We start from the raw sequence: 72,089 nt of genomic DNA on the forward strand, positions 1-72,089 counted from the left end.
GAGAAGAGTCTCGGTGCAGAGCTATGAAGCCCTCCTTCACGCATTCAACGTCTATTCAAGAAGAATCCCAAAACAAAGCTGTCTTTGTTGCTACTCAATCCAAGAAAAAAGAGCAAACAAATTACATATATAAAGGCAGAAGACTTACATGCTCGCACTGCAAAAAGGATGGCCACGTAAAGGAAAGGTGTTGGGTTCTTCATAGAAAGCCTAACAGACAAAAATCAGATCGACTCTATGAAGGCCCTACCTCTCAGATTGCTCACAACAGCCAAGGAGAAAGTTCGATTTTGTTGCAAACCCTAATCGAACTCCTTCAGAATCTCTGTAAAACCAACAACAAAAATTCTGCTATGATAGCATTGGCGTCTACAGTTCAATCGGCAGGTAATAATTCTAATTATAGCTCTATTATTTGGATAGTTGATTCTAGTGCATTTGAATATATGAGTTGTTCCTCTCACTTTCTTCGTAATATTAAAAAAAAAAATAATGTGTGAGTAAGTATAGCTAACAGATCTACCGTGGAGATTAGTGGGACTGGCGACATTCAATTTTTTAATGAACAAACAGACAAAGTCCTTATAGTTCCAAATTTAAAGTCCAATTTATTATCAGTATCAAGGATCACTAAGTCAAAAAATTGGAATGTCATTTTGTATCGTGACGAAGTTATTTTGCGGACCGTGTGAGGAAGAAGATGATTGGTTTGCTTTGCCCTCCTGTATCCTATAGAGATAGAATTGATGGTTTCATCGTCTATCTTGTAGAGATAGACTTGCTGCTTTTAATCTTGTGGTCTTAGTAAAAATGTATGGAGCATGCTTGTTGTTTAAATGAAAAAAACAAATGTCGAGTTTTTTCCTGGTGATTGTAGGTATAAATGAGCGAACCATGTTAATTCTTGATTTTTTTTGTTATTTTCTCAACGAGAAGCGGCAGTTTACCTGAAATATTAACAGATGTCAACTTCATAAACTAATGTGCAAGAGTATATAAAAAGGCAGGAACCCATTTGTAAATGAATAGAAGGTGGAGACTAATTTTTGCAAATAAATGAAAAGATAGAAATTACTTTGCATTTTTCAGTTGAATGCAAAGAAGGATTTATTCTTGGTCGCGAAAATCACAAAACAAAACGAGAGGAGGAAAAGCATTTTTCATATGGATAGAGATAGTTAGATTTACAAAACTAGCCTCGCACCACAAGAGGGAGGTAAGAGTCTGGTAAGCAAGCGCAAACAAGCAATCTTTCAGTTGAATGGGTCTCCGTAGACCTCCAACGACGCGGTGTGCGACCAGAACGTATCGGTCAGCGGGTCAAAAGGACATGACGGGGAGCTCTTGCCCTGAGCACAGAGGAAAGGCCACGTGGGGCATCGTAGGATGTGGGGCCCACTCTGTAGGTGCTTTTGTTTTTTTATGGGAGCCTCTGCGGCCGCAACGTGGAAGCTGATAGCGACGCCTCTTTGAGAGGAACCACACGTGTGAAATGCCAGACACTGACCCCTCCACATGGGCGCTTGCTTTCACACGTTGATGCTCGTCGTTTACCGAAAGGAATGGTCGAGAAAACCCTCGAACATTTCCGAAGTGTTCCATATGATGTTGGGGTCCATATATTATTAATTGGCTTGCGCTCAGATGGCAAGTTGATTCGAACTGGGCGCATTGCTTCGAGCTCCAACGAATCGGGTTGGTAACCGCGCTGATCTCTCAATGGCCGCACCGACCGTCTCATCACCAGGAGGATTGGCTGACTCGTCATGCCTCTGACCGCAAGCCGTGCCTGTGATATCCACGCAAGACTAATATGCTCTGCCCAAGGCCTAAGCAGAGCAGATGATCGTTGCCACGTCGCCTTCCGCACGTGTGGGGGAAAACCCCACGGTGAGGCAGGCACCCCCGTGCTCGTTCTTGTTTTTATTTTTGGTTAAGAGCACGTGGGTTTGTCCTCTGCTTTTTTCGTATTTACTTTTTTGCCCTTAACTTCATTAAAGTTCCTCAAATGCAGGGAGGGCCCTACCTACACCTTTCGTCCTCCGTGTCTCGCATGGACGGCCGATCTGAAAGCTTTTGATATTTTTTTTTTTAGTAGGGGTAGATCGGCGGCTGATCGATGGGCCAACGCGGTCGAACGGAGGAGCACAATTTGTCATCATGAAGCCAATCTTGACCGTTTGATTGATAGGTCTCCGTTGACTGTGATCTTTTTCTCAACAAATCCTTGCAGAAAAAACATGTCTAAACAAAAGAAATTAAGAAAAAAAAAAAAAAACTCTTGCATCAGCAGGGTTCCATGGATAATGAATGCCCTTTACTGTCTGCCTCAGTTTTGTTAATAAATGCCTCGTGGGTGCATCTTCTCCCCCCCATTTGAAAATCTCAAGCATGCATCCTATGCTGGACCCATGCCCAGCAAACTCTTGCTTATCCAAACCAATCTAACCGGTATAGTTTGAACACCTTTTTATCGGTGATAAATTGACACGATTTCTTCTATCCGCTACCTTACAAAATTTAAGTGGCACGAATTGGCCGAGTTTTGCCCAACAGCGGCCCTAAATTAATGTTTTTAGTCACCAGGCCAAGGCTAACAACTGGGCCTGGGCTTCCCAAAACGAAATGGGTCTGACTCATTTCAGCCAATGTCCTCGATGGATTTATAGTCAAAACATCTTAGATCCGTTTTCTCAATCACACTTTGCAAGTTTTCAACCGAAGGTAAAATGGTTTTGCTCTCATCTTTAGCTTTATTTGATGCGTTTTTCCAAAGAGTTTGAACACGGAGAGGCCCCGGGCCCTTGGCTTTTGGATTTTGTAACCAAGCAAAGCAATGTCGTTTTGTGGCTTGAATGGGACTCCCTTGTCACCCCACGTGTGATGAGCCCTACCTACCTTTCGAAGGACTCTCATGTTTTGTAAAAGGGAAACAGTAGGTGCATTTTAATGCACTCAGGTTGTGGGTGTTTTGAATTCTGAACCATTCATGACCCAATTTAAAAAATATTTTACTGACGTTACAATAGAATTTTCAATGAGGGTTTGTGATGGTGGTAGGGGAGGGATCGTGACTAATTTTTTCTAGGGTTTTTGTAATTTTTTCTAGTGTTTTTGTGCCCTTAGTCATTTTTATAGTTGCTTCCTTTTGAGAGTTGGGTATAAGATTTTCGGGTGTATTTGGGGATTAGGGTTTTGAGAACTCTATATCTTGCTTTTGTATTTTCTTGCATTTGCTAGTTGATTTTTAGCTCGTGAACCAAGGCCTGAGTCCCGAATCACTTAAATCGTGTCTTCTCTCATTCTTTTCTTTTCTTTTCTTCTCTTATTTTGTGGTTTGTTTTCTTGTCATTGTGGTTTGCAGAATATATGTCCACCTCCCTCTCTCATATTACAAAGTTCGCACGTACAAAGGTTTCTCAATCTCTTAAATCATAGGAGAATTTGCACATAGAGGTCTGGATTGGAATGCACTTAAATCTGAGATCCTAGGATTTCAGAACTGTGGATTTCTGGTTCAATCCTCTTTTGTTGTTTTTTCAGATCTCAGAGGATCTAACATCCTTTGTTTCAGGGATAGAAAGAACAATGTGTGTGGATTCTCTTATGATTTGAGAGAGAGAGAGAGAGAAAGAGAGGTGGACGGTTGTGGGATTTCCATGGCTTTTGGCTCATACTTGGAGCAAAAGAAAGAGACAAAGGGATATTGCTGTCCGTGGTATAGCCTAAGGTTTTGTCCGTCAAAATAAGGTTTTGTCCGTCAGTAAGAGGCAGTTCTTGGCTAGAATCGGCGCAGCTGAATCCACAAGCATTGGTTACTCATTCGGAAACTGAAGGACGGGTGTTGCCATTCCCATTTGATTTATTTAGCATTTGTGTTTTACAATTTTTTTTATACCTCATTCAGATTAATGAAACCATCTCAGACAGATCTCTTAACGAAATCTGGACCAATATTGAGGGTAGAATAAAGAGTCGTAGCTGAAAGTATTTTATGCTTAATCGGATTGTTTATGTGTTTGTTACTGCTTATTTATTACAAAACATGTTTTACCTCAAAATGTTTTTGATGAAAAAGGTAAAAAATTACAAAGTTTTGGTGCAATACAAGCCGTTGATTTTTAGATAATTTTGTTTTTGAAAGGCAAGATGGGGTTAGGCAGACCCCTACCAGTTATACAACTATATCATTGGGTTTTAAAACTGCAGCGTCCCAATACAAGGTGAGTGGCAGTGATTTTTAGATACTTTATAATATATAAATCTGGGATAATAGTGGATACACTCGTGTGGGGGGCAAGGAACCCCCTAATTGGAAACTGTAATACTTTTTATTTTTTAATATTTTTGCCGATCTGACCCTCTCGTTAAGGATGGCAGTGGACCGGGGATAAGGTCTCCACCCCAGACCAATCTCAAAATCCCGCCCTCCATCCTCACCTCCATCTCCGCACGGGTTTTGATTTTAACCTCCATCCCAGTTTCATGTCATCCAACCCCGGTCCAAATGTGGCGGGGCCTGTTTCCCCTAGGTCCACTGTTATCCCTAAAGAGTATTTAGCATTTTACTTTTAGGGATAGAGAGAGAGAGAGAGAGAGAGAGAGAGAGACGAATCAAAGATATCAACATTACGACAGGTTCAACAGCCGTTGAAACCGACAAACAAGACAAGGAACACATAAGCCAAAAAATAGACACAAAATACAGATAAAATCCAAGGCGATCAGTCCGGATCCGGGGGAGGCCTTAGCAGCAAGTGGCGTTGAAGATCCGAAAGGCATATGCGTAACGATGTGTATACATCCGCCAAAATATAATTTACTAACTTGTTTAAATTAACCGGGGTCTGCTTGAAAATAGCATTGTTGCGCGACATCCAAACGGCCCACTAGGAAGAGAGCAACCAAGTTCTCCAAATGATCCACCAACTTTTACATCTACGAACTGGTTGGGGTCCCCACAAGAGGTCTACAGCGAAAGACTCCTGGCGCACGGACACGACCGGTTTATTCCAGGTAACCTTAAAGATATCTTGAAAGACCTGACATTCCCAGAATAGGTGCAACGCAGATTCCTCGGCCCTCTCGCAGAGAACACATTTACTCACAATACAGAAACCTATAGACTTGAGGAAGCTATCCGTCTGCACCCGATCATGCAAAATAAGCCAAGCAAGGAAACACGCTCTCGGAGGAGGACCTTTGCCCCAGATAATTCTCATATGGAACCGATTCACACCTGCCGGAAGGAGAGAAAGGTAGGTGTCTTTAGTGCGGACGGAGCCATTCAGGGTGATCTCTCTACAAAGGAACTGGCTCTGAGCGACGTCGTCGCCCTCACCACCCCACACAACAGACCAAGCTTGAATCCACGATCTCCGCAGATGCGAAATGGGTGACCTAATTGCGTGCTGACCCCCAAACAAAGACTCCACTGATCCATATTTAGCCTGAAGGAAATTCGCACAAGGGGACCCCGATTGATGTGCAAGCCAACTTTGCTTAACAACCAGAACAATATTTCTTAACCTAGAGTCTGAAATCCCCAAACCCCCTTTATTCTACGGTAGCCTTATCGTTTCCCAACCCACAATGTGACATTTTTTATTGTTACCTTACCCAGACCACAGAAACCTGGTTAATACTCTAGAGAGCTTCTTATTGATCCCTACATACATAAGGAACATAGACATAATAAATTCTGGCATCGCATTTAAAACATGCTTGATGAGAGTAAGTCTGCCGACAATCGAAAGGTAGGAGGCTTGCCAAGTCGAAATTTTACTCTGAACCTTTTGGAGAGTGGCGTTCTAAGCAACTGATGGAATCCGTGAGAGCTGAAGCTGCAGACCAAGGTAGGAGAAAAACTTATCCGAAGTGGCACACGGAAAGATCTTCTACCCAATGGCCTGCATATGTGGAGGAACATTGATCATGGACATGCACCACTTATCATTGTTTAGCGAGAGGCCCGACATCGATAGGAAGAAGAGGATGATGAGCCTGACTCTTAACATCTGTTCGATGGATCCAACGCTGAAAACAATCATGTCATCGGCGTAAGTAAGAATATTGCTCTGGAACTCCTGAACTCCTAGTGGCTTAATAAAACCACACCCCACGGCCCTCTTGAGCAAGACTACAATGCCTTCAGAAACGACGTTAAAAAGCAGAGGGGACAAAGGGCATCCTTGCCGAATACCACGCCCAACCTTGAACTGCTTACCACAGGCCCCGTTAATCTGAATTTGGGATTGTGCATTAGTGACCAACTCACGCACCCAGCCAGAGAAGCGCCAACCAAATCCAAAGTTCTCCAACATGTGAAAGAGAAAAGGCCAGTGCACCGAGTCATACGCTTTGTGGAAGTCAAGTTTAAGAGTAAAGAACGGCCTCCCACTGGACTTCATAGAGTGAACCACCTTTGTGGCCAAAATAAATGAATGTTGCAGCCGTCTATGGGGAATGAAGGTAAATTGAGCATCTGAAAAGATCTGATTAGTGACAGATCACATCCTGGTAGCCAATACCTTGGCGATGATCCGATAGATTTCCCCTAAGACCGAGATAGGATGGTACCGCGCTATTTCCACCGACGTAGCGTCTTTCGGAATAAGAGATACAATGGCCAGTTGATAGATAGATGGTAACCGACTGTTGCGGTGGAACTCAGCGAACATACTCAGAATATCACCCTTAACACACGTCCAAAAGGTGCGATAGAAGTCCACAGGATAACCATCAAAACCAAAGGCTTTCCACCCGGACAGAGCTGTAACTGCCGTAAATATTTCCTCTTCCGAAAAGGGCACTTGCAAAGACTTGGATAACGCATGGTCGATGCAACGAATGAAGTCCGTACCCATCGACCCACTGGCCGAGGTGTTTCTGGCATAAAGCTTGATGAAGAAATCAGTCACCGCTAATAGAACCTGATCCCCAGAGTGGTAAACACCTTCAATGCATATGGAAGGAATGGCATGCCTACGATGCCTATGAGAGGCAACAGAGTGAAAAGAGAGAGAGAGAGAGAGAGAGAGAGAGAGAGAGTAAGTTCATCTCTGCCTCTATCCCTGCACAGGTTTTGATTTTAACCTCCATCCCCGCCTTCATCTCCGTTCTGTCCAAACAGGGAGAGGCGGGATGGGGCTCCGTTTTCCCCAAGGCCACTGCCACCGCTACCTCCTGTTGTGATTTACGTATTTGGGTTGGTAGAATTAAATTGGTACTTGGATCATGCTATTTCATTGTGTATATAAGATTTTGTAGAGATTTGAAAAATCAATGGTCCATTATGTACAAAATTTTCAATCGTATTATATTTTATGCCAAAAAATATAATCCAAGAGTAGATTCTCACTATTTTGACCATGCCATCCTTAGGGTTAGATTTGGTTAAAACATCTTTCTAGTATGAGTTTCAGCTAGGGGGTTACCCACGAGTGTAGCTAAATATTATCCCTATAAATTTATAGATCATATTAATTTGTGAGGTTTTGATTTACAAAATATATGATGGAATATACAAAATTAATATGGCATGTATCGCTCTATACTCAAATTTCGGGTAAGAGCAAACTCTCTCTCTCTCTCTCTCTCTATATATATATATATATATATATATACTCTACTGTTTTAAATAATTAAATTTTGGTACATTGTGGGCTGTTGATTTTTGTAGGTCTTAACAATCTATACAAACAATATAATCACATGATCTAAAACTTGTTTTCTATTTAAAATTGTATGTGGCTTATATCTATATGGTCTGATCAACTAAAAATTTCAAAAAAATTGAAAAATCAAAGCTTTTAATAGGTGGGAATAGGCACTCCCGGAGCACGTAGCATATATATATAGTTGCTACAATCGATGGCACCTACAATCCAGTTGTTAATTTGGTATCAATTTGGTTGTATAAAGTATCGATTTGGTTAGAATAGCCTTTCTATTAAACGATCTTGGGCTTGGAAAAGTCTTAAAGCAGGTAAGAATATTATCTCAGAAGGCGCAAAATGGAAAGTTAGGAATGGACGTTCAATTGAATCTTGTCTCATTGGCAGCTTTGTTGAATGACATTCTCACTCAATACCTATAATATATGTTGCCTTTTGTTATGGTCCACGACTTGCTTGATAATGAAGTGCGTCATCGTCGTAAGCTTGTTGATGCAAATATTCATATACATTCTTCAGTCATTCAACTTATTAATAATCTTTCAAGGAACTTATCAAATCAAGAAAAGATTTATTTCAGAAATACAGGCTTTTATGCCCTTCGTTATTGGAGCCTAACTTTATTTTCTGATAGTAAGATTCATCTTGCCTGGCTATTGCATTTCAGCTCGTGGTCGGTAAAATCTGGGAAATAAGGAATGATTATTTTTTTAAGTTGTTAGCTTTAATGATGTCAGGATCCTTCACACAAGGTTGAAATTCACGCGTCAGTATATGATTGAGATAGTAGCTGGTTCGACTCATGAAATTGCTCTTAACTAGTTATATTGTAACCGTTGGAGACCTCTTTGTTGGGTTTCCCTCCTTTGTAAGACCCATCTAGAATAATAACCTTTTGTTAACTGACATTTATTGTCATGCTCATTGGAACCGCGCATATTCATTATTACGAAGGGTTTCTTAAGCACGACCTTTGTTTGTCTCAAAGTCGATTTATGTATTCTGCTGAATAGCGATTTGTGGTTGGCGCTTCAGCTGCATAGCGATTTGTGAGATGGTGCTTCAGTTGAATAACGATTTGTGGTTGGTGCTTCAGCTACATAGCAATTTGTGAGATGGTGCTTCAGCTGAATAGCGATTTGTGGTTGGCGCTTCAGCTGCATAGCGATTTATGAGATGACGCTTCAACTTTCATATTAAATGTGAATCTTGTTCTCTATTTAGGGAGGGACAGTTCGGCTAGCAATTAAGGTTTTTCACTTTCTTTTGGAGCTGCTTCGTGCAGCTGGTTCTTCAGAACATTTGTTTCTTTTCGGTGAGGTATTTTCTCTTATTATTTCTCTACACCTGTGTGTTTGTAAGGCTTATGTCTTTTGACCATTTTGTAAACTTTGTTTGCAGATAGTGGAAGAAACTGACCCATCGATCACCGTGGACGTACCTCAGTTTGAGGGAACCACGTAAATCTTATGTGTTTCTTTAATTTCTATTGATATATATATATATATATATATATATATATATATATATATATATATATATATATATATATATATATATATATTGCTTCCATTGATTTTCACTAGAGAGAATGCATGTTTTTTTCAACATCTGGTATCAGAGCAGGGCTAATCTAGTTTCGATTCGTTGTATTTTGTTTGTAAAAATTATGAAAGGCAACGTTGGGCGTATGATTAATTTGAATGACACAAATTGGATGACTTGAAAAACAAAAATGGAAGATCTTTTGGTTTGTAAAGATTTGGATGGACCTATAGAGGGTGATAGCTGCAAACCAAAAGAAATGAAAGATGATGAGTGAAAAAAGCTAAACAGAAAAATTATTGGTTTCATTCGGGAATAGATTGATGATAGTGTTTTTCATCATGTCTCTACTAAAAATTCAACACATGGTCTTTGGACCAAATTGGAGAGTCTTTATGATAGAAAGACGACAGTAAACAAAGTTTTTCTATTTCGAAAGCTTGTGAATCTCAAATATAAAGAGGGCACTTTTATTGCAGAACATTTGAATGAGATTAAAAGCATTGTGAATCAGTTGGCTACCATGAAAATTATCTTTGATGATGAGTTGCAAGCTTTGTTACTTCTTAGTTCACTTCCTAAAAGTTGGAAAACATTGGTGGTCACAATTAGTAACTTCGCACCTGATGAAATGGTAATAATGAGCTAAGTTACCAGCAGTCTATTGAATGAAGAGACAAGAAGAATATCATCAGGTCCTTCTCACTTCGAAGCTCTTGTGATAGAAAATCAGGGGAGAAGTAGGAGTAATAGTAGGGCTTCGCATAATCGTGACAAATTGAGAGGTCGTTCAAGCTCGAGTTCAAAGAAAAACATTTAGTGCTATTATTGTCACAAGAAAGAGCACATGAAACGAGAGTGCAGAAAACTCAAGTTCAAAGAGCAGAACAAAGAGAAAAATTAAGAAAAAAGCAAAATGATACAGCTGCAATCACAGATGGTGAACTCATGATTATCTATGATGATACTAGCATTAATTTGATTGGACAAGAGACAAATTGGGTAATTAATTCTGGAGCTTCATTTCATGTTACCTCGCGGGATGATTTCTTTACTCCTTACTCACAAGGTGATTTTGGGAATGTTTGAATGAGAAATGAAGACGTGTCAAAAATTATCGGTATAGGTGACATTTGCTTGAAAACAAATATTGACTGTAAATTATTACTTAAAGATGTGAGACATGTACCAGATATTTGACTAAATTTAATCTCTACTGAAAAGTTGGATGATGAAGGCTACAACAACAATTTCAGTGATGGAAGGTGGAAGTTATCCAAAGGTTCTCTAGTATTAGCAAAAGAAAATAAGACTTGTTCTCTTTACACTATGCAAGAAAAGATTTGCAAGGGTGTTGTGAATGTTGTGGAGAATGACTCATCCACCGATCTATGGCATAAAAGGCTTGGACATATGAGTGAAAAATGATTGCAAGTTTTGTTTAAGAAAGAGCTTCTAGCGGGGATAAAAGGTACATCTATGAAAACATGTGTTCATTACTTTTATGGTAAACAAAATAGAGTATCATTCCGTAGAAATACTGTATTTAAAACATTTCATGTTCTAGATTTGGTACATTTTGATGTATGTGGCCCTTTAAAGGTTAAGACATTTGGTGGTGCACTATATTTTGTTACTTTTATTGATGATCATTCTAAAAAAGTTTGGGTTTATATATTGAAAACTAAAGATAAGTTCTAGGTATATTTAAGCATTTTCAAGTCATGATTGAAAGAGAAACTCAAAGACGGTTGAAATGTGTTCGCTCAAATAATGGTGGTGAATACATTGGGCCATTTGATCAATATTGCACCAATCATGGCATCAAGCATGAAAAAACAATAAAAAAGACACATCAACAGAATAGGGTTGCAGAGAGAATGAATCACACAATTTTTGAGAGAGTCAGATGTTTGCTGTCACATTTCAAATTGCCAAGATCCTTTTGGGGTGAGGCAATGAGGACAACATTTGATCTTATCAATGTCTCCTTCTATTTCATTGAATGATGATGTTTCAGAGAAAGTTTAGACAGGGAAGGAAGTCTCCTATGATCACTTAAGAGTATTCGACTGTAGAGCTTTTGTTCATATTCCAAAGGATGAGAGGTCCAAGTTCGATCCTAAAGCAAAACAGTGCATGTTTCTTGGCTATGAGCATGAAGATTTTGGCTACAGGTTGAATGATCCAATTGATAAAAGGGTTGTCAGAAGCTAAGATGTTATTTTCTTGGAAGATCAAACCATTGAAGACATTGACAAGCTTAAGACAACTGAGTCTAGCATTGGAGATCTTGTTGACTTTTATCCTCTTGATTCACCTATTATTCAGGATATCATTGAGGAGATACAATCATCTCATGATAATGTAGAGGAAAGAAATGTTGAGCCAAAGATTGAGGGGGAGCAATCACCCAAAGAGCCACATCTACAGTCACCGTTAAGGAGATCTACCAGACAGAAAAAACCGTCTAGAAAATACTCTTCACATGAGTATGTGATGATAACAGATCAAAGAGAGCCAGAGACTTATCAAGAAGTTTTGGAGCATGAAAACAAAATTGAGTAGTTTAAGGCAATGAAAGAGGAAATGAAGTCATTGCATGAGAATCACACCTATGATTCGGTGAAACCACCTAAAAGGAAGAAGATTTTAAAAAACAAATAGGTCTTTAGGCAAAAGAATGATGGGAACAACTCTCAACCTAGATTCAAGGCATGACTTGTTGTGAAAGGTTTTGGTCAGAAGAATGAAATTGATTTTGATGAAATCTTCTCACCAGTTGTGAAGATGTCCTCCATCTGAACTATACTTGGTATAGCTGCAAGTATGAATTTAGAAGTTGAGCAGCTTGATGTGAAGACTGCATTTTTGCATGGTGACTTAGAAGAAAAAATTTATATGGAGCAACTTGAGGGTTTCATTGACAAGGGTAAAGAGCATTTGGTTTGCAAACTGAAGAAGAGCTTGTATGGATTGAAACAAGCACCGAGACAGTGGTACAAAAAATTTGATTCTTTCATGACTGAGCATGGGTATTCAAGAACCACCACACATCATTGTGTGTTTGTGAAAAAAATTTCAGATGATAATTTTGCTATTCTTTTGCTTTATGTTGATGATATGCTAATTGTAGGCCAAGACATAAGCAGGATTAACAAGTTGAAGTTAGAACTGAGTAAATCATTTGCCATGAAGGACTTAGGTCCAGCAAGATAAATTCTTGGGATGAGAATTGTTCATGACAGATCACATGGGCTAATTTGGTTATCATAAGAGAATTATATTAAAAAGGTTCTTGCGAGGTTTAATATGGATAAAGCAAAGCCTGTTAATTGTCCACTTGTAGGCCATTTCAAACTTAGCTCAAGTCAATGTTCTATAAGTGATGAAGAAGAAAATGAGATGCATAAAATTTCCTATGCTTCAGCATTTGGTTTTTTAATGTATGTCATGGTTTGTACTCGACCGAATATTGCTCATGTAGTTGGGATTGTTAGTCGATTTCTCTCAAATTCAGGAAAAGAACACTGAGCAACAGTGAAATGGATTATGAGGTATCTTCAAGGCACTTCAAAGATGCGTTTGTATTTTAAAAAAGGTGAGCCTATTCTTGATGGATTCACAGATTCTGATATGGCTGGTGATGCCGATAGTAGGAAATTTACTTCTGGATATTTGATTACTTTTGCAGGAGGAGCAGTTGCATGACAATCAAGATTACAGAAATGTGTAGCTCTCTCCACTACAAAAGTTGAGTTTATTGTCATCATAGAAGCAAGCAAGGAATTACTATGGATGAAGAATTTTTTACAAGAGTTGGGATTAAAACAAGAAAGGTATGTTCTTCATTGTGATAGTCAGAGTGCGATCCACTTGAGCAAGAATTTCTCATTTCATTCAAGATCAAAACATATTTATATTAGATACTATTGCAGTCATGATGTCTTGAATGATAAATGGTTACATCTTGAGAAAGTTCACACTGATGATAATACTTCAGATATGTTGACTAAGGCATTGCCTAAGGTCAAGCATGAGAAGTGTCGGCTCTTGGCATGAATTGTTGAAGCCTCCACATAAGTCGGGAAGAGGAGAATTGTTGGGTTTCCCTCCTTTGTAGAACCCATCTATTTACTAAATAAGAACCTTTTGTTAACTGACATTTATTAGCATGCTCATTGGAACCGCACATATTCATTATTGTGGAGGGATTCCCAAGCACGACCTTTGATTGTCTCAGCTCAATTTATGTATTTTGTTGAATAGCGATTTGTGGTTGGCGCTTCAGCTGCATAGCGATTTGTGAGATGGTGCTTCAGCTGAATATCGATTTGTGGTTGGTGCTTTAATTGCATAGCGATTTGTGAGATGATACTTTAGCTGAATAGCGATTTATGGTTGACACTTCAGCTGCATAGATATTTGTGAGATGGCGCTTCAACTTTCACATTAAATGTGAATCTCGTTCTCTATTTAGGGAGGGGCGGTTTGACTAGCAAGTGAGGTTTTTTCACTTTCTTTTGAGGCTGCTTCGTGCGGCTGGTTCTTTAAAACATTTGTTTCTTTTCGGTGAAGTATTTCCTCTTGTTATTTCTCTACACCTGTATGTGTTTGTAAGGCTTATGCCTTTTCATCATTTTGTAAACTCTGTTTGAAGATAGTGAAAGAAACTGATCTATCGGTCACCGTGGATGTACCTCAGTTTGAGGAAACTACGTAAATCTTGTGTGTTTCTTTAATTTCTGTTGATATATATAAGTGTTGGATTGTTCACCCACCAATAGGGAACGTGAGCTGGGTTTAGACCGTCGTGAGACAGGTTAGTTTTACCCTACTGATGATCGCGCCGTGATAGTAATCCAACTTAGTACGAGAGGAACCGTTGGTTCACACAATTGGCAATCGCGCTTGGTTGAAAAGCCAGTGGCGCGAAGCTACCGTGTGCCGGATTATGACTGAACGCCTCTAAGTCAGAATCCAAGCTAAGAAGCGGCGCTTGTCCCTGCCGTCCGTGTGCCGACCCACAGTAGGGGCCTCGTGCTCCCAATGGCCCGTGTCATTGGTGATCTCCTGTGCGGCAGACGAGCCGCGCAGGCAGCCTTGAAATGTAATTCCTCTCGGTCGGCGGGCTGAATCCTTTGCAGACGACTTAAATACGCGACGGGGTATTGTAAGTGGCAGAGTGGCCTTGCTGCCACGATCCACTGAGATTCAGCCTCTTGTCGCATCGATTCGTCCCTCCCATCCTTTCTGTTCACCGCACCAAACGAACTTTTCTATGGTGCTAAGGGAGGTTTTCGAGCACCTAACGACTGCTTTCAGTTTGGGAACTCACGGCTACCTCAATGCGAAGGGAGGTTCTCGCGTAGTATGGTCCGGCCCACTTGGTGCTAGCCGGAACACTTTGCATTTCCGCGTAGCGGCGGGACAACCCATGTGCACAAGTTGCAGTGCGAAGTGATGTCCACGGTTGCGGCAGTGGGGTCATAGGTTTTACAATTAGAGACCACCTTGGATGCAATATATTCATGGGTTGTTTGGTTATCGATAAAGATCAAGTTCGGAGAGAGTGGGATTGGATCTTATACCATCCTGGCAAGATGTTATACTTGAATAAAAAAATCCAGTGTATGTGGTCAGCCAAGTGAAAAAATTTCATAGCATATAATCTGGCTAAGATTGGATTCTCCAGAATTTCTCGAATATGGAAGGATAAACCACCGGAGTGACCCTTTTTTGCTGGATATGTATCCCGCCTCCCCCCACCCCCACCCCCACCCCCCCCCCCCCCCCCCCAAAAAAAAATTTAATAAAAAAAAATAACTCGCCTTTTTCCCTAATATTTGCCAGCTGAATGAAATTTTGCTATTGTTTTGGGGATTTGAATTTGCAGTACTATAGAACATTAGATTCCTGAAATTACCACTTTTGAGGCAGGCAAAATGTCTTTTCTTATTTATTCTTCTTTACCGTTTTTTATTTCTTCTATATTTTGGGTGTTTTTTTTGTCAACAAAATATTTGCAAAACTAAAAATATAAAAAATTAAAAGAAAATATGCAAAAAGCAATAAAAAACTCAAAAAAAAAATATGTAAAGACAAAACGACCATTTTTTTTCTCACAAAATAACCATCAAAATATAAACATCTTGATAAGATCATGATAAGTTCATTAAAATGTTATTATCCCAATATTTTGGCCATTTAAAACGGTGACTAAAACACTATATTTACAAAATATGACCTATACTTATCACTAAAAGAGAACAAGTTTCTAACTTCATCACTGTCCAAAAGCTTTGATCCTGTTTTTCTAGGACTAGGGATGTAAATGGTTCAAATTAAGATCGTATGTCTCCAATACCAATGTTAAGGAACGACGCTTCTACCTACCGATAGAATAAAGAAACAAGCACCAAAAAAAATAAAAGAAAAAAATAGTCATACAAAAATAAAGATTTTACGGGGTTTGATAATAATTGCTTACGTCCACTGTCACACTGAGCTTCTTTTTTCTTTATTGATTGTGATACATAATACAGAGGAGGACGCCTCTTTAAATAAGAGGAATATATGAATTTTACATGGAGTCTACCAGTATTATTGGATACAATAATTATTTTAGGGTAAAATTACAAAGCTACTCTTAAAAAAAAAAATTGCCTTGAGAGCTAACGCCACTGGAGTTGGATCTGCAAAAAAATTATAAATTTATATCTAGGTACGAAAGCAGCTCCACACTCAAACAAGTAGATCTGACTAATGGGATATTGCCTAAATATATTCATATTCAGATGGATGGTGAAAACTCATATCAAATCGGATTTTTCACATGTAATTGATTTAGATATCCATCAAATCTGTATATGGCCATCAGATTCGATACAATAACTCAAACCCATATCCACATCTGATTATAATAGGATATGGTTTTAGCGTACCAAATCTGACTAAATAAAATCAATTTGGGTTAGATATTGGATAAAATCCGATTCATTGACATGCCTAGCTTAATTCATGTGGAAACCTCATGACATATGTAATTTGGACTTTACTACAGGCGAGAAATTGATTAACCAAAGCAAAACCCGTTTTGAAAGCACAAAACAAATTTTATGGGAATCTTGATTCTCTCATGTTTTTCCTATTTTTTTTTTCACTCTACTTTTTATGTGTTTCTTCTCCACTTCTCACTCATTTTCATGTGCTTTCTCTAAATTGACAGTCATCATTTTTAGATTTTGTTAAAAATTTAATAGTTTTTATTTATATTCTCATTCAATTCTTATATTATTTTTTTATTTTTCTCTTCCTGATTCCTATACATTTTAAAATGCACCACTTTTCACTTTCCATATCATTTTCTGCATTTCCTTCCTAGTTTGGCAACTTTAGTCCAAACCCAAATCTGATTTTGAGGTGCTGGAAGATGAGAAAAAACATACCTTGTTTATTTTGGTATAGAATTTGACAACCTAACCCAGCTCCGTATGTTATTCGATCTCTTTGGTTTCAACCTGGATTCTAATCTTGCATGAATCTGCTCCAAATCATAATTGCATGCACTAATTGTGGGTCTAAAAGAGATGAAAAAGAAAGTACAATGAACAAGAGATTTTAAATTATATACATAAACTCAAATCACATTTACTGTACGATGAACTCATGCATCAAGCACAACAAACACATAAACAATTTACAATCAAATACATAAATAAAGAAGCATATAAATAGCTTATCTCAATAAATCCCTTCTTAAACCACCATTGCAATGGAGAAAGAAGAAGCAGCAGCAGCGGCCAACAATCCAACAGAAAAACTGCCGCTGTTGGATGTATATACCTACAACGGCAATTCTAACTTTCCCGCTGAAGGTGGGTTATTTTTCGCACCCCCGCTCCCATTTTTCGCCTCCCGATCCCCATTTGGCGACCTACGGCGGCAGCTTTTACTGGTATCCATCAACAGTGGGCAAAGGCGGCCGCTGCATCCTCCCCTCGCCCTTCCTGCGCCCCTCCCCATTTTGGCACAAAAATGGAAACCTCTCGCTCGGTGCTAAACCTCTTTCAGCGTCCTGGAATCGATTTTCTCTGTGGTTTCTTCTGGAAGCGATTTTCCTCTCTGCTCATGTTTTATGAAATATGCTCGATGCAACGAACAAGGAGGAAGCGGCATGTGTTCCTCTGAGGGTTTTGTGATCTGCCTTATTCTGCAAGCTTGTTTTCGATCAATCTCCCTCCGGAGTTAGGTGAGATCGCATCTCCCTATGCCTGACGTTTCCTTCGATCTTCTTTTCCTACAGATGATAGTAGCTGTTGTTTTCCTTTGATATGTATATTGGCAAGGATGATTGCTTTATTTGCTACTCAATTTAAGTCTTGAAAGGAATTTCAGAATGAAACACCCATATACCATGAATCTCATTCCTTTTAATTTAATATCATCCGGTCCATCTTTTGCATTAAGCGAGAAAAGAGTGTGGGTTCAATTTTACCTGATTTGTGATATGATTACTTCATTAGGTTTTCAAGATGTTTGGATGCAGGATTTTGCAGACCTAGACCATTTAACCTTTTTCCTTTCCTCATACATTCTCTGTTGAGTGGTTGTCTCAATTTTCTGAAGAGATCAGATACTTTTGTTGTAGTCGTATTGATTTTCTTGGTTCTCCTCAATTATTAACTAAATTGGGTTTCATCCAGAAATGAAATAAATCCATGTACACGACTTGCTACTGAAGCATCAAAAAGGGCTGCTGAAGTTTAATCAAAGCTTGATAGCCTACGAACTGACTTCGAAGAAATGCAGAGAACAAATCTACAAATGCGAAGAGCTAATGAAGAAGTTCAGATGGCTAACAGATCAATGAAACGACAAATGCAGATGCTCATGAATATAATTGCAGCTCAGTTTGGAGGCACACAAATGTCGAACTTCATGAATATGATGGAAAATCAATATGGAACCCCTTCTAATCAGGTAAAATTCTAATGTTTTTATATTCTTTAATGATAAAAGGCTTATATATAGTTTATAATTAATTTTTCCATGTGTTGCTATTGTAGGATATGGAGGGCATGGACACGGTGGATCGCCATTGAGCTTTAGCATTGATACTAGTGTCCTTTTTTTGTTATAGTTGTGCAGGAGCAGGGATTTTGGATCATTGTACAGGCCTATTGGTTCTATTTGAATGGTTTGTCATTGTACAGGATCATTGTACATGCTATAGTCTGAGAACTTTTTTGCTAGCTATAATGGAACATGCATCTGAGTGTATGTATTTGTACATCTAGCTATTGTTTTCTGCAAGTGTCTTCCGTAGTTAAATATGAAACATGCATCTGACTAATAATTTGGTTTATACGTTTTGAGATTTGAATTTGTGGATCTAGTATTCTTGAACATCCTAGAAGTAGGATGCTGCATGAACTGACTAGTTCCTTGTACATATGTAATCAAAATTAAGGTTTCTGATACGACATCAAAACTGGAGAAAGAAAGAATAATCAAACTATTGGTATTAGCAGAGAAGAACCTGTCTGTCAGGGCAGGCTCTAGTCAGGTGCGCCTATTACATGATTTTAAATTCTTGTGGTATTTGTTATATGATTTAACATTATACACATTTTTATGGCTTAGTTTTCACAAACATCAGGGGTGGGTACTTTGTTTCCCTGAGAAACTTCTTAAAAGCCATATGCCCTTTATATAATCAACCAAATTCGTTTTAAGTATCTGGTGATATGAGAGCTATATGTGTTACCCTAAGGCCTAAACCGTGTTGTCTTCTGATGTTACAGATATTAGCAGATCTTAACAGTTTTTTCTAAAGGAACCCCTGAAAAGTATGTATTGATATAAGCTGCATACTATGTCACACAGACTCTTCTAACAGGGCACCACACCCTCACCCAGGTGGGTGCGACACTTGGACACAACTTCCTTTGTGTTAGGTGAAGTCTAAAAAGAAGTCGTCATTCACGACTGGGATCCAAACCCAACTCGAGTTTTATTTAAGCACATGTTCATTAATGGCATGTTGTAATTTTAACTACTTGTGTAATGGATATTTTCCTATCCTAATAATTGTACCAGCATATACTTAATGAGAAGCCAATACCGCAGACCCCTAATTGGGTTTTTCTGCAGCCACCAGAGTCTCTCTCTCTCCCTTCTATGCCTCTTCTTGTGATTGAACGGTAGAATATCATTTTCTAACATGGTATCTGAGCTAAAGATCCAATTCTGAAGATCATATTCTTCTTATGAGCCTCACTAACATTTTCTTCTAAGGTATCTCTCAATCAGATCTTATCTATTCTTCTATTTTCTTAATTCTTTTTTAATCCATTTAAGCCAACGTGTTTTCTTATTTCTAAAATCCGAATCTTGGATTTTCCTTTCTCCCTCTATCTTTCTTGTTCTTTTTTTCATACTGTTGGACGTGATCTCACCCAACACTCTTTCTTTTATAATCACGCAAGATCAAATTTGATCTTTTACGTGATTTCATAAGTCGATATCACGTCCATCCTGTTCCTTTGCTATTTTCTTTAGATTAACGTCAGATCAGTTTCAGATCTGAATAAAATATCAGATCTGTTTTTGATTAGCTATTTTCTGAATTATTCTCTTTCGTCTTGAATTCCTTTTCTTCTCTTTTTCTTTGCATTTTTCGAAAAGAAAAACATGTTACCTTCAAATACCGTGTTTCTTATTGGCTGATCTTCATTCAGAACAATTTACTGCATAGTCTAGGTTTCTGTCTCGGGTCTGTAGATATTTAAAAAAAAAAGGGCAGCCGAGTTCTCTAAAATTAAACTATCAGTTCTGAATTTTATTTGTTGGATCTAAAGTGAATCTTTTGGTCCTTTACTCTTTCTTGTTTTGCTTCTCTCTTGTTTCTAATTCTATCTTGTTTTCGCCTTTAATCGACTATGGATTCATTTTCTTTTTCTCAATCTGGCCTTTCTTCCAACTTTCTTAGTCAACTTGTATATGAGAAACTGAATAATTCTAATTTCATAACCTGGAAGAGACAAATCATCCCATTCATAAGAAGTCAAGATCTTTTTGGACATCTGAATGGCTCTGTTCCTGTTTCTCCAGAGTTCATATCACAAGAAGGAAAGAATGAGGAGGGTGACACCTCTATTACCTTTGTTAGAAATCCAAAGTACATATCTTGGATGAAGCGAGATCAGTCTTTAGTTGCCTACATCACTTTCACTCTGTCACAGGAGGTGCTTGTGGCAATCCCATATGATTGTTCAGCCATGCAGTTATGGCACCGACTTGTTCAGACGTATTCTCAAGTTTCTCATGCTAGAGTTCTATTTTTAAAGAAAGAGTTTTAAATGTTGAGAAAGGATTTCATGACTATCATGGAGTACTTAAACAAAATGAAGACTATTACAGATCAGTTGGCCATTGTGGGTTGTGTGGTCAATGGCAAAGATATGGTGCAACAAACTTTGAGCAGCTAGGACCCGATTATCATATGATGGTCACTTCTTTATTGTGTTTGCTAGACTTACCTATATTTGAAGATCTTCGTGCTAAACTCTTACAATATGAGATGACTTTAAAGGGATTCTCTCAAGATACTCACACTCACATTGGAGCACAAGACGTTCTTGCCACAGGAGTTACTTATGGTCGAGGACGTGGCAGGTATGAACCTAAGAAAAGGGGAGGTCAAGAAAAAAATGGATAAGGAGCTCGTGGAATATTGCCTACACCCAATATTCTTCCTAATTTGCAGAGGCCAAGGACAATACCCACCTGCTTTCTATGTAACAAAAATGGGCACATCAAAGCTAATTGTTGGTTTAATCCTCAAAATAGAGGAAAGCAATCAGAGATAAGAAAGGAAACAAATAAATTGAAGGATAGTAGAGAAGTCAAAGAGTTGTTATTATCTGCCTTAGCTGAATTGAATTTGAAACAGAATGATCAAGGCACTTGGTATGTTGATTTCGGAGCAACTACTCATGTTACTGGTGATGCTGGTAAGCTTCTACATCTTGTTCCTTATGTTGGTAGAAATAGTATAGTCACTGGAGATAGTTCTCATCACCATATTTCTCACATTGGAAACTCTGTCATCCCTATGTCCAGCTTTTCTCTTGTTCTTTCAAATGTCATTCATGCTCCTAACATTAAGAAAAATATTGTTTCAGTCTCTAAGCTTGTAGATGACATTAATGCTTTCGTTGAATTTACTCTTTTTTCTGTTCGTGTCAAGGACCTTCACACGAAGGAAACGTTCGCTGAAGGAAAACGACAAGAGAATACATACGTGTTTCAAGAGAATCCTTCAACTCGTGTTCATCTTGTTGATTCCACCTTAAAGCTCATATCATCATCTTCTTTAGTTTCTCCCGAGAGTGTTTTAGTCTTTCTGAATGTATTGAGCCAAATGTTTGGCATAGTCGTCTGGATCATTGACTCATTGTAGTAGTCGTTTTATTGAAAAGCTTGTTTCAAGCCGTCTCATTCCCAAGTCAATACTAAGTTTAAGTGTCAATGATAAAAAATGTTCTAGTTGTCTTCAGTGTAAGAGTCATGTTATTCCTTTCCATTCTATTAATAAAAGAGCTTCAAGACTGTTTGAAATTATCTCTTCTGATGTTTGGGGTCCGGCTCTAGTTCCATCCATGTCTGGAATCAGATATTATCTTATTTTTGTTGATAGCTACTCTCGGTATACATGGATCTTCTTTATGAAATGTAAATCTGAAACCTTTAAGTTATTTCAGAATTTTCATTCTTTTGTTCAAAATCAATTATATGATAATATCCTTTGTTTTCAATATGATGGACGGGGTGAGTTCTCTTCAAATGACTATTAATTTTCTCCAGACAAATGGAATAAGTAGGCGGGTGTCTTGTCCTCATACACTTCAACAGAATGGGATTGTTGAACGGAAGCATCGCCATATTATCGAGAGTGCAATGAGCATGATGCATGATAGTAACCTTTTGGGCAGAGGCTTTCCATTCAACGGTTCATATCATAAACCGATTGCTCATGAATATCTTGGAAAACAAATCACCTTATTTTTCTTTACATGGTGTTCATCCAAACTATTATGATTTGTATGTATTTGGGTGTGTATGTTATGTTCATGTTGACACTTCAATGTGGCACAAGTTTCAGGATAAGGCCTTGAAGTGCAAATTTGTTGGGTACGCTGATGATTATAAAGGGTACAGATGCTATGATCTCGTGAGTAAGCGTATCAAAAATATCTAGAAATATTGTATTTAATGAATTAAATTTTGACCACCATGCTAAAATTCTTCCTGAAATTGAAGTTTATCACCCCTGGTTGAATTCTGATCCCTTTTCTAGTGTGGATGATGTTTGTCCTTTAGACTGTAATCAAAGAGATAAAGGAAACATGTCTGATGCTACACAAAAGATTTAGGAAAGTGTGATTTCAGAACCACTCTTGGCTCCCGAAAGGTATAAAGGCATTGTTTATTCTTGACGTGAGAAGGATATCCTCTCCAACTCTGATCAGGAGATGACTTCTTTTTTTGTTCTTGATCCATCATCTGTTCTCAGAAAACCTACTTGCTCTCGACATTCTATTGACATGTGGGTTAGTTATGAGAATTTCATGATGGATTTTCAACTTTTCTTAACCTCTTTAGGTAAGGAAGATCAACCCACAACATTTTATCAAGCAGTAAATTCTAAGAGATGGATTAAAGCTATGAATGAGGAAATTGAGGCTCTTCATGAATGTGACACTTGGGATATTGTTCTCAGACCACACGATCGAAATGTGGTTGGCTCAAAGTGGGTGTATAAAATAAAGTATAAGCCGGATGGTACTATTGAGCGATATAAGACTAGACTGGTTGCAAAGGGCTTCACACAGGAGCAACGACAAGACTATGATGAGACCAATCTGGTTGTGAAAATGGGCACTATCTGAATCATACTATCATTGGCTATTGAGCATCAGTGAACTATCACTCAACTCGATGTAAAAAAATGCATTTCTACATGGCACTCTGAAGGAGAAAGTGTACATGGAGCAACCCACTGGGTACGCAGAAGAGAACTCCAAAGAATATGTGTGCAGGTTAAAGAGAGCTATATATGGTTTGAAAGAGGCATCTCGATCTTGGTTTGACCGTTTTTCTCTTGAAGTAGAGAAATATGAATTTAGTCGGTCTCTTCTTGATCATTCTCTTTTCATATTAAAATACAAAGATACAGTTACCTTGTTATTGATATACATAGATGACATTATCATTATAGGCAACTCTAGTGAACATATTGAACAGGTCAAAGAACTCCTGAACCACAGGTTCAAGATGAAGGATCTTGGTAAACTGCGTTATTTTCTTGGAGTAGAAGTTGACAGGACCACTGCAGGCATGACACATACCCAACATAAGTATATCATTGATGTTCTCAGCAAGGCATGTGTGAAATATTGCAAGCCTTTAAGCACACCAAGTGTACTTCATCAGAAACTCAGTTTTCAAGATGGAAATTTGTATAAAGACCCTACAGGATATCGCAGGATAGTAAGGATGCTTCAATATCTCACATTCACTCGCCCTGATATTGTCTATTCAGTCAATCAGGTATCTCAGTTCATGCATGAACCGCATATTGGGCATATGGAAGCTGTTAAACGCATTCTTTGATATTTGAAGGGAATTATTGTGGATGGTTTTCTGTACAGACAGAGTATGAATGAACATCACATCCATGAACTTCTTGCTTACAGATGCAGACTGGGCAAGAGATTCAGATGAGCGTAGGTCAGTCTTAGGATACTGTGTTTTCATTGGCCTAAATCTTGTCTCTTGGAGCAGTAGGAAACAAAGGGTCATTGCCAGGTTGAGCAAAGAAGCTGAATATAGATCAATGGCAACTGCAAAAACGAAGTAACATGGATTAGACACTTGTTGACAGAAGTAGGAGAATCGTATCTAAATGTATTCTCTTATGTGACAATCAAAGTGCCATCAACATGTCATTTAATCCTATCTACCACAGTCGTGCCAAGCATATTGAAATTGACCAACATTTTGTAAAACAGAAGGTCGAAGAGAAGGAAATTGAACCAGAATTCGTTCGGTCTGCTGATCAAGTTGCTGACTTGTTTACAAAAAGGCTTATTAAGGACATATTTTGGATGTTGAAAGGCAAGTTGTTCATGGTTCAAAACCATGTACAACGTGAGGGAAGATGAAAAGTCGTCATTCACGACTGAGATCCAAACCCAACTCGAGTTTTATTTAAGCACATGTTCATTAATGGCATGTTGTAATTTTAACTTGTTGTGTAATGGGTATTTTTGTACCCTAATAATTGTACCAGCATATACTTAATGAGAAGCCAATACCGCAGACCCCTAATTGGGTTTTTCTGCAGCCACCAGAGTCTCTCTCTCCCTTCTATGCCTCTTCTTGTGATCGAACGGTAGAATATCATTTTCTAACAAAGTCCACCACACTGAGGTCCATTTCTATCCAAAAGTAGATTTAGATAACCCTAATCAAGTCCATTTTTATCTATATTATATACATAAATACATAAATGCACACACATACATGTAGTTGTTAACTTAAAACTGTTAAAAATTATATATATATATATATATATATATATATATATATATATATATATATATATATATATATATATATATATATATATACACCCTCCCCGCACCCCCACACACAAGTTTTTTTAAAGTGCCGCATCCGCATCCGCACCCTCACCCTCACCCGCACCCGCACCCACACCCGCACCTATGTGACATAGGCTGCATACTTGCTTCTAACCTCCTATATTGGAATCTGAATGCATTTGCTAAAAAGAGGAGTCTATACTTGATTTTTTCCACTTAGTTACTTGAAGGCATTAAATTGGGATTTGCATTTGACCATTGTGATCCTATGGTAAGCTAAAATTGCAGCACTGTAGACTACTTGTTTTAATCATCCCATATTGAAATAGGCCTTTATCAATAAGAAAAAGACTAGCTATATGTGTTTCTTTTCATTTGGTTCTCATTTTTTATTTCCAACATTTTGCACAAGAAAACCACGTGGAATATTTTTTAATTAAGATATTAGAGAAAACATGATGATTTGGATTTTTGGGTACTAATCCAAGGCTCAGACATGTTCTAAGGTTGCTTTGATCATGGATATGTGTGGCATGTCTACTATTTCCCTTGACCAATTTTTTCTTCTCGTCGAAAACTTGAACTTGGAATGGTAATTAAAAATTTAGGGTTTTGGTTGGATAACATTTCTTGGTCATTTGGGTTGTAATTTCAGTTTGAATGTACTATCAGTCCACCACTTATTGTGGCAGACACTACTAAGAAGTTGATGTTGAACTTCATGCAATCATAATGCTTCTTCAGGATGTTTCTCCTGCCCTAATGCTGACAGATGATACTTGCTATGTTTGCTATTTGCAGATTTCAGGTGATTGATGATGTTACAACCACAGCTGAATGCTCTACTTGCTTGATAATGAGATTAAAGTTCTACCAACTCACTGTCTGTAAAATATATCTATTACTTGGTTGAGAACAAAAGACTCCTCAGGAAAGCTAGTTGATTCTCTTCGTTTGGTGTTTTGTTTTTGGGTGGTTTGTTTGCATGCTTTGAGGTATCCATGTTTATAACAAGTCTGTAGCGGATTAGTGCAACATGTTGAGCATTGAGAGCCATGATCACTGCAGATGCTTATTAATATAGCTTTTGCTTTTGATTACAGAAAATCAAAGTCTCTAGTGGAGGAACTTACCACTAAAAGGCCTACTTAGACTCAAATATCTCAAGTTGATATGCTCAAGACTTTCTTAACATGGTTAAGTTTAGGAAAGACTGTTCAGTGATAAGCATATGCAAAGTCCTGTAAGACGTGTCCCAATAAATTGATTCACAGATGACAGTCCAATCTATCTGTAACTGGACTGGCATTCTTGGCACTTGGCCTGCAGTCCTGTGAGTTTTCAGATTATGGACAAATGGAGTAAAGGTGGATGTTGGGAACTTCACAATATGGGTAGTGATTACATTATTTCTTGTTCTTGGTACAAGCATATAAGTGGATTTTTTATTTTACTTTGTGGCCGTACTCCACACATGATAAGGAACACACAAATGCACACATATTCACTTACCTACTCTACCAAACTGTCTAGTACAGTAATGGATATGAGCATATTAAACAAATTAGAATCAGTAGATGTGATTAACAATGGTCCATTTACGCGATATATGCTTTGGAATGAGCACTTTTCCTTGAATTTTTTTATTTTGACAGTAATACATTTATGATTTAGTTTCTCATCATTTTGTTGTTCACATCTTTTATTGCTACATTGCAGTATCTCACTAGTTGGAATATGTTATTGTGAATCCTTTTCAGTTCCTATGGGCAGAATTTACACAAGCACCTTTATTGGTGAGAACGTTTGTCATCCTTATTGCTATATTGGGTCTAGTGCTGTTTGCACATTTGATTGGAAACATGCAGGTACTCTAATTGTCTTTGTTGCCATTTAAAAATTCAGGATATAATGAATCTTTAGTTTGCAACCCCTGTTACTGTATGAATTCTATTTGTAGTGGCAGCTTGCAACAAATATGGTATCAAAGTTACTCTGTTCCATGGGCGTGGAGGGAGTATTGGTAGGGGAGGTGGTCCCACTCACCTCGCTGCACAATCCCAACCTCCTGGATCTGTAATGGTATGTGCAAGTATTTCTTTTATTTCTGCTGGATATTTTTAAAGTAACATGTTCTATATTGTGGTTGCCAAACACCTTTCCCTATGGAATGAAGATTTTTTATTCCTTGTTCAGTTGAAGTGTTTCTTAGTGATAATGCTATTTCACTGAACTTAGAAAGTGAAAATGTGCTCTTCTAATTTATTTGAAGTTTGAAAGCAATCTTGTGCACCAAAATTATAGCATGTATTTTCACTTTTTGTTGCGTGTGTGCAAATGTGAAAAGACCTCATAGGTGTTTGGCCGTCATGTTTCATGCATTAGCAGGCAATAGGAGCAGTTTATGGCTTTTAAAACTGGCTACTGTTTTTTACAGTAAATTATTTAAAAAAATTAGGTTGGAAATAGTGGCAGTTTTCATTGCCACTGTTTGTCTGATGCTATGCCATTAGTGGCAGTCTGCAATTGCCACTGTTTGTCTGATGCTATGCCATTAGTGGCAGTCTGCAATTGCCACTATTGATGCTATGCCATTAGTGGCAGTCTGAAATTGCCACTCTTGAGTCAACAGTCGCACCATTAGTGGCAGGCCAAAATTGCCACTGTTGAGTCTACAGTGGGAGTTTATAAGAGCTGCTATCGGGTACCTACAGCGGCAATTTAAACTATCACTGTAGGTACTAGTGGTAATTCAAGTCAGGCCCAAGTAGGATATATCGTGGCAGTTGTAAATGCCACTAGGATAACAGCGGCAATTACCTAATGCTGCTATAGATAACATACAACGGCAGTTATAATTGCCGCTATAGATCGAAGAAATGCCACTGTTACCAAACAGCGACAGCACTTACAGTTCTATCGCCGAACTGCTGCTGTTTCCTTCAGTGGCATTTACACGAGGCTATAGCAGCAACTGCCGCTATACGTTTTCACAAGGTACCCTCTTAAGAACCTATTAAAAAAAAGTACCCACTCAAGGAAGGAAAAAGGTTAGCATAATTCTGAAAAGTTAAACAACCTTTTAGCTTAACCGAAACAGTAAATGAATTATATCAGGATACTTTTTACCATATACTCCACAAAGCTAGTGGTTGATATATTACAATGGCCGTGTCCAGGCTAATGGATATAGGTAATAAAAATATAAAATCATGATTATATGTCGATAAATATTTTCTTCAACTGGTAAAGATTAGTCACGAAATTTATCCATTAAACTATCCACTGTTTCCTCATGATCCTCCTCTTTCGCCATTCTTTTGTTCTGTTATATTAAACTGGCTTTTCCATATTCTCTCTCGATCTTTGATGGCCTCCAAAGAATTACCTGTAATGATGAGATCATCTACATAGACTAGTAAAAAAAGAATGAGATAACGATCTTTATAAATGAAAAGAGAGGCATCAGACTGGGATATGACAAATCCATGAGACAGTAAGTACGTGCTCTGACATTGGTACCATGCCCGGGGGGCTTGCTTGACCATAGATGGCACGATCCAGTTTGCACATGTGGTGATGAAACTTATCATTTTTGAAGCCTGGAGGCTGGCTTATGTACACATCTTCATCGAGATAGCCATTGAGAAAGGCGTTGTTGAAGTCGAGTTGACGCATGATCCATTTAGGAGAGACATTAATAGAGATAATAACTCAAATAGTAGTTGGCTTAATGACAGGACTGAAAGTCTCAAAGAAATCATGTCCTTCCTCCTGATGAAACCCTTTTGCCATAAGACGAGCTTTGTAGCAAGCAATAGTGCCATCTGAGTGTCTTTTGATGCGATAAACACATTTGCATATGACTACATTAAAATGAGATTGTGGTGAAACTAAGTGTCAGGTGTGATTGCACATAAGGGCATCATATTATACTTGCATAGTCTTTTGTCAGTGGTGTAGTTGAGACACTTGTTTAAAGGTATAAGGTTCCGGTTCAATAAGAGAGGCATAAAGACTGGTAAGAACAAGTGGATAGAGAGAGGTCATGAATGTTTTAGGTTTTAAAGGTCCAGTCATAGACCAAGTAACCATGGGATGGGAATGGCCAGGGAGACGATGAAGGGCCAGGCTAGACGCAGGAACAAGAGAAGAAGTAGGGGTCGCAAAGACAGTGAGATGTGATGGAGAAGAGCTGGACAATTCTCAGGGGGGGGGGGAGAGTAGGATCAGGAGAGACTAGAGAATGAGAACTAGGTTGGGACAGTGAATCACACATAGTGTTAATAACAAGTATTGGGGAAGAATTAGAAGATTTGGGAGACGGATTGGCAGAGGGAGAAGACAAACTAAGTTGGACCAGTGAAGGTGAAACGATGGGTGCAAGTGACAAGAAAATACCCTATTGGGGTAAGTTTGAGTATGAAAGGGATGACAGAGTCTATGTAACTCTGGAACTGTGAAAGGAGGACTCGTCAAAATATACACACCAATATATATATATATATATATATATATATGACCAGTTTGAGGATAAAAATAAATATAATCTTTATGACAAGATGCATAACCAAGAAAAAGACAAGGGAAATTTTTAGGCTGAAACTTTGACTTGTTATAGGGTGTGAGTAGGGGGTAGCAATGACAACCAAATATGCACAGGTGAGAATAATCAGCTTTACGGTGGAAAAGAAGTTCATGTGGTGTGCAACATCTTAGGACCAGGGTTGGTAGTCGGTTAATGATGTAGGTGGCCGTACGAAAGACATCAACCCAATATTCAAAAGCTAAACTTGTACTGCTAAGCATGCTAAGATTGGTTTTTACGATGTGTCAGTGCTAGCATTCAACGAGACCATTTTCCTCAGGTGTATGCGGATACGAGAAGCGATAAAATATATCATGATGTTGCAGATAACTTTTGAACTCAGAACTTGTAAATTTGCCACCATTGTCAGATTGAAAGGATTTGATAGCAAAGCCAACTTGGTTTTTAATAATAGTTTTAAATTTTTTGAAGCAATAAAAAACATGAGATTATTTTTCATGGGAAATAACCAACAAAGCCTTGAGTAATCATCAACTAATAGCAAATAATATTGAAAACCTTCTCGAGAATTTACAGGTGCAGGGCCTCAGACATCTGCATGCAAGAGTTATAGAGCCCGTGAACTATAGGATTGTGAGTGACCAAAAGGCTATTTATGATTTTTTTCAATGAGGCAATCAACACAAGGTTTTATTTGCCTATCTTTATTAAAATAAATATGATTGTTGGATCTAAGGAATGACACGATAGTCGTGTTGGCATGTCCAAGCCGCTGATGCCATATGTCAAAAGATTCACATTTTTTCGTATATGCTGTCAATGGGAATGAGTCACTGCTTGCCTTGATTGGATATAGACTCACTGTTTTTTGGTCCCTGAAGCCAAATCTTGCCTGTTTGATGATCCTTAACAATAAAGTGAGATGGGGTAAATTAAAAAATACAATCATTTTCTTAAGTAAATTGACCAACAGACAATAAGTTCTTTGTAATGGCGGGAACATGAAGAGCATTCTTTAGTGAGAACTAAAACCCTTTAGATGAAAGAACCATGTCTCTTATATGAGAAATAGAGAGTCTTACCATTTTTTATCATGATGAAATCACTCCCTAGATGTGTAGATTTATTGGCAAGATGATGCTCATTCATTGTGAAATGATTAGTAGCTCCTGTGTCAAGGTACCAATATTCATCCCCTCCTTGCTGCATGAACATAGCCGAAAAAGCCTTCGAAATGTCTCAACAGTCCTTTGCAATGTGACCACGCTTGCCACAATACTGGCAGGTCAAAGGTACTCATGAATTGGAGGTTCCTTGATTGCGGTTGTTGTTCGAGGTGAAACTGCATTTGTGTCCCCTACCTTGATTTCAGCGACCTCTGTAGGAGCCACATCCTCGTCCCCTACTTTGAGTGGTAGAGAATGCGGTCTCGCTGGATTCTTGGACTTCAGATGGTTTTGTGTGCAACTAGAGCACTCTCTTTTCTTGATTTATGAGTAAATCATATAAGTCAACAAAGTCGTGAATAGTAGTCTATCGTGACAAACATTAAAAAACTTTCATACTTGATGGGCAGCCCATTGAGTAAGATCCGAGTCATCAACTGGATGACGTGAGGCCGCCAACGAATTAGATAAAAATTTGATTTTTTCGAAGTATGTCAACATGTCCAACGATTCCTTCTTGATGAAGGTTAACTCTTTCTTCAACATCATGATTCACAAGGGTGACTGTGAACCATAGGCTTTCTCCAACATTGTCTAAGCATCATGAGGAGACTTAGTTCTCATGATTTGCCCAAGGACTATTTCAGAGACTGCAGCCTTGATCCAACTCAAAGCAAGTTGGTCGACTTTTTGCCAAGTGTGATAGTCAGGGTTGACTACCTATCTTCCTTCCTTGTCAGTTACAAACTCGATGGGTTGAGAAGATGACCCATCGACGAAACCTAATAGATCTTGGCTCACCATGACAGACTCTAGCTGCGAGCGCCAGAGAAGATAGTTTTTTCAATTCAATTTGATTGAGACTGGACTTGATACTACGTTCCACTGAGTTGTTGATGCAGTGGGTACCATTGAGACAAACGAGTTTGATGCCATTGAATTGCTCGTTGGAGTGGGTAGCTTTGATACTATGAAAGTTTAATAAATAATAACAGAGCTTGATTACTCAATAACAGAGAATAGAAAATACATAGTCTCACTTATCATCCGTGAGATGTGTGTTGTTTAATATATATATATATATATATATATATATATATATATATATATATATATATATATATATAACCCTCTCAGTTTTTTATTTACAGGATACATGTGACCTTATCTCAACTATACAAAGTAATGTAATAGATTACGTTTGGTAGGATATGGGTAACCTTTGTTTACAGGATATGCAATAACTTTATCTCAACTGTACACACTAATGTAACAGATTGCATTTGGTAGGATATGCAGTAACCTTATCTCAGTTGTACAGGATATGCAATAACTTTATCTCAGTTGTACACAGTAACTAAAATTAGATTACATGTGCCGAGTATTAAGGGATCCGTTAGCTGCCTTTGCTTTGTCGTGCCTTTGTTTTGCCAAGTATTGTAGAATCCACAGGATCGATGGATAACGATTTCTTTTTATCCTCTGGTATACCATTATCCTTAACACTCGTGATCGAATCAAATGCCTTAGATAGATCAACCTTAATAACAAAAGTAGGCTCTTTGGGTTAATGAATATGATGTAAGGCCTCATGAGCCAATACCATGCACTCATAGATAATACACCCTGGTACAAAGGTGCATTGCACAAGGGATACCACCTTGTGAATGACCTGCTTCAACTTCAGCCTCACAACTAAAGCTTTTGAGATAATTTTATACAGACAGCTAAGCTTTTGAGATAATTCTATACCACTTGGTGAAATGGGTCTTAATTGTGCAATATCATCCACGCCCCTTCTTTAGGAATAAAAACTATCAAGGTTTTGCAAAGCTCCATGGGGAGTGTCTCATTATCATAAAAGTGCGCCACTAATTTCAAGAAGTCCCCCTCACAAAAAAAAATCAATGGGTAAGCCATCTAACCTAATAGCTTTACAGGCAGGTAAGGCCCAAGATATTGGATCTAATACATATATCTAATATTTGTTATAAATGAACCAAATATAAAAGATCCAAATAATAAAAATTTAAAATATAAATTGGATCCAAATGGATCCTTATAGACTCAAGTCTTTTGCTCCGGTCTTGCATCATTACATGGAAGGTGAAGATGAGGAAGGAGATAATGCAAGGGAGGCAGGTGGTCAACATAAAGGAAGAAGAGGCGGACGAGGTTGGGGGAACGACCGGGTGAATTGGCAGCGACCAACCAGACCTGCCGCTGGCCATGGGTGGTTGGAAGTAGGTACTTGGTCAGATTATGATTGTTATGTCCCTAAGTGCTGGCTCTCAGGTGACCGGAGAAAGGAGGAGCGGGTTGAGTGGTGATTAGAGACGAGGAAAACATGTGATCGGTGGCCACGGGTAGGAAAATCACCCTCCACGATTCTCTGAGTTGAATCCGTTGGTAAATCTGAAATCTTGTGGGATTGTTCTTTTAAATCGTTTGTTCAAACAAATAGAGATTAATCCTTCATTTTCTTTAATAGGATATTTTCTAGAACTTCACAATCAAGTGATGAACTAGGTGAGTGAACCCATGGTTCTGATACCACTTTAATACAAATCGAAGGGACTTGATTTACATTAAAATCCTATCCAACTATAATTATCTAGGAAAAGCAAAAAATATTTAGGAAAAAGCAGAAAAATAATTGAAACCAAGTAAATAACTAAATTCAATATCTCAAATCACTGGCCATCCACAGAGATCTCCCCATCTATAAATAGACGAGATTTTCCCTAATTCTAAACTAAGTAAACTAAACCCTTTAAAAAAGATAAGCTTATCCTAGTTTAATAAGATCTAGATATTGAATCTAATTTATAAATTCAATAACTGTTATAAATGAATCAAAATACAAAAGATCCAAATGATAAAAATAAAAAATATGAATCGGATTCAAATGAATCCTTATAGACCCCTGCATCACATTCCTACTAAATCGACCATGCTGAATTCAACTATAGGTTGAGATTTGATCCAATTTAACTTGTATTATAAGATTTAAGTGGTGTATAAAGATCGATGGGGGATGAGTGGAACCCAGCTGTTTATATAAAACATAGTAAAATTGCGTGAGAAGCGAGAAAAGAGAGATACAAGAAGCAATATGAAATATGGTGATGAGAACTTGCTGAATTCAACGAATGAGAAGAAGCCTTTTTATGATTACAAATAACATTCAATAATCGCAACAGAATGGGTTGCTAGTGGAATGCCAAGGCAGAAGCGAGTATGAAATAAAATGAAGAGTGTTTGCTTTTATATACAGCAAGAAGCTTGATCGATCTTCATGCTTCCTCTTCTTTTGAGAAAGCACTTTTCGTAAGAAAGCTGCATCGGCTCCAGCCTTTTGAGGCGTACGTTCTCGGTCTCTACAGGTCCAACCGTGCAAGTGCTCATCGTTTTGAAATGAGCTAAGACGGGAATAAAAAATTCTGATATGTTGATACGGCGGGTTAGACGTGACACAGTTTAGCGGTTTAAAGTTCAAACCAGATCTCGATCCAACAAAGAAAAGACGGACCCTAAAATCTCCGAGACGCCCTTCCATAGAAGAGTTTCGTCGTGTCATGAAGGTACAACAACTCGCAATATATACCAATTACCAAACAACACACACAAAGAACAAGGATACAAGAAAAAAAGAGCAGGAAAGAAATCCATTATTATCTACAACAATAAGTGAGAGGGAGCAGGGAATCCATTGGCCGAGACTCCGACCTTCTTCTTCACTGGGGGAGCGAACCGGTCGGCGAAACCGGCAAAGTGGGCGTCCTCTTCCCTCCCGAAGGTGCCTTCGAAGTTGAGGGCATAGCTCTGAGGATCGTACCCGAACTGGGTGCTCTTGATCTTCCTGGAGGGGTCTATGCTTCTGGCAGTGAACGACAACCGCTTCATGAAGAAGCTTCTCCAGTGACGCCCCGCCACGCCCTCCGATCGATCCTTCGCGTTCTCTATCGAACTTGATCGCCATTCTTTCGATCTTGGCCTGCCATCTTCTTCGTCGAGCTCAACATGCTCAGCATGGTGGAGAAGCGATCTCTCGGCGATGCTGTAGCGGCGAGAGCGGAAAGCAGACCACTGCAGACAACAAAACCCAGTCTGGAATTCTTCTTCTTCTTCTTCTTCTATCACTTGTTCCTCCTCCTCTGTTATTTCTGGCGTTGTATTGTACAAGTGTTGGTGTTGATATCCGGCCATAGGCTCGATCGAATTCTTCTTTCTTCCAAAAAGATCAAATGATAAATATACCAGAGAGAGAGAGAGAGAGAGAGGCTGCCGTCTGCCCACACTGACCCGGTTTCTACGCGGTGTCACAGTTGGTTGCAAATGGGATTGGGATTCTTTTCCTTTTATGCATCTCCTGTGTGGGAACTCGAAAGTCTGAAATTAATTTGATGAAACAATCAACGAAACACGTGGCACCTTCTGCTTCAGGGCTGAGTTTAGCTGCGAACGCTTCAGAGAGTAACCCCTTTCTTGTCTTCTTCGTCGAACCGGGAATGGACCCACGTGGCCTGTGTCCGGGTTGCCCCATCTCTAAACAGAGTGGTGATGATGTCCGTGGGATGCAAAGCTTACAGCCGTTTGTGGGTTCAAAATTTCAAAATAAAATAAAAAAAGTACTTCAACCGAGTATGTTCAGTACATGGTTGGGCAGAGGGTCCCGCATTTTGAACGATCTGCAGAGAAGTGGCCAAAACTGTGGGTAGCAGTATTGCCAGTTGTGGATCCAAATTCCAACACCAATGTTGTCCTTCTAAAGAGCTGTATCTTGTTGGGGCTAGGGCTGATAAACGAACCAAGTAGCTGGTATCTCTCCTCAGTGCAACAAGCATATGCCAGCTTGTGTATGAACCTAATCCGTTATTAGGGCCAGGGGGATATAATAAATGGTTTGGACTTTGGTCGGATGTGGACAATGCCAAATGCAACTAAATGGATTTTGCAAACGATTTAAATCCAGATGGTGAAAACCGCAAAGCTCATGCCAAGTCCGATTGTTTTACTTGTAATCAGATTCGGACATCCATCAAATCTGAACTCCAATCATTTTTTTCATTTGGATTGGATCCAGTTCTATATTTTAAACTGGATATAATTTTCATTCGGACCAAATACAATCCAGTTGCCTTTATTTTTACATGTAAAGGCTTCTTTGTAATCGTTTTTTGAGCCTCAAGGGATTTTAATCTCATTCATTATGTTTTTTCATGAGTTACCAGCCCACCGTTTTGAGTGGCTCCTTGAATTCCAGTTGAGAGGCAGTTATGGCCACACTTGATCCGTTATCTGGATCCAAACATTTTGCCCCATCTAGTGGTAGATAGACTGTTCATGGTTGGAACATATGGCCTCAAGTAGAGATAGGGGTGTCAACATATTGGATTTCATCCCATGTTCGAACAAATTGGATCCTACTCTATTTAGTCAGATTTTGTAAGTCAAAACCATCTCTCCAATTATAACTGGACGCAGATATGATTTTGACTTTTTTGTTACTGAATTTAGCAGGTATTCAGATTTGAAAAATATCTGAATCTGATAACATGTAAAAGAACACATTTTTGTATGAGCTTTTCACCATCCAAATCCTAATCTGTTTAGCCAACATCGGATTAGTGAGATATATTAGCCACATCCAAACTGTTTGTAGTGAGCACTATATTGAACCTACGTTTTGAGGTATGTTTCTGTTTTTGTTCTTTTTGGACAGCCAAGCCGAGGAATTAAGGGCCCCTCTTTAATATTAAATGAGATCTTTACAAAATTTGCATGAGACCCATAATTGGGGTCAATCCATAACATGCTTTTCCCCATCAGTTGTTACACTGTCTAGCCAAGCACGTACGGCCCGATCACAAGGCTGACAAGAGCAGCATGACAACCACAAAGGACCTCCCAGCCCAATCTAGAGAATCCAAAGTCACGTTGTAAGCATATAATTCTTGGCCAATGATTGTTGAAATTTTATGCATTATTGACTAGCAAATAATAAACAAAAAGAAAAGAAAAGAAAGAGATCCCATGGATGAGTTGTGGAGCCTAATTCAGAGGTTTTGCTTTTGCAGGAAGGGGGGTATGAACTAATGATGTAATGTTTAATGAGAATGCGTTTTAAAAAGATAAGTCCAATGTAGAATAAGAAGAGACAGAAAAACAAAGAGATATGACAAGAGAGATTGACTTGGAGAAAATCTCAATAAATACCCCTATTAAGAATTTTGAGACAGTTGAGGTAGACTCTGAAACAGAGTCAACCACTCTTGCACCTGAGTTAAAGAGATCTGTTAGAGTACCTAAACCTTTGACTCGATATTTTCCATCTTTACACTATTTACTATTGACTGACTCTAGAGAGACAAAATATTTTTTTGAGGCAATATAGGTGAAAGATTCGGTTAAGTGAGAGTTAGCAATGCAAGATGAAATCAAATCTTTGCAAAAGAACGAGACTTGGGTGCTAACTAAATTACCGAAGGAAAAAAAAGCATTTCTGAACAAATGGGTGTACAGAGTGAAAGATGAGTCTGATGACAGCAAGAGGTACAAGGCAAGATTGGTAGTCAAGAGATTCTTGCAAAATGAGAAGATTGACTACATTGAAATATTTTCTCCCGTGGTGAAATTGACTACCATCAGGACAATTCTTGGTATTGTGGCTGCAGAAAACTTGTACCTAAAGCAGTTGGATGTGAAAATTGCTTTTCTCCATGGAGACTTGGAGGAAAAAATCTATATGGTGCAGCCGGAAGGGTTCAAGGCTCCGAAGAAAGAAGACTTGGTGTGCAAACTAAAGAAGAGTTTATATGGCCTAAAACAAGCCCCTAGGCAATGCTATAAAAAGTTTGACACCTTCATGTGTAACTTTGGGTTCACCCGATCCGAGTTGGACCATTATTGTTACTACAAGAACTTTGGTGAGTCTTACATTAGTTTGCTTTTGTATATAGATGACATGCTTGTTGCAGGTTCTAGCATGCAAAAAATCAACATACTTGATCGGCAATTGTCAAACACTACAAGAAAAATGCTAATTAGCGATGAAAACTTGCGACGGATTTTTTTCGTCGCAAATTTATGACGGATTAGCGAGAGAAAACTATTTGTCGCTAACATTCAAAATATTTGCAAAATTAGCAATGAAAATATATCCCTCGCTAAATTCGTCGCTAATTAGCGATGGATTAGCGACAATATTTTTCTGTCTCCAAAACACTACAAAAAATGCTAATTAGCGACGAAATTAGCGAGAGAATTTTTTCGTCGCTAATTAGTGATAGATTAGCGACAAAAACATTCATTCGCTAATTTTGTCGTTAATTTTCGATTTAGACCGTCCCACCTGAGGCACGAAATTTTTCCTCCCTCCGTTCAAAATTTTTCCTCCCTCCATTTTTATTGGTGGAATTGCAGGTTTTATTGGTCATGGAGATCCCTATGACCATGATTTGCTGATAATGGTGGTTGCGGTCCCCACCACCACCAACCCTTCTCAGGACGCCAAAAGCCCCGCCCTTCCTTTGACGACGTGCAACGGCCACCTCTCACACCCTCCAAGCGTGACAATGGCGTCGGCCCCCAGAGGCCAAAGGCTTGCAAGATCAACTCCCGCTACCTCTCCCCCGCGCCGTCCTCCTCCTCCCAGCGGTGCCCCTTGCCAGTCTCCACCGCCCGTCCCGCCTCTCCCTCGCCGGATCCTGTCTCCACTACGACCCTGAAAAGGTCGCAGTCGGCCGATCGACGCCACTCCTCTACCCCCTCCCGCACGTCCACTCTTTTGCCAACAATTTATTCCGTGAAGTGGGTGCCGGAGGACCTCTGGCTGTCGACACAGAGCTTGTCGGTCTCCTTCCAGGGGGAGTCATTCTCCCTCTCGATCGGCCGCCGTGAGAGGCCACCTGCGGCTGCCCGCGTCCCTTCTCCCGCCATGACTGGCTCGCTGCGGAAGAGCATCCCAATGCTGGAACATGTCAATTCTGTGCAGAAGACCGCGTCGGAGAACGCATCGGATCTATGCAAAAGAACGCACCAGAGAACGTGCCGGAGAACGCGTTGGTTCTGTGCAAAAAAAATTGCTCCTTGCCGGAGAACCCGCCGGCAGAGAGCAAATTTTTTTTATATTTAATGACGGATTAGCGACGAATATTATCCATCGCTAATTTAAAATAGCAAAGGACTCGTGACAGATCATGTCTGTCACTAATCCATCACAAATTAGCAATGAAAGTAGCGACAAATAAGTTCTGTCACTACTTAGCATCAAAAAACTCGCGATGAAAGTTATCCGTCTCTAATCCGACGTTAATCCGTCGCTAAACTGTTTAGCGACGGATTTAGGTCGTCGCTAATTCACATGTTTCTTTTAGTGAAAAGAGTTTGAGATGAAGGACTTGGGCCCAGGAAACCAGATTCTTGGTATGTGAATCACTTGGGATAGAGAGAAGGGAACTCTAAACCTATCACATGAAAAATATATTGAAAAAGTGTTGGAAAAGTTTAGAGTTCAAGATGCAAAGCCTAAGAGTACCCTGCTGGGAAGTCACTTCAAACTCTCGAATGAGCAGTCACCAAAGACAGACAAGGAGCGAGAGAAAATAGCTAAGATCCCATATGCCTCAGCCGTTGGCAGTCTCATGTATGCTATGGTGTGCACCAGACCAAACATTGCTCATGCAGTGGGAGTTGTGAGCCGTTTTATGGTGCATCCCGAACCAGAGCTTTGGGAAGTTGTGAAGTAGCTATTGAGATATCTGAAATGGACATTAGGTATGTCACTTTGTTTCAGTGTAAACTTGCAAGGTTTTGTAGATGCAGACCTTGGTGGAGACGTGGACGGATGGAAGAGCACTTCCAGATATGTGTTTACACTTGGTAATACAGCGATCAACTGGATGCCAAGACTTCAGAAATATGTTGCCCTCTCAACCACAGAAGCTGAATATTGCTATTTCTAAGGCTGAAAAGGAGATGGTGTGTTTGAATTTTTTTTTGAAGAAGATTGGCAAAAAACATGACAAAAGTGTTTTCTTCAGTGACAATCAGAGTGCGTTGTGCCTTGCAAAGAATCCAGTATTTCATTCAAGGACAAAGCACATTCAATTGAGGTATCATTACATTCGAGAGATGATAAATGATGGGACGTTGTCATTAGAGAAGATCCTTGATGCCAAGAATCCAGCAGACATGTTGATGAAGGGTGTGACCACTGAGAAACTGAGATTGTGCATTGCCTCAGTTGGACTCCTTCATTGAGCATGTGGGAGAAATGTTATTTCAGAGATGCAGAGAAGAGTTTGGGAAGACAAGATAGATGGAGGTTTTTTTTGTATCAGTCTTCAAGTGAAAGATTGATGAGTTGTGGAGCCTGATTCAAAGTTTTTGCCCTTGCAGGAAGGGATGACCGGGGGCTTCCCCTGGCGGGGGGTCATGGGGGGCAGCGCCCCCCGAAAGAATTTTTTTTTGGGGCTTATGTTTGAGACCCGATTTTTTATGGATCAAACCCGATTTGTTTAAGTTTAGGGTTGTCGCCCTTGCCTTGTATAAATACTTTCTTTTCTTTCTCTCTTGTAATAGTTGGAGAAGAGCAATAAAGTTTTTTCTCTGGGCGGCCGTGATTTTTTACTCTCTCTCAGATTTGACGGGAGTTTTTTTCCACGTAAATCTATGTGTCCATATTGTGTTTGGTTTGATCGTTCTTGTTTATTGTTTGCTTTAGTTGTTTCTTGCTTGAGGTTTTCCTAACACAGGTCAGTTGGATGTCTTCATCCATGCAAAAACACCATGGTTGGATAGTTTACCTGACAAATGTATCCAACAAAAAATTTCAGGGCCATTCATCTTGTACATGAACGGCATATGAAAAACAGTAAAAATGAACGGGTTAAAAACAATGAAAATTGGTGGTGTTTGGGGGTGCATTTCATCTCATTGATGAACAGCATCCAAGGCAATACCGTCAGAGGTGCCTCTCACCTGAAGAGGTTTGAAAAACAAAGGCAAATTTTAGGTCAGTGCAGGATGGATTACTGATTATATGTAGCACTGAAATAATAAGAAAATCAATACTCGGGCCATATCTTATACCAAACAAATTGATATCACCGTACGTAGCACAACAAAATGTTCAGCAGATTCTGGAGAAATCCTTTGGGTTCTCAATAATTATTATGGTCCACATGGCCGCGTCCCGTGTATCAAACACACCCTCAGGGTGTAACTGGGTCCTGATCGGGTTCTGTTAGAACCGTTTCTGTAAAATTGAGCTCAGACTCAACCCCATTTCATTCAGGTTGGGATCCGAGCTTGGATCTGACTGAAATCGTAAGCCAATATGGGTAATTGGTGTGAGTATAAATCGTCTTGGGGTTAAATGGGTCAGGTTTAAAAGAGACTGGTTTTTAATTGAGTCCAAAAATTGGACTCAGGGCTATGGTTAATTTCAGCTTAATTGAAATGGTAGACCTGTATGCGTTAATAGGTTCAGGTATAAACGGGTCTGGTTCAAGGAGACCAGTTTCTTAACCAGCTGGATGATGCATATTACATATTGCAAAAGTCTATGAAAATAGGCAATGATAAGGACCACCTACTCTCACCTAATAAAAGCTTCAAATTTTAAAAACTTTTGAGCATTTTTTGTTGATCAGATCCTACAGATATGATTTACAATCATTTTTCAGTGGAAAACAAGTTTTGGATCACGTGATTATGACATACATGCAGGTTTCTTATGATCTTCAAAAATCAATGGCTCATAATGTACCAAAATTTTATGACTTAAAAAATTATATTTTTATATCAAAAAACATGATCCAAAACATGATTTCTATCAAATAAATTATGTTAAGTACATCTATAAGGTCTAAATGAAAAGATGCAACCTGCAACTATGATTTACAGTAGGTGAGAGTAGGTGCTGTCGGAGCACTGTTTGCATTACTCTATAAAAGTCAAGTCATTGTTCTAAAGCATGCAAACTTGAGAGATCAAAGGAACATTACTTGAAATAGGTTTTGGGTACAAACCAGAGTTACCATAAGCTTCATAGATAAGTGAGAAGCGCATTTCTCATAAACTCGCTTTGGAAGCGCAAAACTCCTTACTTCTCAAGCTTGATATGAATCCTGATTTACCTATGCCTCTCATATGTTTCTTCCCTGTTTTCCTACAAGATTCCTATGTGCACCTCTCATGCTTTTTTTCATGCGCATCTCTTTTCACGCTTCTCACTCACTTATCTACTTTATTTAACTTGACAACTATCATTTTTAGGTTTTGAGAAGATTTTAATTCTTAAACTACAAAATCACAAAATTTAAGAATAGTCATTTTTATTTTAGTTTTTATTCCATTTTCCTTTGATTAGTATTTTGCTTTCCACTAGATCCCATGTCACTTTTATTCTTATTTTGCTTTTAAATTGATTTATGGTTTCTCGCTTCTTATAGATTTTAAAATATAGGGTAACCTCGGTACAAACTGAGTTTGCATTTGGTATGACTTATTTTGGAATCAGTTAGGAAACAAATTTAGGTAAAAACTGGGATTGGATACAAATTGCCCATAATTACCATTTGAGTTGGCTATAAAAACGGGTCAGATACAAACGATTCTGGTTTATGTTATTTTTACTTGAGACTGATTACAGATCTAGATTTCATACCCAACCTGAAGCATGGGTCTGTCAAGATTCAAGATCAGGTCAGGTTACGTCTAATTGGTGGGAAAGGAAGGGAAAGGGGATGCCAGCTCTCTTTTTTTTATGAAAATTGCATGAAACAAAGGGACCCTAAGGGTTACAGAATCAACAGGGGAGGATCGGGTGCAATGTAATTGTTTACTTTTAGTGTGATTACCCTCCAATTTTAGGATTAGGATACAGTCTGTCAACTATGGGGCCCAAGCAATGATGGAGGGTGATCAGGTGCAGCAGCACACTAAAACTGTGCAATTACATTGCACCTGATGCTCCTTCGAAATCAGCTGCAATGAAATTTTAGAAAAACGTGTCTGGATTCATATTATGAGCCCCATAAAACTTGAAACATGTGTTGTGCTAGGAAATGGGGGCGTTCCTTTTCTCTTTTTGTGTATAGTTAAATTGCACTCGTTGTTCATGGTCAAAGTGAGGACAACTATGGTAGTACCTAGTAGGGATGCCAACAGTTTGGACCAATGTTGTCAGTATCGACCTGAATCAGCCTGTATCGGCCAGAAAATCGATACGATGCTAACCTGAATCGGCTATTTTTAATAAATATAAAAATACTTAAAATTAAATTTTTAATATTATTTTAATGGTTTTAACACATGTCACGTTCTGATTGACGTGAAATATTTTTTAGTTGATTCAGAACGATTCACTTGAGAATTGGTATAGGCCGGTTCACCGAATCGTTGGCCAAAGGAGTCAGGGCTGATACCGATACTGACAACATTGGTTTGGACCTTCCCTGATCCAACGTTTGAACCCAAAACTGACTTTGAGGTGATGGTATTCTATCTAGACCCAGGTCAGACCAGATCTAGGATGGACAAAAAAGAGTTTCTCCCACAATCTCCCTTATAAGTCAAGCACCAAAATCATCCTTCCCTTACTCCATTTTCAGAAACACCCGTTTGTTCAAAGTCAGCCCCCCCCCCCCCAGCCAGAGCAAGACGTAGGCATGTTTTTGAGTATCGTTCATTTGGGAGGGACGGTTATGGAAAAACTCAAACATACCCAGATCCTATACGAATTGTATAAACCAATCCTGGATTATACCCAATGAGATAATGTCTTTTGCATTAAAACAATGTGGATCTTAATCGGAACATTGGTTGCGCTCCGTCCTTTATGAAATTTCATAAACCATAGTTGGCTCTGACACTAATCGGACACCTGAAATTTTAACCGAAGCTCCTTTTGTTATCAAACCCAGATCCGATCGAATCTGATCAGTATGGATCATGGTCGGATCATACCGACTCATTGACACCCCTCGTGATGGGTATGTATTTGGATACTAAGGAGACAACTAGGTGTGCTGTTGACTTGTTGGATTTTTTGTTTATATAATTAAATTATAAATAACAATGTGTTTTTGCAACTAAAAGGAAAAGAAGATCCGCAATGAGCTGGCTGATCAATCAAATCCCATATCATTTCTCATGCTGGCCCACCTTTTCAATTAGTAAAACAGAAAAAATATATTACTCAACGTAAATGAGAAAAGCAAGAACTACTAGCATGAGATTAATATGTTGATAACTCAAAGCCAGAATGGGATCTATTCTAATTTATTTGTATTCTACCTACGGATTGGATCCACTTAACTGCTAACAAATTTTACAATGGGCTGAAATTGCAACTCATGTCATTCCCCTGCACTAAGGCTCTGTTTGGGAGCCTTGCATTGGGATGGAAACATCATTTCCACCTCTTGCCAAAACGTGGTGTTGCAAAAATGTCATATTGGGGAAACATTTTGTGAATGGTGATCAAATGGGGGTGTTAGAGTTGCCAACTCCATCCACAAGACAGTGCTTTGGCAACATCGCTGCTCCCAAACAACAAAAGGTGCTTGAGAAATAAACCCCAACACACTGCTCCTGCATCTCTGACTCAAGGTTCCCAAACAAAGCGTAAATCTCACCATCAAGTTCATTAATCCTTCTAAATAATGGTAATTAAACACTTGGTTTTATAAACCTTCTGATTGGAATTGGTCACTATTCACTAAGGCTTGGTGTGACTCAAGTATTTGTTATACCAAGTTGGCTTCATACTGATATCCATTTGTTCTATTTTCGTTAAATCTGATGGTCGTTGTGAAGTACTCCAGTTTGTGCTTAGCTGAAATGGGCCGGATCCTGCTTTTGTCAAAGTTGGTTTGGTAGTCAGGAATTCGTAGAGTTGGGCCAAAAGCGGGTACTCATTGAATCTATATCCAAGTTCTATTCTACCCAGTCATGATGGAGCAGGTTCAGGTAAAAATGCTACTGAGATCCGACGATGAAGCGGGTTCAGGTAAAACACTACCAAGATCCAAATATAAATCGAAGGGAAGGAGAATGGCAGAGGCATTAGAAGCAGTCAAAGCACCCCACCAGATTCAATCGACGTCATTCAAGAAAATGTTCAAAGAGGGCAAGCTTTAACGTTAGAGCTGCACCATCAGGAGGGCAAGTCGCTAGGTCTTGAGAGGAGATAAACCAAATGATTGGTATACCTTCATCACTGCAGTGAGCTCATGAACTATTTCTTGTAACTGCTCTCGGTCTGTATAAACCCAGCTTGCTCATCCAACAACAAAAAAAAAAAAATTATTTTTTTAAGCTTTGTTTCTCTATTAAAGATAATTTTGGCCTTTTTATTTTTTTATTTTTTTAAGTTTTTGAAGAAAAAGCCTCTAATTTTTTTATAGACAAAGACAGAGAAGGCACTAACTTTTGACACAACACAGAAACTGTCCACAATCTAGAAAATATGATAACTTCTAGCCAATTAACTTTTTTCTTGATGCTTTTGCTGTTTTGTTGCCTGAAGAATCAGGCGCTGTGGTCGAAACCACTTGCCTAGTGGTCCTGTCATAGCGCCTGACTTTCAGGCAAGAACGCACAAGGCGCATGATGTTTTCAGGTGAGAAGTTTAAAAAAGTGGCTTTGACCAAGGCACCTGATTTTTCAGGCGATAAAATGGTAAAACCATAAAAAAAAAATCAATTGACCAGATTTGTCATATTTTCTAATTCACGATCAATCTCGGTATTGTGCCCAAAAGTTAGTGTCATGATCATCCTCTTTATCTTTATCGGATTTTTTATAATGAAGAGAAACCACCTTGGTGGTTTGGACATCTCATTAGAGGCTGAGATATGCCAGGTTGACCGCAGTCTTGTTTCTTAGTTATTTCTTGAGTAGTATTTGAAAAGAAAAACCTTTTTTTTTTCAGGGTCTGTTCACTCGGTTGACAGCCAAGTAGGGCTGGGAAACAAACCAAGCCGCTCGTAAAAAGCTTGGATTGACTCGTATAAGCTTGATAAGTACTAAAAAATATATTTCACATATATGTTGCATATATTTTTTTTGTGAACCTATTTTTTTCAACTCTAAACCAATGTAATTATTTTTTATATATATAAACAGGCCAGCTCGAACTCGACTCATCTTGATGACTCGGGCTCATTATGACCTTGAACTCAGCTTGGCTCGCTATAAGAATGAGCCAAGCCTGAATACTTCAAGCTCGGCTCGTTCAGCTCGTTACCAGCCCTACAGCCAAGTAAGGTGACTTTTTCCGGGCATTTTATATCGTGTTCATATTAAACAAAACAACATACATAAAACAGGCATCGACGACTCTTATTAAGCCGTCCATATTAAACACATCCCATGCCCTCCATCTGGGGCATGGCATAGACGGCAAGAGGGGGCCATCTAAAAATGGCCATCCATCCAACCCTTGGTGTTTTGGATGACGTTCATCTTGAAATAATTAAATTCCCCTTGTTGCTTCCGTCATTAAACGTTTCCCGGGCAAGCTCATCTCCTGCCTCGGATGACCAAACTCCCGTCTTGGGTATCGTCTTTTCCCTGCCACCCTCCGAACCAGAGAAAGCAAAATACGGGCTTCTGTTCCCTTCCCCCTTCGAATCCAACCCCACGAGAGTCTTGAGAAACACAAATGCAAGAAAGGAAGCCAAGCACAAAAGGACAGAATTAAATCCCCACCAGCCACACTTTGTTTCGTGTCAATTTATTCATGACATGATTACTTTGGAAGAGATACAAGTACCCAAGTGAAAATTGTCCCCGGTTACAAAATACTCTGAAAAAAAATGAAAAGGTTGAGAGGGGGTGGATCATTCTTGGGGATGGCAAGGCAAGGATTTCCACTGCAACCACGTCACTTCTGCATTATTCTTCATACGTCATCGACCCCCTTGTGCCCCCCGCAACAATTATTGTCGCCGCCAAGCTTGTACAATCAAAACCCTAACCCTCTAGTGTTATTTACTTTATAATAAATGGGACTTTTTGGGTTTTATCTCAAATTAGAGCTCCGGATTGGGACCTAAAACTATCACAAATTTTGTACCACCCTCAGCACTTGTAATAAGAATTCTTTTTAATGTGAGTCACTGACCCGGATAGAGTTGTAATTAGTTCATTGTCATGTACATTTTGCCTATAGCTGAATAAAGGTCGGGGTCCTTCCCTCAGCGCTTTCCTTGTGGGAAAAATTGTCCGAGTCTCTGAACAGGTTAGAATTACAACTATATATGATGTGCCTGGGATGATTGCACCGATGAGTAGGAAGCACGTGGGATGGTTTTGAATGAAAAAATTGACCATGTGGAGCCGGTAAAGATTCGTTCACTAGTTTGTATAAATGGTTTGAACTTGGCATTCAGTTCTATTGTCGGAATATAAGCTCTGTAAATCTTTAAATGAATTTTACTTTCTCAAATATAATCTCTGTAATCGCCAAGAACGCCCAATTCGATGTAAATTGTTGTATGCGCATCCACAGTAGCTTGTTATACCTCTCTCTCTCTCTCTCTGACTTATGCAAGATATGATTTTAGTTTCATTACAGACCAACATAATCCTTGAAAACAAGTCTTTTGTTAAGATTTTTATGCAAGAGATGATTTTCCTTTCATTATAATCCTTGAAAACAAAAGTCTTTTGTTAAGATTTTTAAGCGTGAAATATTAAAATTCTACTTGAAAAGAAAGGAAAATATATGCCTCGGATGTTAAGAAGCTGTTAGCAACAAGCGTATAATCTTAGTGTATTTGCATGGTCAATAGTCAGCATTTAGTTTAGATAAGATAGCCAACAGTCTTCATGTGACAGAACCCATCTGAAACAAATCTTTCTGTTCATTCGAGATCAGGCTGCACAATCTCCAAAAATCATGCGCGGGAAAAGTGGCCACCGCAGAGTGGGGATATGGAGCTGCAAATTAAATTCTACTCAATCAACTCAAAGGATAAATTTTTAACTAAGTTTTCAACATAATTCAAAATTTGATTAATTCAACATAGTCATCTTCTCTGTGGGATGGCATTTTCGTTCTATTTAAGAAAATTAAACTCAAAGGATAAGGTGAAAATTAAATTCGAAGGATAACTAAATCGATTCGGCTTGGCCTCTGCAGATTCGTTTTACATATAATTTATTTGTATTTTATATATTAGTAACGATAGGGTACTCCTAGAGAACTAGTCTCACCTAATTGAAGCTTTAGATATTCAAATTTCTTAAACTTTTTTTTTTTTACCGTATAGATATCTATAGATATGACCTATAAGCATTATTTAGTAGAAAACAATTTTTGGATCATGTGATTATAGTAAGACCTTTAAAAATCAACGGCTTGCAATACATCAAACTTTCATGACTTACAAAATCCAATTTTATGCATAATCCAAAGCATGATTTTATGTTGAGTACATCCATAAGGTTTAATTGAGAAGATGCAACCTATTTCTAGTATGTGGGAGTAGGTACTCCCGGATCACCGTAGCAGAGACATAGATGGCAGTAATTTTTGTTACAATACTGTATATGGCTGCAAAATAAAAAATACTAGAAAAATGGCAATTTTAAAAAAGAGAAACATGGTAAATTTATAGCTTTCAGAGGTTGGCCACGTAAGGCAGGATAGTTGTGAGGCCCCGACCCGAGTTTTCCATGCTTCGGCAAGGGTTCCTCGTCATCAAAAAAAGAAAAAACATGGTCAATTTACCTAAAAATATGGCAAACATGGCCAACTTACCTATAAATTATGACAAATATAGCCAATTTTATTTTTTTTCTTCATAGCTTTACCATTTGTCATCCCAGTTGTCTTTTTCAGGTTACAACTTACATGGCGTCTGATTTTTTTTTGTGACAATTTACATGACGTCTGATTATTTTTTATCAAAGAATGACTTACACGACGCTTGATTTTTTAATAGAACTTGGAAAGTAGACGCCTAATTTTTTAATTACGAAAGGAAAAATCTGTCATCAAAACAATCAATTAGCTAGATTGTTATATTTTTTAATTCGGGTTCAATCTCGACATTAGGACCGAAAGTTAGTGTCATCTACGTCTTTGTCGATATATTTTATAAATATATCATATATTATATATTTTTTATACATATATTATATATATTATCAAACTTTAACAGAACACTTGAAGACAATATTTATCTTTCTAAAAAAGAAGCCAGCTCGTGATTGGAAGCTCAACTCATAACGAGCTCAGCCTTGGCTGAGCTCGCTCACATGCCGAGCCTGAACAAGGGTGTACCCTTAATGAACCGATTCTGAACAGCCCAAGCTCGGCACATTCAGCTCGTTTACCATCCCTAAGTCTTTGGGTAGGGGCTAAAGTCTGATTTTCCTGTGAGTTTTTACCCTCATCGTCCTCCGCTTAAGGATGTTACCCAAAAACATCCCAAACTTACTTGATTTTCTATAATCATCTTTACATTTTCTGCAATCCTTATATTTCAAAATGTCATTCACCCTTCCATCATGTGATGTCTAGTTGCCTAAGAGAGGTTTTGCCGTGGTTGCCAGAAAGAGGGATGATTTTGAAAATGAACAGCCACGATGCATTCAAATTTTTTTTTTTTTTATGACGAGAAATCCTTGCCGAGAACTGGGCCTGCCGTCCTGCAAGATAATCCCCGGGTGTGATCACCGACATTCCAAGCTCTTATGAAGCTCACTAGTTAAAAGCACCAAGCCTAACCTAGGACGAAGGGGGTCATCACCTTCTCCCCAGGCAATGCATTAAAAATATGAAGGTTGTTGGGTAGATATATTGGACCTGATCCGCTCTTAGTTAGCAGCGAAAGTGAAGACAAATTACCACGGGCTGGAGATCCGTTTTCTCACATTTACCCGTCATGTACATGCTTATTCATGGACACCACTGTCACTATCTACCTATCAAACAATCGAACCACGGCATCTGTTTGGTACATCCTTCAGATTACCAGTATTTGCAGACGTAAAGTTCATTATTTTACGGTGAGAGGCAGCTCTGACGGTAATCGGGTGTCGTTCGTCTTAAAAAATGAACACCCATCAAAACAGTGAACCAGCTCGTTGTCAGGTTCATTTTAAATGAATCATTCCGTTGCCATCAAACCCGAAGGAAAAAAGTGGAGCCCATTCAAGTGATGGGCATCTCATTGATACAGGTTTTGGAAGACTATACATCAATGGCATCCAGAAGTGCTCTGACGGATTTAGTCTCATTAACGATAAACGATATAGCCCACTTAAGTTTCTCTTCTTTTATTTTTCTTGATCGAAGGGAACACTTGAGAGTTCACACGGTCTGCAATCATCTTAATCTTTCCTAGAACAAGTTTATCGTCCAGATTAAAGGTGAAAAGCTCAACCTTTTATACTTCTGTAAATGCAACTAATGATGTTATTAACCGCCAGGGTTTTATGATTCATGCACACCATCATCGCTGTGATAATAATGACCAACTCCCGTTGCATACGTAACAGAGACGGGTACAAACAGCACATTCCGCAAAAGAGGTAATTGTTGCGATCATATATTACACGCGTGGTGTATTCATTGCTTTAGAGTTTAGACACACACACACACACACAGAGACATACACGTACCCCACACGTGAAGTAGACACACACGACATTTCGACACATAATATGAGGTAAATACTAGGTATATAAATTAAATCCAACTTGCATTGGTAGGTCCCATTGGTATAAAAAACTCACAAATTTTCCAACATTATCGCCCCAAGTGAGTCCCCTAGACGAGTTTTTTTTGTGTCCAGGTCAAGCCTTCAAAACCATCCACCACTTAGGCTCCCAAGAACGCAACAAGAAATCCATGAACCACCTAGTCCATGTGAAATATTTCACACGTAGCTTCCAAGAGAGCCCTACATAAGATACGATTACTTTTACGTGTCAATTAAGCGTAAATGTTTTAACAAACCAGAAAGCAAAGAGGCCCGGATACTATCCCATCGTCACAGTCACCAAAGGGTTCAAACTTGAGAAGACGGATGCTTCCCCAAGAGTAGACGACGCACATCGCTTCTCTGTGCTCCAAAAAGGAAAGAATGGACCAGCACGAGCCCACCCCATTAACTAGAGGTGGAGAAGAGGAATGATTTGTTTTGGATTTGTGAAGATCTGGGGTTGTACACTTGTACGTGCCCGCGATAAACACTCACCATCAGCCAAAAGCTGCACAAATGATTGATGCCCCCATCTATGACGTCACCGTAAAGACCCTTTTTCTCAGTCTCCTTATCCCATACCCATTACTCAAAACTGTACATGCAATAATCCCATACCCATTACTCAAAACTGTACATGCAAACAACAAACATCTAATTACACTTTATCGTTATTAATTTCCTTCATTAAAAGGTTAGCTTAAAACACATACATGGTTTTGCATAGAAAAACGTTCCTCAAAACCCCATCAAGCTAACCTTGCAATGAACCTCGTGAAGGAAATTAAACAACCAACCAAAAAAAAAGAAGAGAAACCAAAGTGAGGGAGAAGTTTGGTTGGCTTAGTTTAGTTTCAATTCTAGCTCTAGGCTAATACAAGGAGACCGAGGCACAGGGGTGGTGTTGCTGCCCGCCGACTTCCGTTCGCCGGCCAGACGATCCCCGGTGGAGTCGAAGAGGTGGCTGATAGAGGTGACGGAGGAGACAGGAACGCTCTTGGGGGCGGCGGAAGTCTTCTTTTTGTTGTGAGCGGGAGATTCCGGGAGGGGAAAGCGAGGGAAGGGGGAGGAGGGGGTGGCGAAGTTGGTGCGGGCCTTGGAACCGCGGAGGCGACGGGCGGCGGCGTCGTAGGCGCGGGCGGCCTCCTCCGCCGTGTCGAAGGTGCCGAGCCAGTGGCGGCACCGGCCGATACGGTCGCGTATCTCCGCCGACCACCGACCCCACGGGCGTTTCCTCACCCCTCGGTAGCTCTTCTGCGCCAACCCACCATCCACCGCCGGTCTCTTCGGATCGGTGGTTGTGGGGGTGGTAGCGGCAATGACCGAATTAGTGGTGGTGGTGGGGTTGTAGGAGCTTCCGAAGAGGATGTATGGGCCGACGACTTCAGCGATTCCTTCTAGACGAATGGCCGGGGGAGGACTGCCGGAGGAGGTGGTGAGGCTTTGGTGGCGTTGGGAGTTTAAGAGGTCTCCGGTGCAGATGGGGAGGCTGAAGAGATCGATGGTGGTGGTTTGTTCATCACAGAGGTGCTCCTGTTTGATGGTGAACGGCCCTGTGCTTTGCATCGTGGTGGCCTGCATACCCATGCTACCATCAACCTCCATGTGTGCGTGTCTGTGAGAGGAGAGAGAGAGCGCACAACTGACAAACTTTTTTGGGACCCACTTCCACGTACACACAAACAAAACCCCTCGTTTTATAGACCCACTATTACACTGAACTTCCTGTTTTACCCTTATGATATAAGCTTTGCATCTAGTCGGAAAAGGGAGCGCACAACTGGCAACCTTTTTTGGGACCCACTTCCACGTACACACAAACAAACCCCTCGTTTTATAGACCCGCTATTACCCTGAACTTCCTGTTTTACCCTTATGATATAAGCTTTGCATCTAGTCGGAAAAAGGGTTTGAGTGTTTTATTTAAGACACAATCAATCGTGATTTGACTGGGCCCACTCAACCAAGCCAGTTTCAGTCCAACCAAGTCTAGTCTTTCATTTGGAGAATTAGACTTGGCTGATGTAAGCAAAAAGCCAAAAACTAGGTTCGCCACTGACAGACATAGTCGAGTTCTTTTTCCGTGAAAAAAATAAAGAAATTCATTAAAAATTCAGCATACGATATTGGAGGGTCACGACGATGAATCATAATCAGTCAGCAGGGTATCCAGGTTTTCAAATAAGAGAGAGAGAGAGATATCGGGTAAGTTGCTAAAATGGTTCATCCTCATTTTTCAAAGTGAAAAAACAAATTAAAGGGCAGAAAATCAGAAAAAAGATAGCCCACGATTTTCTCTATGGAAGTACAAACAGCCTACCTGCTCGCAGGCTCGATTAAGCTTGGCTCCGATTCGTTCAGGTAAGTAAACAAGCCGAGCCTGAACAAAAGCTCAGCCTCGTTAAACATAAACAAACCAAACTTGATCAAGCTTTGAAACTTGATTAATCTTTGTTAATGCAGTCGTCATATAATAACGAGTTCTAGCATATGTATAATCTTTGTTGCACAAAAGCTCAAAAGGGGTTTCAATCAAGTGGTTAGCATGTTAGGCACTTGTGTTTGAGGGGTGGGGTCAAATCCCTCCCTTTTACACACCTGTTTTAAAAAAAAAAAGAAAAAGAAAAACGGGAGCTTCTTTGTAGGGTGACCTATTCCAATCTTCTGATAATTTCCATGCTTCATTTATATTTTATAGATTTCATACTATATGCTTAAAATTTGAGATCTTATTCATATAGCTTCATACTCTGGGCAATAAAAAATGATGCCATGAATGAAATGTTTCCGCTTTATGAATCACCATTAACAAGATAAGACACACAGCCCCACTTGGAGTATAGCCCTGTCCCCTCCACTGTGGTTTAGGGTTTTGGCTGTCATTTTCAAGCACGCCCTTTGATTTGATCTGCTTGGGATGTGCACCATCTCGACAAAGCACACGGCTTTGTTGATAGTGCACGTAAAAGCATGCCCCCCTGACTTGGTTCAAGTTGGCCAGTCTAGATCCAAGAAGGGAGCATGAACGAACTCAAATGAGCATGCTATGAACCTCACCCAGGCAACTCAGGCAATTAAAAATTGGCCATTAGGTAGAGAGCCCACACAAGCTTGGTGGCCCCAACCAGGCCGTCCATTTAATGACCACGCAATCCGACAGTGCAAAATTTGGTAGGCTCACCGAGCGACTCGAGGAACGAGAAATCACAATATGACTTTTACAATTTCATAATCAATGGTCTCCAGCATGCATATACATAAACTGATATAACTCTAGAAAGAAGCAGAATGTTTATTTTGGGTGACCAAGTTTTCTTAGGTCAAAATATGTCATGTTATTTTCAATGGAAGGAATGTATGTCTCCGTATAATTGTCGTTTGGAGGTGCGTGGTGGTGACAAAACAGCGTTCCCAAGATGAGGCTTGCATGCGCATAGTAATTCTCGAGGCTGGAACAGGTGCAATTCCATTGCACATTTTTTATGATGCTACTGCACCTGAGCACCGTCCATCCTTCCTATACAGCCTGTCAACTGTGATCCTCAAGATGCTGAAGTGCGGCAGAACATTTGAAAAATGTGTAAATATGATTTCACCAAATCTTTTTTCACAATTTTTTCTCCGCCATCTTTTCTCATTTTTTTTTTAATCTTGGCTTGGGCATTCATGTACACTCCCCACGCTACAGTGCAGCTTCTATGGGCCGTTTGGATGACAATGGGCAAAATCTGGTTTTTGGCAATCCTTATTTGCCAAAACTAGGTTTTAAACCTGTTTGAGTTATCAAACCAGTTATTGGGTTGTTAAAAAATAAAACAAAAAATAAAAATTTAAAGCTGACCATTTTTCGGACAGCAACCAGCCAGGAAAATATCAGCTTGGTGTCACTTGACAAGGGCAGCACCTTCCCAGCCATTTTTCGACTGGTGGCTGGCCAAAAATGACTGAAAAATAAATAAACAAAAAACAAAGCAAATGAAACTTCAGCCACCCACCAATTGAGAAATGGCTGGGATGTTGTCATTCACATCGAGCAACACCATCCTAGCCATTTTCCAGTCGGTGAGTGGTTGAAATATGGCTGAACAACCCAAAATAAATAAATAAATGTGACCCCCTCTGGCGAGATCGCAGGAAGGGATAAATGTTAAAATAAATAATAATAAAAATAAAAAAAGAAAAGTCAATTTCCCAATTAGAGAAACTGTCTTTCCCAGGAGAGGTTGGGGATGAGGATAAACCACATCCAACGATCGTCGGGGGGGGGGGGGGGGGTGTTGAGGGTTATCTTCGCCCCACCGTGAAGGCTATAAATAACCCTCATGGTGCGCCCTTCCCCTCACTCGAGCAAGAGGAAGCTGGAAGAGGGTGACAGAGAGAGTGAGAGAGGAGCACTTACCGATGACGGTGACAATGGCAGTTAAGTGAGCACCTCCTCTTCTTCTCCTTTTTTATCTTCTTCTTTCTTTTTTCCGGTGACTGAGGGCCGACAGTCATGCCGACGATTAATAGAGGAAATAGAAAAAAAAATTAGAGGTTAAGAGAGAGAGAGAGAGAGGGGTCGGCGGCCGATCCTCCTGCTGCATAGAAAGACAGAGAGGGCCGGCTCCGGCGACCGACCCCGCTCTGTTTACAAAGAAGAGGAAGGGGCAATGCCCCTTTTCCCCCTTCTGTTGGGGTTTTATGGGGGGATCTGGTCGATTCGGGTGCGACCCAAACCAAACCAAGTCGGTCTGGGCACGACCCAGACCAAACCCATCAGTTTGGGTTGCACCTAGACCAAGACAGACTGAGTTCGAAAAAAAAAGGGCTTCGGTTCAGCCTGGTGCAACCCAAACCAAACCGGGTCGTACCCAGGCCGAGATAACCTTGTTTAAAAAAAAGGAACTTGGTTTAACCGGTTCAAGTGAAATTGGTTCAGACCGAATCGGGTCTGAGCTGAACCGGTTTGATCTAACTGGATATAGGTTCTCAGTTTGGATCCAATTTGATATGGACCTATTTTAGATCCAGACTGAATGTTCTGGATCTCATTGGATCAGTTTTGGATCCTTATCAGAACTGGGTCTAGATCAGACTGTCCTAGATCCAGTTAGACTATTCTGGATCCAGTTAAACTGTTCTGAATCCAGATGAGTAATGAATCTGAATCCAAGCAGACAGATTTGGATCCAAATCAGAAATGAATCCAGATCGGATGGTAAGATAATCTCAAATTGTACCAAAATCCGAAATAACCATGATACTTTTTTAGGTATCCGAGATCTATTTTGGTAAAATGGACATAACTTTGCACCCTGAATTTAGAATTGAGTGAAGTTTGGTGCGTTGAACTTGTATCAAAGAGAGAAACCTACTTGTCTATTAGTTCTGGTTAAATTAATGATACAAAAATGAAAGTTTCATGAAACAATTTGGGAAGGGTATTTTGGTAATTCTATAAGTAGTTTTGTACATTAACGCGGGCATGCTTGTGTAATGACCAGATCACACTGTTAGAGCAACTTGAGACTTGATTGTGGTGAAAGCATAGTGTTTGCACTTGAGGTAAGGGATATTATGAGCAATTTTAGAAGTAAAAAAATATTTTACATTGTGTGTTATTGTAATGTTATAAATGAATATGATTAGCATGATAATTTGTGAGTGTGATCATGACATACCTAAAATTTTCATGCTTGACATTATGAGTTGAATTTATATACATGTGTATTGTAATATACATGTTAATTATGGTTTGTCATGCATGTTAGAAAGAGATAAGATTTGTGAATACGAGTCTATGTGGTTATTAATATCATGCAGTGTGATAAGATTATGGTTAGATTGAAGTTTCTTTTAATTCTCTTCATGTTGTATGAATGAATATTTTGAGATTAGCATGCGGACCGCTTAAATCTCGGAAGTGGCGACCTATGGTAAGGGAATCCTGGTTCGCGGTCAGAGTGCAACAACCATGGAGAGTGGGCCGCTGGTGATTTAACGATGTAGAGACACTACATCATTGCGTGCTTAGTGAGAGATGTGTGTGAGTCCTAAGGTCATCATGAGATATAAGAAAGAGATTCGCTGTGATCCATTCACGATATCACTCATGAAGGAACAAGTGAATTATATGAGTTTGAGAATGTGGTTCAATGTGTTGAACTTAGTCATGACTTAGGATTACACTCACATCGGGTTTGGGACTCTAGAGGACCATGGATGGTTGATAACCATCATGGTTAGGATGTAGCATGAACCATACTGAGATTGAGAGTTTGACCCTTCGGCTAGTTACCCATGAGGTTTCCGTGGTGGTTCACTACAGCGCCTGGTGGTTCGGGGACCACTGGGAGTGTATGGTCCATTGTCTGACAAACATGTAGAATTGAGGTGTTCTACGGAATTGCTACGCCTATAAACGACTATGACTAGTATAGCCGACCTGGTGATAGTTGTTTTGAGAAAGTATTGAGAAATTAATTGGTGTAATTAAATTATACCAACTTGTGTGGTGTGTCAAAAACTAAACTAAGACTAGGGGCTTAGAGCCTACTATAGTTGTAAGTTTAAATGTTTATTTGCTTATAATTATTTCTTACTGGTTGTAGACTCACCTCTAATGTTTAATTACAATTGTAGGTTTCAGACATATTAACACAAACAGAACATGAGCAACTTCTTCATCAACAACAGAGTACTTGGTAGATTCATTTTCTTGTCATTGAATAAAGATGTAATTGTTTTTCTTTTGTTATGAATGATGAACATTGTAAGGAAAAAGTTGATTATAGAAATAAAAAGATTTTTTTTTAGCCATGTTTTCTCTCTGTGAACTTTGAACTTTTTCTCTTTAAGAAGTAATATCAACCGAACTTGGACTCTCAAGGTCCCAGACCGGGGTGTTACAAAGTGGTATCAAATCCAGGTTCACATAAAGAAGTTCATCATTCATAACAGGTTCAATGATATATAATGTGATTTAAGTCTTTACTCGATAAACACACATTAGTAACTAGGTTGTTTTGTTATAAAAAATGACTAACGAGCATAACAATCACGAAGACCCTAGAGCACAAGATCATTTTGAGCCACCCATTGTAGGAAGAGAAGAATTTATCGATGTAATGGCGACTGGAGTCATGGCAAGCATGGCTCAAATCGTTAAAGATCTTACGCCACAACCTCGACTAATTTACATCATAGCGGAAGATAGAGATGTTTGCCTAACTACCCCTACACTACTTAGGGGCGACGGGCACAGTTTTACGAGCAAGGGGCTCACCAAAGAGCTCGGTCAGTACATGGTCGAAGGAGGGAAGATTGGATGGCGGCTCAGGGAGGAGTCGCAAGGAGAGCTTCTCCTAGCGCAAACTTTGCATCTCGAGAAGGCTCTCGTATGACCAATGCACGAAGACGACATATGTCCCGAGCTAGTTATGCAGCTGCAATGAGTGCAGCCAATTGGGGAGCTTCATATCCAGTGAGAGAGTTTCTTTTTGAAGAAACTAGGAGAGCGGTGATTCAGGTCGCAAAAGCAGCATGGCAGGCTGCTAAAGCAAATTGGAGCGGCTCAAGATTAGATCACCGATAGGCAGCCTCAAGGAGCTCGGAGGAATGAGGAGAGGATAAAGACCCCACTGCCTCACCTGCCTCACCTGCCTACACTCTTGCCTCCCCTACTCACACTTCTTCTACACCTACTTATACTCTTGCTTTGCCTCAATATGACTTTAATGTTCCTCCTTCAAGTCAACCTCATCAAGCACGATGGAGTGCAAGGAAAAAACCATGTATCGGGTGGATTGAAGAGTGACATGGCAAAATATTAGGAATGGTTTATTTAGTCTAGTTCTACTTTCTTGTCTTGCATTGTCCTTTTTACTTGCTAGTAATGTTTTTTCACATGTATTGGATTGATTGATGAAATAAAATAAGATATTTTGATCAAAGAGTGTCATAATTGGTTGCATGTATTGAAATTCATATGAGTATAAATGAACCTAATAATGATAACATATTTACGTGATAATTTCAAGCAAGTATAGGCATGACTCTATTTGAAGCATTGTATGGTCGACGGTGTCAAACACCATTAAGTTGGGATGAGGTTGGAGAAAGAAGATTATTGGGGCCGAATTTGGTGCAGTAGATGACAAACCAAGTGAGATTTATTCGAGAACGTCTTCTAGCAGCACAAAGTCATCAGAAAAGTTATACGAATAAAAGACGCTGCAAGCCAATATTTGAGCAAGGTGATCATGTATTTCTGAAGATATCTCCTTTTAAAGGAGTGATGCATTTTGGTCGAAGAGGAAAATTGAGTCCAAGATATATTGAACTCTTCGAGATACTAGCGAGAGTTGGTCAAACAACATACAAATTGGCTTTGCTACCTTCCTTGTCTTGAATCCACAATGTGTTTCACGTATCTATGTTGCGAAAGTATGCGGTTGATCCTTCACATGTACTGGATTCTGTTGAGTGAGTACTGGAGATAAAAGATGACTTAAGCTTGAGTGAGAAGCCTATAGAGATTCTGGATTCGAAAGTTCAAAAATTAAGAAACAAAGAGCTATCTCTGGCATTGGTTAGATGAAGTCATCACAGTAATAAGGAGGTTACATGGGAGTGTAAATCAGACATGCGCGAGCAATTTTCGTAATTGTTTCCAGGTAAGATTTGAGACGAATCTTCTTTTAAGGGGGGTAGAATTGTAACCCCCTCCGACGAGATTGCCAGAGGGGATAAACATTAAAATAAATAAAAAATAAAAAAACGAAAAAGAAAAAGTTGTTTTCCCAATTAGGGAAATGCCTTCCCCACGAGAGGTTTGGGATGAGGATAAACCTCACCCCACCATGAGCGCTATAGATAGCCCTCACGGTGAGCCCTTCCCATCACTCGAGCAAGAGGAAGCTGAGAGAGGGCGACAAAGAGAGTGAGAGAGGAGCACTTATCGACAACGGTGATGGTGACAGTGATGGTGGCATTTAGTTGAGTACCTCCTCATCTTCTCCTTCTCCATCTTTTTCTTTCTTTTTTCCAGTGAGTGAGGGTCGACAGCCATAGCTCTCAGCGATTTACAAAGGAAACAGAAAAAAAAATCAAAGGTTAAGAGAGAGAGAGAGAGGAGGGGGTCGACCGACCGATGTTGATGGTCGACCCCCTTGCTGCATAGAAAGATATAGAGGGCCGGCTCCGGCAGCCGGCCCCTCTCTATTTAAGAAGAAGAGAAAGGCAGAAGGGGGAAGGGGCGATGCCCCTTTCCCCCCTTCAGTTGAAGTTTTATCGGACTGAACCGGGTCGATCTGGGCGCGACCCAGACCAAACTCGTCAATTTGGGTCTCACCCAAACCGAGTTAAAAAAAAGGGTTCAGTTCAGTCTGGGTCTAACCCAAACTGAACTGGGTCGGTCTGGGTCGCACTCAGGCCGAGACAACCTTGTTTAAAAAAAAAGGAACTCTGGTTGAATCGGTTCAAACCAAACCGATTCTGATGGAATCAGTTTAGACCAAATCAGGTTTGAGCTGAATCAGTTTAGATAAACCCAAGTCAGGCCGAAGGGGTTCGACCTAACTAGATATGGGTTCTCAGTTTGGATCTAGTTTGATTTGTACCTATTCTGGATCTAGACTGAATATTTTGGATCTGATTGGATCAGTTCTAGATTCATATCAGAACTGGGTCTAGATCAGATTGTCCTGGATCCAGTCAGACTATTCTGGTTCCAGACATAATATTTTGGATCCAGTCAGACCATTCTAGATCCAGTCAGACCGTTCTGGATCCATATGAGTAATGGATCTGAATCCAAGCAGACAAGGTTGGATCTAGATCAAAAATGGATTCGGATCGTAAGATAGTCTCGAATTGTACCGAAATCTGGAATGACCATGATACCCTTTTGAGTACCTAAGATCCATTTTGGTAAAATGGACATAACTTTGCACCCCAAACTCAGAATTGAGTGAGGTTTGGTGCGTTAGACTCGTATCGAAGAGAAAAACCTACTTGTCTATTAGTTTTGGTTAAATTAGTGATAAAAAAATAAAAGTTTCATAAAACAATTTAAGAGGGGTATTTTGATAATTCTATAACTAGTTTTGTGCATTAACGCGAGCATGTTTGTGTAATGACCATATCACACTGTTAGAGCAACTTGAGACTCGATTGCGGTGAAAGAAAAATGTTCGCACTTGAGATAAGGGATATTATGAGCAATTTTAGAAGTAAAAAAATATTTTACGTTGTGTGTTATTGTAATGTTATAAATGAATATGATTAACATGATAAATTGTGAGTGAGTTCATGACATACCTAAAATTTTGTGAACCCCTTAAATCTCAGAAGTGGCGACCTGTGGTAAGGGCTACCTGGTTCGTGGACAGAGTGCAACAACCATGGAGAGTAGGCCGTTGGTGATTTAACGATGTAGATACACTATATCACTGCGTGCTTAGTGAGAAATGTGTGTGAGTCCTAAGGTCATCATAAGATTTAAGAATGAGATTCGTTGTGATTTGTTCACAACATCATTCGTAAGAGAATGAGTGAATTATGAGTTTGAGAATGTGGTTCAATGTGTTGAACTTAGTCATGACTTAGGATTACACTGACATCGGGTTTGGGACTCTAGAGGACCATGGATGGTTGATAACTATCATGGTTAGAATATAACATAAACCATACCGAGATTGAGAGCTTGACCTTTCGGCTAGCTACCGGTGGGTTTCTCATGGCGGTTCAATGCAGTGCCTGGTAGTGCAGGGACCACTGAGAGTGTATGGTTCATTGTCTGACCAGCATGTAAAATTGAGATATTTTACGGGGTTGCTACCCCCCATAGACGGCTATGACCGGTATAGCCGACCTAGTGATAGTTGTTTTGGGAGAGTGTTAAGAAATTAATTGGGGTAATTAAAATATACCAACTTGTGTGGTGTGTCGAAAACTAAACTAAGGCTAGGGGCTTAGTGCCCACTATAGTTGTAAGTTTAAATATTTATTTGCTTATAATTATTTCTTACTGGGTTGTAGACTCACCCTCAATGTTTAATTACAACTGTAGGTTTCAGGCATATTAACACAAACAGAACGTGAGCAGCTTCTTTGTTATCAATAGAATACTTGATAGATTTGATTTTCTTGTCATTGAATAAAGATGTAATTGCTTTTCTTTTGTTATAAATGATGAACATTGTAAGGAAAAAGTTGATTATGAAAATAAAAAAGGCTTTTTTTTAGCCATGTTTTCTCTGTGTGAACTTTGAACTTTTTGCTTTTGGGAAGTAATACTTACCGAACTCGGACTCCTGAGGTCTCAGATCGAGGTGTTATAATAAAAAAACAAAAAATTGGTAGAAGAAATGGTTGGCTAGGTTTCAAATTAAGAGAGAGAGAGGGGGGAGGAGTTTCTCATCATTTTTGTCGGTGCCTTGCTATGTGATATCCGTCTGATCTGGCCTGAAAGTGGCCACACTCAACTACAACTTCATGATGGGTGTGGAAGTCATTGGGTTGGGGGGTAAAATAGATACTCTCTCTAGATAAATGATGCAGGAGCGGAGAGGGTCTAAAGGGTTCATTTGGATCTTATTTTAGTGTAGGGTTTTTATTTGAGAATTGTTTAGAATTAAATTTTTTTATGTAATGAATCTATCTTATATCCAAAATAGGATTAGGGTTTTATTATTTTTTGTATAAATACTTGTTATGTGGGGGAGTTAGGAGATTGATGGATAAAATTATTATTTTCCTTCAATTTTATGCAATTTTTAGTATTTTCCAGTTTTTTTTTTCGATTTTTGTGCATAAGAGTAATGTAACGTAGAGATTTTCTACGTCTTGGGTTTAAAGGTCATCAATTTGATATGAGAGTCACACCTTGATCTCGTGATCTCGCAGAAAAATCGACCATACCACCAGTCAGGTGGGAGGTGGTTACTATGCCAGTTTCACAGGGGGTCTTGGAGTTAGGGACCTTAGGCATTTCAATAATGCTTTATTAATTAAATGGTGGTGGATAATTGGCACGGATGAAGGGATGGTTGCAAGGTTATGCTAAACAAATACGATCTTCCCGGATGGTTGGGTTGAAAACTCTGAAAGATGGGCTCTGGTTTTGAAAGGAGCTTGTTAATGTACTTGAGGTTTTTGGAAAAGTGTCAGAGTGGAAGTGGGCAACAGAGCAAACACGAGTTTTTGGTGGGATGCATGGATTGCAGAGATTCCTCTAAGAAATAGGTTGTCTGATCTGTTTCGTATTTGTTGAGGCACGGGTGGTTCAGTTGGGGATCTAAATTTGGGCATGGGGGAGTGGCAACTAAGTATTGGGCGTAGTCATAGTGATTCCACCGTTCAGCAAATGCAGTCGTTGCTGAACATGCTGGATATAGTGGTGCTTACGGAGAGCTTCGATAAGCTCAAGTGGGTGCATGACAAAGCTTGCCTGTTCTCTGTTGCATCATGTTATGCGGCGTTGGGCACACCCTCCGTCATTTGGTTACCTAGGAACTGCCTTTGTGGGAAGGGGTTTCCTCCGAGATCATCTCTTTTTGGATGGCTGGTATTGCAAGGAACGATTAAAACTGATTGTTTTTTGCAAAGTCGGGGGTTCAGCCTTGCTAGTAGGTGCAGACTATGTTCGGTGAGTGTGGAGTGCTCTAAGCACCTGTTTAGGGAGCAGAATAGGAAGTTCTGGAGCGAGGAGCTCCCAGGCCAACCTGGATGGCCGCACGACCTGCTTCTATCTAGACAGCATAGTGGGGCGGCACTCTTGAATGGAGGCGTTGGATCTTGATCACTTATGAGGCACATATGGCTGCACTTAAATGAAGTCACCTTCGACGGGGTTGTCCCTAATATTCAGGTCCTTCATAACAGTATCTAGGGAGCTAAGGGAGGCTTCCTTGACAACGGCCGAAATGTAAAAACAGAGGACACTGCACTGTGGGGGATAGGAAGGCTCACTGCCTACAGTATGCGCTCTGTTATCTGCGCTTAACAACAATGTGAAACTGTATTCTTTGATTGTACATTGATCTTGTGAATTTTTATAAATCAACAATGTGAAACCATATTGAGCTTGTCTCAAATGAAAGCAAAACAAGCATATGGAAGAGGCTTGGTGAGGCCGTCCGCTAACTGGTCAGAGGAGGTGATAAACCAAACTTGAAGATGACCTTTCTACACATGATTTCAAAAAAACTGAAAATCAATTTCGACATGTTTGGTCCTAGCATGAAACACCAGATTTGCAGCTAGGTATAGAGCACCAATATTATCGCACCAAAGAGTTGGTAGTGCAGGAGAAACGAAACCAAGCTCTGTCAAAAGTGATGTGAGCCAAAGAAGGTCAGATGCAGCACAAGCAAGGAATTTATATTCAGCTTCAGTGCTGGATCGAGTCATTGCTCATTGTTTACGAGAAGACCAAGAAACTAAGTTAGAGCCTAGAAAAATAGCAAAGCCCTCAGTAGACTTTCGGTCATCAAGGCAGCCAGACCAATCAGCATCAGAGAAGGCGCTGAGTTGTAGAGAAGATGACCTTGCAAAAAACAACCCATGATGTATCGTATTCTTGAGATAGTGCATGATACATTTGACGATACACCAATAAGTAATCATGGGTTGATGCATAAAACTGACAAACCTTATTTACAACAAAAGTAATGTCAGGTATGGTTATAGTAAGGTATTGAAAAATGCCAACAACGCTCTGATATAAAGTTGGATCATGAAAAAGATGAGCATCATCTTTTGATAACTTGGAGCTCAGTAGAGTAGAGATAGGCTTTGCATCATCCATAGAGGCTCTTTAAAGTAAACTAAGAGCATATGTACACTGACAGAGGTGGAGACCAAAGGAGTCCTAGTGAACCTCAATACCCAGAAAGTAATTCAGACATTCAAGATCTTCAATTAAAAAAGCAAGACCTAAGCACTGAATCAGTTGTTGAATGGCGATAGAAGTCCCGGTGATGATGATGTCATCAACATAAACCAATATATAAACAATAAGACCTTTCTCTTGAAAAATAAATAAAGAGGCATCATATTGAGAAATGAAAAAATCGTGAGACTAAAGGTAAGAGCTGAGGCGCTGGTACCAGGTGCGTGGTGCCTGTTTGTGTTTGTACAAAGCCTGATCCAATTTACACACATGAGGAGGATAAAAAGAGTCTTCAAAGCCTTGGGGTTGAGCCATGTAAACATCTTCAGAAAGTAAACTGTTTAAAAAGGCATTATTAAAATCCAATTGATGAATTGGTCAGTGCAACGAAACCGCAAGCGCAAGAACAACTCAAATAGTGGTGTGTTTAACAATGGGACTAAGGGTTTCGAAAAACTTGATGCCTTCTTCTTGATGAAAACCCTTAGCGACCAGACGAGCCTTATAATGAGCCATTGAGCCATCAACGTGCCTCTTGATACAAAAGACCCATTTGGATCCAATGATATTGTAGTGGGGTTGAGGTGAGATGAGATGCCAAGTATGGTTGAGTTGGTGAGCGTGAAACTCATCCTACATAGTCGTGCACCATTTAGGGTCAAGGTTAGCTTGTTTAAAAGAAGTCAGTTCTAGTACAAGTAAAATAGAGTTGTAGCAAGCAAGAGAAATAGGATAGACGAAAGTAGAAAACACTAGAAACTTAAGGGAGTTGGTCATAGAACGGGTAATCATAGGATGTATATGATCGGTCGGTCGACTAATGGGGGCAATGACAGTAGGAGAAGTCAGGACAATGGGGGGATGATGGTGAGGGCAGATGGGATGTTGATGAAGCATTAGCATGAAGGAGTATTGCAAGGGAGGTGGGAGTAGCTAGACTGTGTGAACCTAGGTCATGCTGATCAAGGAGAGCAGGAACAACAGAAGAGGTTGCTGGAATAGGGGAACTCGAGTGAGGAGAGTCTAAAGGGGGGTAAGACAATGGGCTGAGAAAGACCTCATCCAGGTAGGTCGGTATGAGAGGACGATCATGTTGGCCTCCAGAACCAAATTGAGACTCGTCAAAGTAGACATAACGAGAAATATACATGTGGTTGTTAGAGGGATCAAAGCAGAGATAACCCTTGTGGCGAGAGGCATAACCAAGAAAATACATAGTTTTGTTTTGGGTTGAAATTTAGAGATATGATATGGGGTCATAAGAGGATAACAACGACCACAAAAAACATGAAGATTATGATAATCAGTGAGATTTTGAAAAAAGAGTTCATAAGGTGACTTGTAGCCAAGCACTAAGGTTGGAAGACGATTAATAACGTACGTGGTTGTTCGAAAAGCATCGACCCAAAAAGTATAAGCAAGAGAGGCAATGTGCAATAGGCTTAGCCCGATTTCAACAATATGCCAATGTTTGCGTTCAATAAGGCCATTATGTTCAGGGGTATGCATGCATGAAAATCTATGAAAAATACCATGCTCGCATAAAAAAATTTCAAAATCATGACCAATAAATTCACCACCGTTATTAGATTGAAAAGATCTGATATAAAGATGAAATTGCTTTTCAATTATATTCTTAAATGTCTTCAAACACTCGAACACTTGAGACTTAACACGCATTGGAAAGATTCATGAAAATTGAGTAAAGTCATCCATGATAAGAAGATAAAAATGAAATCATTCTCTTGAAAAAACTATAGTTGGTCCCCAAACATCCGCGTGGAGAAGTTTAAGAGGTGATGTCGTGAATGTGAGAGAGTGGTCAAAAGGAAGTTTGTGAGCCTTTCTAATGAGATAACTTTCACACACTTTTATTTTCTTGTTCTTATTAACAAAAATTGCATGACTGAAATTTAAGAAAGAGACTATCTTCTTGATGGCATGCTCGAGGCGTTGATGCCAGAGATCAAAGGATGTCATTTTCCTTGCATAGACTGCCACTTTCAAATTGTCGTTAGTTTGGATTGGGTAAAGTCTAGTGCTGGATTTTGATCCTCTGAGATGAATCTTGTCTGTTTGTCGATCCTTAACAAGGAATTCAGAGGACATGAATTCAAATATGCAATCATTATCTTTAGTAAATTAGCTCACAGATAAAAGGTTCTTCGTGATATCAAAAACATGAAGAACATTTTTTAAATTAAAGGTAGAGCCATGTGATGATAGAACAAGATTACCAATGTGTAAGATGGGAAGCATCACTATAAGAAAATTGTTAATTAGCGACGGAAATTTGCGACGGATTTTTTCCGTCGCAAATTAGCGACAAATTAGCTAGAGAAAACTTTTTTCATGAATCCGTCGCTAATTAGCGACGGATTAGCGATGAAAGTTGTTTCATCGCTAATCCATCGCTAATTAGTGATAGATTAACGACAACAATTTTTCGTCGCTAATTCTCAATACAAGAAAACCATTTTAGCGAGGGAATTTTTCCGTCGCTAATCCATCGCTAATTAGCGACGGAAAAATTCCCTCGCTAAATCCCTCGCTAATTTTCGATTTAAACTGAGCGCGAAATTTTCCCTCTCTCCTCGTTCGAAATTTAAATCGACCGCGCGATTTAAACCGCTCTCTCTTCGTCAAAGAGCGCGCTGGAGAGCATGACGGCGATGAGGCAGATTGTTGGAGGACGGCGACGCCGGCGACGGAGGACGGCGACGACGGAGGACGGTGACGCCGGAGGACGATGACGATGGAGGACGACGACGATGAAGGACGGCGACGATGGAGGACGGCGATGACCTCGGAGGACGCTGTTTCACGGAGGACGGCGACACCAGAGGACGGTGACGACGTCGGAGGATGGCGACGGTGACGACGTCGGAGGACGGCGACGGTGACGACGGAGGACGGCGACGAGTTCGGAGGACGTCGTTTCACGGTGGATGGCGACGAGGCTGAGCGATTGTTGGAGGAAGGCAACGCCGGTTCACGGAGGACGGCGATGCCGGAGAGCACCAGTTCACGGAGGACGATACAAGTCTGTGAAATGCCTGTCGGGTGCGGTATAAGTCCGGCTTATTGCTGCCGGAATACCGCCCGACAAGGATCAATTTTTTTTTTTATTTTTTTTTTAAATTTAGCGACAAATTAGCGACGGATAATGTCCGTCGCTAATCTGTCGCAAATTTGCGACGGAATTAACGACAGATAAGTTTTTCGCCAATTAGTGAGCAAAATTTCGCGATGGCCTCTATCCATCGCTAATCCGTCGCTAAACTGTTTAGCGATGGCTTAGCGACGGATTTAGGTCGTCGCTAATCCACATGTTTCTTGTAGTGCATCTTACCATGGTCAACTATGATTGTCTCACCTCCTTGATACTTAGATTTATTGGAGAGTTGTTGGTCATCCATAGTAAGATGATTTGCGACACCAATGTCAATATACCAATAGTCATCAATAGATTGATGAAGGGACATTACAGAGAATGCTTTAGGTATATCCGAGCAATTTTTTGCAATATGACCTCTTTTTCATAACATTGACATGTGACTGCACCCCCCCCCCCCCCCCCCCGTCCTCCTTGGTTTTGTATAACTTGAGTGTCATCAGGCTGATTTTGAGCAAAGTTTCTCCCTTGGCCCCTACCATGACCTCTATAGTAGCCACGTCTGCGATTGCGACCTTTAAAGGCTTTGAAAGCAGTATGTTGAGTTCCAGGTGTTTTAGTTGGCTTGGGATAAAGCAAGAGCACACATTTTTCTTGATTGAGTAGGAGATCATACAGATATGTGAAGGTGTAAGGTGCCAGATTAGTGGTGATTGATGTTACAAAGCTCTCATACTCAAGAGGAAGACCATTTAAGGTTATCTGAACAAGTTCCTCATCACCTATGAGGTGGTTGACAGCAGCAAGAGAGTTAGCTAAAAATTTTATATGATCTAGATATGATGGCATATCCATATTCTCTTTCTTGATGAAAGTGAGGTTTGTCTTTAAAATCATGAGTTTCAAAGAAGATTGAGACCTATAGGCTTTTTTCAGAACAAGCCAGGCTTCACGTGTTGTTATTGTTCTCATAATTTGACCAAGAACATGCTAAGAATAGTTGCCTTAATCCAGCTAAGAGCTAATTGATCAGAACAAACCCAAACAAAATAATTTGGATTCTTTGTTTTACCTCTATCTGACACGATGAGTTGATCAGGTTGAGGTGAGGAGTCGTTGATGAACTTGAGAAGATCTTGGCTGATCGTAACCGATCCGAGATGAGATATCCATTGTCTGAGTTTAATTTTATCAAAATGAGACGACTGGTGATGGCATTCCATTGGGTCGTGGGGAAGGAAAGGGATGACGAAAAGGCCATTAAAAACTCGTTTGAGCTTGATAGCTTTGATACCATGAAAAGATTTTAAACACGATGAATAATCTCGATAACTCACTCTTTTGTTCATTGAGAGGATCAAGCATTTTATTATATAAAAGTTCTAGTTACAATAGATTTGAAATCTTTTCAGATGATTACACGTGCTAAACATGACAATAATTATCAAAAACTATAATTTACACATTTGACATAAATAGTAGTAATTAACAAAAACGATAATTGTTTCCTGATCTCTAACTTCTTTGGCTTATCCAAATGGTGAGATCAACCAACATAGAAAGAGTCCAACTTTCTCTTAGGCTTTGACGCTGGAGTTACCTGGTGAGAAGGATCTCTTTTTGATTGGTATCTTGAAAATTGCCTTATCGTTTTCAACTACTTAACAACCACCTCCCAATTCATGATAATTGGTCTGGGGTTATCGAGTCCTAATAGATTCCCCTCGGGTATGGTGACACTTTTTTAAAATTCGATGGGTGGGAGAGCATTTTCGTTTGAATGGGGCCTGAAGACCTCGACCAACACACACATTGTTCTTGCCCTCATGAGTTCCCCTGCACAAAGTCTTGCTCAGATTTTTAGAGCGGGCCTGAATATTAGCTTGAGTATCCGTTCCAGAATCCACCACATCCATCCGATTAGGGTGTAATGGGAGTCGAAATGGGGTTGTGGGGAATCCGGTCCAGACTCAACCCTTTTCCTGCGTTTGGTTGGCTCGGGATTTCAAACTCTTAGAAAAGCTTTCAGAGATGCGTACCTAAAAGCCAGCTGGTCCAACCTGGCCAACGGGATCTGCATCAAGGCTGTCACCCCTGCTTAGCCGTGTTCGTGTATCCGAACCTCCCTGCTGTCCCGAGTCAGCTGGAGTCGTGTCTGCCTTCATCCTTGAGCTGCGGCCTTCAGGGGTAGCCTGCTGACGTTGCCAATTTGGTCCAGTGGGGAGATCCTTCAGGTTGGAGGCCGATTTGTTCGATTTTAGCGTGTTGTGCCGGTGAGGGATGTTGCTTGATGCCAGTCTATGTTAGTCATTGATTCAATGATGACCTCCACCATTACTTCTCCTTAGGACCCCTCACGTAGCGAACTTTGGAGTTGTTTTTTGTTGAAGCTGGCGGTTCCTGAATGCCTTGCTGGGTTAGGTACACAATTTTTTGAAAGGCTGCAAATTGATTGTTTGTGGGAGGCTGCAGGGGTTCTCTAAGCTGGATCTACCAGGGTTGGAAGAGGCTCCTGCACCCAGATCTCATGAAACAAGCACTCCAGTAAGCCCTCCATTGATCCAAGTCGAATATATGAAATCTAGAATTGGAAATATGGATTACATCTGTTTTTTCAACATTCGTTTCCTGCCTTGATACGACTTACATCACACATATATATAACCCTTTGATTTTGATGCAGTAATTAACATAGCTGAAGACCGGGGTTCATAATGATTCATTTGGATCTTGAATTATTTTTATCTTATAATAAATATTAAATTATAGGATAAATTTTATCTTTTAAAAGATTATCATATTAAAAAAAATTATTTGGATTAGAATTAAGGCAAATCAAGCCCTCTCTATTTGCATCAGATTTTTAAGTAAAAAATATAAGTTGAGTTAGACCTATTTCTGGCCTAAACCCGACTATACTGCATACACAGATCTGGTTAGAGAATGCAACCTTGTGATATTGGATTTGCTGAAAACGGGTTAAACCATTGTTTTTCCAGAAAAAATGAGTCGATGAGCTTGACCCAAACCCGGATTATGACACTTTCCCCTCCCAACCTATATATGGATCTGGTTTCTGGAATGGTTCTCTTCTTATATCTGGATCCTACTCGTATTTTACATTAAAGTTGCAAATCTGGTTATGAGGTGAAACGAGTTAAACATATTGATTTTCAAATAGAAGATGGGGGTATGTTGGCCTATTATAATACAAACCCAACCCAACTGTAATGATTACTCGGTCTCAATCTTGGTCCAAGTAAATGTAATATATATTTGTGTCATAAATTTGGATCTACTCTATCCATAAACAGAATATGGGTCCAATCCATTTCAGACCTGACTCTGAAACCCATTCATAAACTTAAAAGGCCAAAGGGTGGGTTTGGTGAAAAGATCAGGTGCAATGTGATTGCACGAATATTTGTGCATGCATTTAAGCACCTGATCACCCTCCATCTTGGGAAAAGGCCTGTCAGTTGTGGGGCCCAAAGCCTGATGTAGGGCAATCAGGTGCTTAATGCACACTTTTTGTGCCATCTGATTTTACCCAATCCGGACTCGTGGGTTTGTACTCAGTAGGGGTGATTAGGCCATTTTGGTGTTTCACACGTTCCCTACTCTTTGCATTGAGGGAGGTTAACTCAAGGTCCCTATTTGGGCATCGTCAGGAAAAGTTGGGTCTGTATCAGGGATTGTGGAAATGGTGTTACCTGATACGGAATATTAGGTAAATTGTGGGTTGTATCAGGAAATTTTCCTTATAATAACGAGAATCCAAAAAAAAAAAAAACAAGGGGTTCAACTATTAGAAGAAGGAAAGGAAGGGTGGGGTTTGGGGATAACAGGGAGGCAGCATGGCTGGAATGCTTCCAGGGGTGGAATGTGCGAGGAGGAGGAGATTCCCTCAAGGAGGAAGCGCACCAGGTGTCTCAGTGGATGGTGTGCAGACCAACGTAGAGAAGAGAGGAACCAGGCGCTCATCTTTCTGCTTGTATACCACCACTAGTTACCAACCTTCTTCTCATCAACACCACCATTTCCATTCACTTTTCCAACAGGTTAACACCGATTTGAGGGTGAATTTTTATTGCAACTCTCTCTCTCTCTCTCTCAAAATGAACTAAAGGAGGTTGGTTTTGATAACTTTTTCAGGAAAGGGGTATGATGAAGAGAGGAGATAAACTTGCACAGGCTGCAAGAGAAGCAAGGGAAAGGCTGGATGAGCGTTTGAAAACAAGGGGAAACCCCATACCCAACACGATAAGGCTCTCTCTCTCTCTCTCTCTCTCTCTCTCTATATATATATATATATATATATATACACAGATACATCCGCATGATGAATCCGAGTCCTCCGACCAGCATGAGTCATGGTTGGAGTGGATCAGGTCATCATCATTATGATATAAGGCTGCAAAGTTCGCTTCAGGTGCACGCATTCCATCATGGATGGTGCCAACATGGACTCCCGATGCCGTTGCTTTCTTCAAAATGAACGGCATCGAATTCTTAAAATTCAAAATGACGAAAGAAATGCATGCATTGCAATGGATCCTTGGATAAAGGCACTTCCATTCATTTTGGCTGTTAGGAGGAGGTAGATTCTTCCCCCGCGTAATGCCAAGGCATCAACTCCATCTTCTACCAATGTGGATAAAAACCTTTTCTAACCACCGCCAAAAGTCTTTTATTTAAATGATTGTACTATTCTTAAAAATAATGTTATTTTACGTAACAGCTGCAACATATTACAATATT

This window comes from Nuphar pumila, chromosome 3 (assembly GCF_984573655.1).
Source record: "Nuphar pumila chromosome 3, dmNupPumi1.hap1.1, whole genome shotgun sequence".
Taxonomy (NCBI): Eukaryota; Viridiplantae; Streptophyta; class Magnoliopsida; order Nymphaeales; family Nymphaeaceae; genus Nuphar; species Nuphar pumila.